General features: G+C 48.7%; 1 protein-coding gene across 1 annotated transcript; it reads right to left on the reverse strand.

The window, feature by feature from the left end:
- Window positions 1–19,128: 19,128 nt before the first annotated feature.
- On the reverse strand, window positions 19,129–40,665 carry BMF (Bcl2 modifying factor). The gene is given in 7 exon segments (XM_047737821.1): window positions 19,129–23,163; window positions 35,991–36,151; window positions 37,583–37,879; window positions 40,030–40,110; window positions 40,113–40,157; window positions 40,544–40,599; window positions 40,601–40,665. Coding segments are annotated over 7 exon segments (807 nt in total). The 3' UTR covers window positions 19,129–23,061.
- Between the last annotated feature and the right edge of the window lie 30,945 nt (window positions 40,666–71,610).

A 71,610-nucleotide genomic window follows, 5' to 3' on the forward strand; every position in this document is an offset into this window, starting at 1 on the left:
GGTAAACAGGTCTCAGCTTAGCCTCCTCCTCTAGGCCAGGCCCTGCGGTGGCAATAAGGCAGCCATGTTGGGAAGGGGGGAAGCCTTGCCAGACACCATCTGTTCTGAATGGGTGGTGAGTGGGCACTGAGTACTGCAAGGAAAGCTAAGTGGGCACTCGACAGACAGTAATTGTCCCAACCTTTCTTCCAAGCAGTTATATAACATGGGCAAAATGGATGTCATTTTCCTTATCTATGAAATGGAAAGGAGAGGCGGTCCCTACTACCTGTGAAAAATCTTGGTCTTTTCTTCTCTTTCTGACGTCCAGTCTCAGCCTCCCCACCACTCAGTCAAGGCTTAATTCTTCTCAGGCCTTCACTTTATATTCATCACACTCCTGCTGTCAGGATAGCTGGGACCCAGAGTCAAGGTCTACCACCACACCCCCAACCCCGACCCCAAGTGCTCCTTGCACTGTCCTATGCTGCTCTAATCTCAAGCAACCAAGGGGGTTAGGCATGCCCTCCCTTGAGCATTGAAGTGAACCTCAAGCATGAGTAAGGAGAGGAAACTTCCCACAGGCAGTGAGGAAGACTCTAGCAGGAACAAGTGACAAAGCTACAGACTGACATGGAGAGCCTCCTCAGGACCTCTAAGAGGGAACAAAACCAGCAACCATGGCTCAGGGATGAGCAGTTCACAATCTAGCAGCTCTGAGAGCCTGGGGCCGGGCCCAGGGAACCAGCCAGCACAAGGTCTTGGCCAGGGGCTTGATTTGAAGCCAGACTAGGTTGTGGGGAAGTTGGATTCTCATTCAGGTCTCCCAACAGCCAGTAGGTGATCCTACCTGATCCACTGGGCAGGGATAGTAATAACAACCTTGCTTATCTCACCTGTTGGAAACATGAGATCATAAATGCCAACACTCACTGGACTCTCAGCACATGTCAGACACTAAGTAATCCTCACAACAACCCTCTAAATTCAGCTCTCCTATGGTGTCCCTAATACAGAGGTGCAGAACGTCTAGGTAACTTGCCTAAAGTCCCATGTCCAGTAAGTGACAGAGCCAGAATCTCAACTTCTAAACCACACCTTAGAGACTTCTTGTCATTTAGGTCCCTCAACAACATGTGAAGTAGGTACTAGTGTCCATTTTACAAATAAAGAAAAAAGGGCTCAGAGGGGTTGAGTTATTTGCCCATGGATCACTGGGCTGACTGATGGCAGAATCAGGATCTGAACCCAGGCCCAACTCCAAAACTGATTCTCGTCTCACTGGGCCATTGCATCCCCATCGTCCACGCCAGGATGAGTGTTCGGGCTGCCCCGCATGAGGCCCCCGCTGTGAAAACAGGAGAAGAAATGACTGTCTAACTCTGGGCAGGTTCTGCAGGTTGGTGGGAGGGCAGGATGCTGCTGGGCAGAGGTTTGCAGGAAGTATTTTGCTGAGATACAGCTCTATCACTCCGGAACTCTGGCAGCAGGTTTCTACCCCTCCTGGAACTCACCCAGAAGAGGGGATTTTCTGATGCATGGAAGAGTGAGACCAGCCCATGACTCTGTCTTCTGGAAGAGCTAGGCTGGGTGGGTGGCTGTTTACGTTCCAGCTTCTTTAGAGAATCCCTGGAGACTTCATGGGAGGCTTAGCCTCACCCTTTCTCAGGTTGGATACTTGAGGCACGGAAAGATAGATTCCTTTAATAAGCCTTTTTCTTGGTGTCTTTGATGTGTGACACAAGGCGGGAAAGTGGGTCAAGGCAGGTCAGGCACAGGTAGGAGAAGTCACAGGTTAGGGGAGGAGTATGTGCTCCATAAATGCTAATTAGGCCCCACAAAGTGCTCAAGGAAGACTTTGGGGAGCATGGAGATGGTGATCTACCCAGGCCATGAAGGGTATTTAGTTGGTGCGGACATGGGAGAGAGACTGAGAAAACAGCATGAGAAGCTGCCTGATACATTGGCAGGTGAGGAGATTAAACCATAACTCCGAGTTCCCAAGTCTTTTACCTCTGGGCACCTGGTGACACGCGGTAATCTACACTTCCTTCTAGAGGAACTAGACTTCTCTTAGGCCCAGGACTGCACTCTGCTCCACAATTCTTATCCCTGGCATGGGCTGCACCAGCCCAGAGGGAACACCTTTCACAAATCGCTACCAAGGCACCGGAGAGGCTGACAAGGTCCTGACCTGCTGAGCTGACTCATCCTAGCCATGGCAGTGACCACACTCAGGGTTTCAGGGCTGTCTGCAATTCTGGAACGTTCTCTAGCTACGCTGGCCAGCAGAGTAGCACCAGCTGGCTGTGGCTATCAAGAACTTGACATTCGACTAGTGAGACTAGTGTTTGAATTTGACATTTTATTTTATTTCAATTCATTTTAACAGCCACATGTGGTGAGTAGTTACTGTTTGGGGCAGTGTGGGTGCCCATTCCTGCCGGGTCATGGATGGTCGGCTCCCTAAGAGACTGACGGTGCCTGGGTTTTACTTATAGGCTTCTCCCCGGCACCTGCACAGGGCCTCGGACGTGATTGGCACTCTATTAATTAAAAGTTGCCAGATAAACCAGTGAGTGAATTCTGTTTCCCTCACTATGCCATAATCTCTTTAAGAACAGAGACTCTTTTCTGTGTGTGGGAAAAACGACATAACATAAAATTTTCCATCTTTACCATTTTTAACTGTATAGTTCAGTTGCATTAACTATATTCGAACTATTGTGTAACAAGAGATTGTATCATTTTGTATTCTCAGAACCCGCACAGTGCCTGGCACAGAATCTTCGTAAATATAGGCTGGAGGATGATGGAATGTCATGCTTTGGAGAGGGCCAGAAGGAAGGTTCCAGTACCACCTCCTGCCCTTCCCCCACACGTTTCCTGGGGTTTTGAGAGGAACCCTGAGGGAAAGCTCTTAAGGAATCCAGTTCCAAAGAAGTTTCGGGAGACAATCCATGGGGCTAGGGAATAAAATAAACTGTATTTTATTTTATTGATATATTTTTGTTTGCAAAATCTCAACGTTCAAACCACACAATAAATGGGTTGACAGTGGTACATGTACATGACTTATAAATATGCAAATATATGGGAGGGACACCTCTTTTTTTTTTTTAAGATTTTATTTATTTATTTGACAGAGAGAGACACAGCAAGAGAGGGAACACAAGCAGAGGGAGAGGGAGAAGCAGGCTTCCCACCAAGCAGGGAGCCTGATGTGGAGCTCGATCCCAAGACCCTGGGATCATGACTTGAGCCGAAGGCAGATACTTAACGACTAAGCCACCCAGGCACCCCGCGAGGGACACCTCTTAAAATTTTGCCAGTTCGTTAGAAACTACTTTGCTAGGACCCTGAGAGAGACAAATGTTTCTAACTTGGATGAACAGGGTCTCTCCCAGGCTTCAGCTGCTTTCTCCTCCCTTAGTTCAGGGAACCCTCAGTAGATGGTAATTATGAGTAGCAAGTTCAAGGTAGGAGCCTGAGGCAGGGAAGTTAGCTCTGCTAAGGGCCGTCTCAGGGCAGGAAGAACTGGAGTAGTGACCACAGGCACCTGCGTATTTAAATCATATTGGTTTTTGAGCTCACTCCTAGCAGAGAAATCAAAATGTAAGTTCTGGTCCTCAGGTAAACTTTCAGTCTTATTCATAACATTGGGGTATCATACCCCAGGAGTTGTGACTCAAGATAGTTGGAAGAGAATCCATTTTCTGATTCTCCATTTCCTGCTTTTTCCTAAAAGTGATCTTCCTGCAAAGGCACATAAGAGAAGGCATGCCTCCCCCTTCCATGCGAGTGGGGGGAACAGGGCTTTCCAAGAGAGAGCTGCATCTCTCACTCATTGTAACCCCATTGGAAGCACTGCATTGTGGAACAGGTATGAGACCTTGTGGGACTCTAAGGATGGGGTAACAAGTCTTTTTGCAAGTCACGTGGTTTCTAGTTATTTGCTTCCAACAAAATGAAAGGAGATGCTAATCGCCTTGTCAGCAGATCATTAAAAAAGATATGATAATAATATGAAGTATATAATTTGGAAGTTCAGAGAATCTAATGGCATTCTATAACAAAGCTCACTGGTTTCCATCTATTATGTATTTGTTTGTTTGCTTGTGTGAACAAGGTTTCTGTGTTTAAATCTCAGTGTTTTTTTTTTTTTAAGATTTTTTTTATTTATTTGACAGAGACAGAGATCACAAGCAGAGAGGCAGGCAGAGAGAGAGAGGAGGAAGCAGGTTCTCCGCTGAGCAGAGAGCCCGATGCGGGGCTCGATCCCAGAACCCTGAGATCATGACCTGAGGCAGCGGCTTAACCCGCTGAGCCACCCAGGCGCCCCGAATCTCAGTGTTTTAATCATGGGGATGAAATAGACATTGAAACTTTAGTCTAGCAATAAGAAGTTGTCATCCACATATATGCACACTAATGTGGATGAGAACCTTCCCTTTCCATCTCATTAAGAGTTGCACTTCTGATAAAAGTTTACTTTTTATGTTTAATAGGTGTCAAATTTGACAATTATTTACATTGTTCTCATCGATAGACTATTAGTCCTTGTAACAACTAAAATCAAAACAAAAATTGTTAATACAGCTTTACGAACAAAGGAAGTTTTAACTTAAACATTTTTATTGCTGTGTTACTCAGTAAAAGATTGTCAATCATAAAAAATATATTACCTGTGGAGAAAATCCGTGTAACAGAGTGGAATAGAAATACAAGCTCATGGAAGGAAGGGAACAATGTAAATTCCAGCTGTTAAAGAATTAGAACGTTTCTCCATTTCTTTAAATGGATAATGGAGGCTATCAAATGGCCATGATATTTAGATTCCACTGGATATTTCAAAGAGATTACAAATCTTTATTTTATAATATCAATATTGATTTTTCTTTGATTTTTCCTAATGGCTGTCATATAGATTACATAGGCAAACAGAAGGATGTGGAAGGTGAAAAAAAAACAGTGTTTATAAAATGCTAGAAAGCATATCCTTTAGAACTATTTAAACTTGGGATGAAAAGTTTAAATGCCAACTTAGAAAAGTAATGTTAAAAATTCTTGTACAGGATTCGAAAGCCATTTTTGGGGAGTTAAGGATTCCGTGTCTACTGCATGTGTCCCGCTCTGCTTTTACTGGGAATCTTTGATGTGGCTTTAAAAAAAAAAAACAAAAACCCACCCTCCCAGCGTGCCCTGCCCTGGGGCTCTGGATGCCGCCGTCCTGTCCACTCGGCCCACAGGGCTCCCCGGCTGGCCCCTCCCCACAAGCAGCCTGGAGCCCCACTCCCCCCTCCCTGCCGCCACCTCCTCCCAGCCTGGCCTGCTGTCCAGCCAGCCCGGAGTAAATAAACCACGTAAATAAACCACTGGGCAGGGACCCAGACAATGGGCCTTGGCGAGGAGTTAATGGGCTGGGCCTCTCGCGCTAGCCGAGTGTGACCGGAGCTGGCAGGGGGCCTGGCCTGGCGCCAGCATCCATTACGACTAGACGGAGCCAGGGCAGACTTGGCACGGGCGGGTCCCACAGCTGGCAGATTCAGTCACCCTGGCCATGAGGGCATGAGGCCTGCCCCTGGGGCCCGCTGCCACCCTCTGGCCTCACTCCCACTGCTGGTTACCGTCACTGCCAGTGGAGAAGGACCTCCGGTTGGGTCCCCAGACCCCTGGCCCTGACATTTGGTCCTCCCTGGGGGACTGTCCCTGATAGGGCCTCTTCCTGTTCTAGGCTGTTATGTGGCCTCACAGGCTAGGGGTAGAGAGTAGAGGGGGTGGGGCAGTGGCAAGGAATGAGGGAGGCTGCTAAGCTTGGCTGGTGTCTGTCAGCAGGAAGAGCAGGTGAGGCAGGCCTCATTTCTGGCCTTCAGATTGAGGTCCCAGTGGGCCTTTCTCTTCTTGTCCCTCCAAAACTCTTCAAGGCCACTGGGTCTAGACCACCTCAGCAGCGCCACCCTGAAGAGAGAGTGGAAAGGATTGTCAGAGGAGCCAACCTGAGGGCTCTCCTAAGTCTCTTTGCTAGGAAGCTGTTCCTGTTGGTGATAGAAACAGGGCCTGGCTGGGTAGAAAGGAAATTCTTGGCCTTTTTTAAGTTTACTTCTAGCTCCCAGACTCTCCTCAGACACTCTCCCCCGGGCAATGAAGTAGAGTAGCAGCGCATGTGTCTCCTCAAGTTGACCCCTCATCCTATTCTGAGAAGGTCCACGGTCTCACAGTGTTGCTGAGCCAAGGTTTCGCTGGTTTGGCCTGACATTAGGGGAGACAGATCCCTCCACTGGACAGAGTCTCCAAATCTTAGGGGATGGTCAGTGCATCTCTCCTCGGAGAGGTCCCGCTGAGGAGCAAAAACGTGTTTTTCTAGGACTAGATTTTTCACTTTTCCATGCACTCTGTTCTCAGAAGGAGTTTGCTATATGGAATAACTGCCCATCTGAGGGTGGGGAGACTATGGAGTCCACCAAGTGACACCAGCTCTAACCACACTGGAGAGTCAGGGTCTCCAAACCATGAGAGAAGACACAGTGACAAGTCACAAACAAAACTGGTCTGGACCAGGGATGAGAAATGTCCTGACATTTTGGACAAAAGGAGGAATGGGGGGAAGGAGAAGGATGAACTTTTTCTATATAAGAAATATGGTCTTTTGATGGAGAAATAAAAATACGCACCATTCTCTTTTTCCTCCACTGTGCTTACTTTTTAAGTGTCCTTTAAGGACCTACAAAAATCACTTAGGTCGTTTAGGAACATAAAATGTGCTATGCATAACTTGGCTCATAAAATTGTCACCTTTGTTATATGGACTTAGAGATGTGAAGGCCTGTTAAAAAGTTAAAAACGTGTTGTTAATGGAGAGTCTTTATTTTTCCCCATATTTTTTAAAACCGAAAGACTCCTGAGGGAGTGTGACTTTCCCCTCACTCCTGGCCTTCACTTCTACAGCCTGGACTCATCTTTTTGGTGCCCATTTACACAGGAGCTTGCAGGATTTCCACTCTGGACACCTCACACTTGGGGCTGGCTTCATGGGGACCCCACTGGAACCAGGTGCATAGGGACCTGAACTCACAAGGACCCTGCACTTGGTTTCATATCTGCTGTTGACACCTTTAAATTCTTCATAATTTGGGGGTACCTGGGTGGCTCAGTTGGTTGGGTGTCTGCCTTCAGCTCATATCACGGTCCTGGGGTCCAGAGATTGAGCCCCGCATCTGGCTTCCTGCTCAGAGGGGAGCCTACTTCTCCCTCTCCCACTCCCCCTGCTTGTTCTGTCAAATAAATAAATGAAATCTTTAAAAAAAAAAAAAAGTCTTCATCATTGAAGAATTGGTGCTGCATTTGCATTTTGTGCTATGTCCCACAAATGACTTAGAGCGTTAGGCTCACACCTCTCACCCCTCCAATCCCCCTTGCCTAGGCCAATGATGACCTTCCCAGTCCCAGTCCCTCTGGGTCATTACTGGGACTCACTGGCACAGTCTCTCCAGGACCCAGGATGGCCCTTGTCCTTGCTTAACTCCCCTTTCTCTCTGCAGACGCCTGTGTTCCTCACCTGGTCCTTGCCTGATCTTCCCTGGTTCCCTGGGGGCGGGGGTGGGGGGTTAACTCATCAGCCTCTACTTTGCTTTGCATGCATCTTTGCTCTGGCTCTGGGGACTGTGGGGGAGTCTCCAAAAACACCACTGAGCCTGTTTCCAGTGTGGGGTCGGTAGGAACAGCCAGGTTTGGGCCTCACTGCAGCTGGTGTTCCCTTCCAGAAGCTGTACCTCATGCAGAGCGGGAAACCTTCAAAGGAGCCATGCCTTCCGGGTTGCTCCCTTGCATCCTGATCCAGTCTGATGGTGTTTTTGCAATTTTCCCGTCAGCTTGGTGGGAGAAGTTCAAAGAGACTCTGTCTTCCTTTCTGGCTTCCTTTCCAGACAGAGCAGCTTTCTCTCGTCTGCTCCCCTACCCCACCTCTCTCGAGGAAATTGGTGTCTTTCCTTTTCCCTCCCCCACCCCCAGCCAAAAAAAGTTCCTGAGAGTTGTCCTGAAAACAGGTGGGGGGAGTATCTGAAGTATGAAGCAGATCAGAAATCAGTCAAGCCCTAGCTGTGGCATCTCTTTGCCAATGCCCTGCGTGAAGTTAGACTCTCAGAGGCTTTTCCAAGGGAGAAGCTCAGAAAGGGAGGGACTGGAAGAATGTTAGCATCTCTCGTTAGAGCATCTGCAAGTGGCCAGTTCTGAGAGAAAGTGACAGATTTTTCACAACTTGCTTCCGGGTACACTTCCTGGCGGCCAGTGACCAAGTGGAACTTGCTCACCTTCCTGTGGGTGAAGCTTAGAAGCCGAGGCTCTTCCCCGGGAAGAACCTTGGATCCCAGGGGTCTTGGAAGAAGTCTTCAAGCTGAGAATGTGGGGCAGTCCCTCGTGGCCCAAATCAGGAGTTTTCCAGTTCTCCCAAGGCATTAGCGCTGCTCCACACTGTCCTCAGTCAACTCTAACTACCCTAGAAAACCTAGTGCAGGGCCCAGGACAGTGCACAGTCACAGGTAACATGATCCCTTTGTCCCTGCTCTCCCTCTTTCCTCTCTATTAAAATGAGTCAACAAGACCTGGGATTGGGGTGTGTGGCTAGAAGTACCAGGCCAGACACAACCACCTACTTCAGCAGTGCCTGGCAGGCCCAAGGATGAACTCTGAGCTCCAAATCTTCCTTTCAAGATCAGCACTGAAGCAGCCAAAGACAGAATGTGCACCATCCCTGGATCTGGGGATAGGACTAAATAAGTGAAACCATACAGGAGACAAGGTGAACTGTAGGCCCAGAGCCAGCAGGAACACGCTCTGAAAATCGAAATCCCAAAGGATTGGGAGGGGGATGGTTTCCAGGGAGGTCCCAAAGCATAAGCCCTGTAGAGAAGGCTCAAATGGCAGAGGGATATCTGCTCAGCTTCTGGAGAAAGGGGGAAGGCACCCTGGAGCAGGAGAAGGACAGAGCTGCAAATGAGAGCAGTCAGCAAAAATTACTTCTTGTCCCGCAAAAGGGAAGAGGAGTCAGGATGGAAATTTCCACTAAGCAAGACTGTCAAGACACTGGGTAAAAGTGGAAGGGGAAAGATGTTCACAGGGCAGGAATTCACACCATCGGAATCAAAGTGATTCACTTTGAGCTTAGTGATAGGAGAAGGAAGGGAATCAAGTAAGTGGTGAAACTGTGACCACATTAGTCAATCGCGTGACCTAAAAGTGTGTGGGACTTTCCTTGCAGAATTAATACACACGGACTTGGTAGGCCCTTTGTGGCCAGAGATAGTTAGTTGAGCAACAACGTTGTGCCCTTCCATAGCGTGTGAATGACGCTGGGGAGTGTCCACCCAGCCAGGGACTCTATTCCCCAGGTCCCCTTACAGTAAGCACAGTCCCGTGTGACAAGGACTCACTCATGGAAAATGAATGCGGGTGGTGTGTATCATTTCCAAGCAGACGTGCTTTCTCCACCCTCTTTTCCCCCCATTTGTAATGACTTTGAAGGTATGTGCTAAAGTTGGCCAAGTGACAAATTAGAAGGAACCTGGGTCCCTGAATCACCATGTTGAAGGCCACTCCACCAAACATTCACATTAGACAGATGTGTGAGTGAGAAAACTTTTTTGTGTTAAACTTTTGAGATTTGGATGGGGTGGGCCGGTTCTAATATACTAGTTATCATTCCTTCCATCTCCAACCCAGAAATTGAACTTCTAGGAAGGTTTCCTTAAAAAAAAAAAAAAATCAGAGATGCAAAGATTTATCGAACCTAAGAACAAGGAGCAAAACCTTAAATGGCTATGATCACTGTGAATGTTGCACAGGCCTCAGAAATATGGGGATGGGCAGTGGCCCAGGCAGAGGGAGAATAGATTGGGCAATTGCACAGTAGTGCAAATATTCATTGCTGTGGTGGGAAGAAGGAAGAACAGCAGTCGAGAAGAAAAGCAAAAAACGGATCGGTAAGTCCTGTGTTTAAAAAGTGTATAAACCGAACCATCTGTACAAACATTCTGGCAGAGTTTGGTAAATAGATCCTGGCATGGAAATACTTTGTTAATTGAGATTGAGGGTAATCGGCACTTTTCCCTAAGAAATCCTTCAACATATGATTAAATTGCCATGGTCTCTTTTACCTTTTCTATCTAGATTTCTCCAGGCCTAGTACCCTAACATGAGCGTTAGGGTACTGGGACTAACATCTGAAGCCTTTTTTCCTTCTTTCCGCAATTGATCCTTCTGGCCATCCCATCTGGCCCCAGGTGGTCATACTGGTGTAGTAAGTACTAGTACTGGAAGTTATGTTTAAAATATACTATATTTGGGGCACCTGGGTGGCTCAGTGGGTTAAAGCCTCTGCCTTCGGCTCAGGTCATGATCCCAGGGCCCTGGAATCGAGCCCTGCATCGGGCTCTCCACTCAGCAGGGAGCCTGCTTCCTCCTCTCTCTCTGCCTGCCTCTCTACTTGTGACCTCTCTCTCTGTCAAATAAATAAAAAATATCTTTAAAAATAAATAAATAAATAAATAAATAAAATATACTATATTTGGGGATGCCTGGGTGGCTCAGTGGGTTAAAGCCTCTGCCTTTGGCTCAGGTCATGACCCATGATCAGGGTCCTGGGATCGAGCCCCACATCAGGCTCTCTGCTCTGCAGAGAGCCTGCTTCCTCCTCTCTCTCCCTGCCTGCCTCTCTGCCTACTTGTGATTTCTGTCTGTCAAATAAATAAATAAAATAAACAAAAATAAATAAAATATACTATATTTATATTTTGTTTATGTGTTCAAATTACTTTCACTATTTTGCAGAATTTGAATCCCTATTTCACAATTAGTGTCTTTTGGACTGGCGACTCTCACATAGGCCAGAGTTGATTTTCAAGGTGTTTTTGATTTTGTTTTGTTTTGTTTTGTTTTGTTTTAAATAGTGATCTCCAGTATGGGGAGGGAAAAAAAAAGAGAGAGAGAAAGAAGGGCGCCTGGGTGGCTCAGGGGGTTAAAGCCTCTGCCTTTGGCTCAGGTCATGATCCTGGGGTCCTGGGATCGAGCCCCACATCAGGATCTTTGCTAGGCAGGGAGCCTGCTTCCTCCTCTCTCTGCCGGCCTCTTTGCCTATTTGTGATTTCTGTCTGTCAAATAAATAAATAAAATCTTAAAAAAAAAGAGAGAGAGAAAGAAAAGAAAAAACTGTCCTCTCTGGTAGCTATGTTAGTGGGGATAGGGCAGCATATCCTGCAGTAATACAGTAACTCTAAAGTTCCAGTGAACACAAAAAAGTTATATTTCTCTCTTATGTGGGGTGTTCATTCCAGGTTGGCCAAGGGCTCTACTCCACATAGTCCTCAGAGACCTGAGGTGACAGTTGACACCATGCTGTAGCTGTCCTATCTGGAGCAAGGTGCCTCCCCAATCACAGAACACGGAAAGAGAGAGTAAAGAATGGCACAAGGGCATTTTCTGCCCCTGCCTGGAGGCGACACACATCATTTCTGCTTTTATTTCATTGCTCTTTCGTATTTTATTGTCACATGGCCCATCTACTATGCAGGACCACATATAATGTTTCACAAGCACCACTGTTTCTGCCATAGCTATGTCTTCTCTCATCTCATCATCTCCTCCTGCCCAGTTTGCTACTTATCTTTATGTATATACCATAATCTAACTTTCCAAGAGGGCACTAGGAAGGACAGAGGTAGCAAATGTGTACTGTTAGTTCCTCTTCCCATGCCCAGCAGACATTGTTCATTAGTAGTGGTGCTCTTTTCTGCTAAGCCTAGATAGAGCATCAGAATCCTTCTTAACACTGCTGGCTGCCAGTTTCTCACTCCAGATGATACTCATTTGCCATTCCCTGCCTAGAGAATTTCATTGACCCCGAGGATGAGGACGAGGACGAGGACGAGGACGAGGATGAGGACGAGGCCGTGGAACTGGCTTGCTCGGCCCCACCCCCGCTCCCTAATCTGGAGTCTCCAATGTTACCAGCATTTTTGGGCTCTGGTGTTTTCCCTTCAACTTCTACCACTTTGATCGGGGATAAGAACAATCAAAGGAAACTTGACTTCCTTCACAACTCACGCGGGCTACCACATAGACTGAAAGAAAAGGAATCTTCAGGGGAAAACAGAAAAGCAAGTTCTTCTGACCCAAAACTTTGAAGTGGATCAGTCCAGACCTCCTCTCCAGAGCCTCCAGAGCTTCACAGGTTACTCCTCAAAATCAAGGAAGGAAATCTTTCTTTCATATCTCCAGTGACACGGAACAAAGAGAATATCCATCATAAAAATATCTTCCGTAAGGGTTAAACAAAGTAGGATCTCAATGAGAAAATCTGGATGGTTTTCCGCCTCAGCCGTGAAAACCCTGCTAACCATTTTCTGTTTATTTCGAGCTTTATCCTGCGCCGGCTTCTCCCTCCTTCTCCCCCGCCCCAGGTCTCTGGTAAGAGACACTCTAGAAAACAGAGGAGTTGGGGTGGGCTGCTGGCTTTCTCTCTCTCTCTACCTCTCTCTCTCTCTCTCTCTCTCTCTTTTTTTTTTTTTTCCTGTAAGTCATTTCCCAAAACTTCTTAAAGACCTCACGTTATACAAAGTGAAGATTTGCTTTCTCACACCAATAGCCGAGAAGTTTCTCCTGACAGAAGTTTTCCCTACTGTTGCTCTTTGCCATTGGCTCAGCAGACGTAAACAGGGTCATCTGGGGCCAAAGAGGGTGGGTGTTTAGTTTTAAAGCTCTGGGGTTAAGAGTGAAAGCATGTGACTCCAGCCTGGCCCGAAACAGAGAAGCCTTTGTGCGCAGGGAGCCAGCGACTGGCAGTCCCGAGGCGACACACAGGGGGAGCGGGAAGGAGCGCTGACACAGGTTTCAAGGGTCTGAGAGGAGACCACTGGAGAGAGGCTACCTCTTTGTGTCAGGCTCCCAGGAGGCTCCCAGTGAGGGGAGCTTCTGGCTGGGGCTCATGGTGGAGCAAAGAACTTCAAAATAAATAAATAAATAAAATTTTTTTTAAAATAGAGCTGCCGGGGTTTGCAAAGGGACACATGTGCTCCTGGGCCAGTGCTGGGAGGAGGCAGGCAGGAGAGACTGGAAGCAAGAGCAGTGTCCGAGGGGGAGTTTATTGGACAGAACTTCCTTGAACTCCCAACATCTAAACACTGCAGGCTGTTTCTGTGTCAGTGCTCCCTGAAGCCCCTCCCCTTCTCATCCCAGATTGTGGGGGTGGGCGGTAAGCAGGAGAAAAGACCAGAGCAGCCTAGACCACATCTACCCCTCATGGCCCCTGTTCAGGAAAGGGAGGGTTGTGGCTGGCAGAGCAGTGCCAGAGGGAAGCTGGCAGGCTGCTGACTCAGCCCACCCCGGTTGCACCCTCAGGCACCCACAGCCGTTGGCAGCACCTTCACCACAGTGCTGGGGACCCACAGACGTTTGGGGAGCTTGAGCTCCGCTCATGGCCAACACTCAGTAAGGCGGGTAGTCCTCAGCCCTGTCCACCGGTCCACCGTGCTAAACTGCTCCCCACCCACCTGTCACAATGCGGGCATGGGGTGGGGGTGGGGGAGTTGTCCTTTCCCCAATCCCGCCCCCAAACTGCTGCTTTGAATCTCACTGAAGTGAGCAAGTTTCTCGAAAGTATGCAGAATCTGACTTCCAGACTTTGGCTGGGGGAGAAAAAGGAAACAAGGTTGATTTTACCACTCAAAGCCTGGGCCCACTGGGACTCCTCAGGGGAAGTTCAGAGATGAATATGGTGGCAGAGAGCCTATCTGGCTGAACATCCCATCGATACTTACCTCATTCCTCTGTTATTCTCCACTCCTTCCTTCTACAAAGCTTTCTGGGCATCTCTCAAATGTCAGGTTATTTGCTGGGTAGTGAGGATCTCCTGGGGAATGGGACAGACCAGTTCCTGCCCCTGGGAGGAAGCATGTGGTCTATCTAGATGTGCACAGAGCCATTCACATACCATTGCCCATTGGTGGTCAGGGCAATGAGTATGTGGTGATTGCCAGTGGTGAGAGGTGGTCCTGAGGGTGTGAGATCCAATCTTCCAGGTGGATTTCAGTTTCTCTAGTCAATGAAATGTCACTGGCTCTTCTCTGCATTTCAAGGAGGGATCTGAAGTTATGTATCTGGACTGGCAATAAACAGCAACACATGGAGATGGTACCAAGCCCTATGGCTCAGGCAAGGGGACCCTGGACCCAAGGCTTGATCTATCAGACTTGGGGGCTCACGGGTTTTTCTGTGGTCACTGTTTAAAGCAGCGCCCAGGCCACCTGAGCCTGTGTGTGTTTGTGTGTGTGTGTGTGTGTGTGTGTGTGTACATTGTCTATGAAGTTTGCACCCCGTGCTCAAGGGCACTTGACAAATGTAATGATGTGTTAGAAATGAGGTTGCCACCAGCCACTGAACCCTCTCCACTTCAAAGATAGAATCACTGAGCAGAACCCTGGGCTCACTCAGGTGAAAAACAAGAACCTTTTATCTGGGGTGCACAGAGCTCCCAGGCCTTTGCCCTTAATAGCTTCTGGGTCTCCCACAGCCACAGGCCATGTTCTCCTTCACCTTCAACGTCTGATTGCTTCCTACCAGCTCATTCAGCACGGACATCCGAGCCAGAAGCCCCTTTCTTCCCTGAGTTTATAGAAAGGCACCAGGCTCATCGGTCCCACTTCAAGGTAGATAAGCTAGACAGTGTGCAAAGATGGCTGTGGCCACAGATACCCTGTCTGGGCTGGGCTGGGGTGGTGGTCTCCCAAAGGCCAGACCGTGGTCACAGCTTTAGTCTCTGAGTGTGTTGACGATGGAGAAGGGTGCATCTCTGGAATCAAGAATGTGGCACAAGGAACACAAGTGCCTCCAGGAACTGTGCCACCCTCCTTCATGGTATAGGCGAGGATGAGCTGTGCAGGAGGGAGAGGTACCCTTGGGTATTACCCAAGAAATACCACTTCTTCTGGTATGAGCAAAGTCAGGGACAGAATGAGGAAAGGGCTGACTTTGGTTTCTAAGTTTTTGCCATACTCATTCTTTTGTTTTTCCTTTACAACGAAATTAGAGTTCCTAAACCTGGGGACCAAATGACAGATAAAGAGACTCAGTAAATTTCCTGGAATCCCAGATTCTTAGAAATTCTACATTCTGTGTCATCTCCCGAGGAGAAGATTCCTAGATGGTTTCCAGCAGAATCTCAAGAGTTCAAGACCCAACAGAGAAACTGCTGAATAAAAATGCTGGGTGGGTCATAGATATGCAGTCTGGTCCCACCCCAATTTATAGATGAGGAAGGACACCAAGGACCAAGAGAGGTGAAGTCAGGTCCTTGCCCAAAGTCATTGAGGCAGTTAGGGACAAGTCAGCTTAAAAACCTAGCCTCCGTAATCCTAATCAAGTAGGGTTTCCACTGCTTCATAGCAACTGGATTTCGTTTGAGACCTAATTTTGAGGGTAGGGATCATGTGGCCTGCTTCTTTTAAAGCTGTGCATGGGCTTGAAGTGGGATGTCACTCATGGTGAGGGCTTCAGGCAGTACCACGGACTCACTCAGCTGATCTCGTCTTCTCGAGTGAGCAGGGCTTGACCTGAGTTCAAATGCTAGTGACAGACCCACCTGCAGAGGAGAATGGAAGCCGAGGACTTTGAATGGCAGGAAAAGCAGCAGCTGGACAGGACACCACTTCCATCACTCTCCTCTCACTCTTCAGGGCAATCCCAATTCCAACTCCATGTTGAGTCTGCCCATTCAAGAGGGCAAAAACTTCTCCTGGGAAGCAGGGGATTAAGGGCAGGGTAGCTGGGTTGAGTGGTCAGATTGAGTCTCATTTTCTATTTTTAAGATTTTTATTTATTTATTTATTTATTTGAGAGAGAGAGAAAGCAAGAGACAGAACACAAGCAGAGGGAGAAGCAGACCTCCTGCTGAGCAGGGCGTGGTCCCAGGACCCTAGGATCATGACCCAAGTCAAAGGCAGATGCTTAACCAACTGAGCTACCCAGGTTCCCCTCTTTTTTTATTTTTTATTTTTTATTTTTTATTTCTATAGTCTCATTTTCCACAGGAACCGGCCGTAAGACCTCCAGTAAGGCAAAAAACTCACACGAAGTAGAAAGTGCCCTTGGAAATCCATTCTGACACCCATGAAGAGCCACAAGCAGACACATCACTTCTCAGGAAATTCCAGCCAGCCAGCCTCTCCTTCAGGTTGGAAGACAGTTCTGTTGCTTCCGTGGAGCAGTGGAGGAAATCACTGACATTTAGGGCTATCCTGTACCAGGAAAACTTATCTCTGGGTGTGATAAGATGCTGGTGTGATATGAGGCCAGGAAAGGGCTGTCATGCATGGTCCCGTGTCACACTCAGTCCAGGCACGTGCTCGCTGATTAGAGGGCAGGAGACCCACCTGCCGCACTGTATCCTTACTACATTTCCCTTTCCCTCCCCATGCCCCGCTGCTGGGCTTGTACAGTTGACTTCATGGAAATTAAAGGGGTGCTCTGGAATCCGGGAATCCCCACCTTAATATTAGCCTCTCAACACAAAACTGTCAGTTTGAGTGTTGAAGCCCTGACCCACAGAAACTGTGAAATAATAAATGTTAGTGGTTAAGCTGCTGACTGTTGAGATAATTTGTTGTGCAGAATGCAAATACAAGAAGACAAATATGGAATATTAATACAAGGGAGTAGCGGGAGAGGCAGGCTAAGGAATGTGGACTTGATCCCTTACGGCAGCTTTTCCAGTGGGGAGTGGTGGGAGTGGGTCTGTCTTGTAGAAAGTTCTCCTGGTGGCCGAGGACATGCTGTGGGAGGGACGGGGCTGGCAAAGAGACCAGTTAGGGGACTCTGCAGTTGTCCAGGTGAAGAGGTATATGAAGATGATGTGGAGAGATGGTAAGAGGATTGGTGCAAAAGACCTTTCTGAGGGGCATTTGGTGGCTCAGTCCGTTGAGCTTCTTCTGCCTTTGCCTCAGGTCATGATCTTGGGGGTCTGGGATCGAGCCCCACATTGGGCTCCCTGCGCAGTGGGGAGTCTGTTTCTCCCTCTCCACCACTTGTGCTCACACACACACACACACACACACACTCTTTCTCTCAAACAAACAAATAAATAAAAATTTTTTAAAAATAGAGAGACCCTTCTAAGTAGAATGCTCGGAGCTTATGGATCAGCTGCCTACAGATAAAAATAATAAAAGCAATAATATTATTAATAATATTCACAGTGAACATTTATGGAAAACTCAATATGTACCAAGCACTACTGCAAGCCTCCTATATGTATTCACACGTCTAATGCTCACAGCAACCCGATGAGGTAGGTACTAATCTCCTTTTACAGATGAGGAAACTGAGGCACGGGGAGACTATGACCTGCCCAGTGCCACTTAGCTGGTAAGCTGCGGAGCCGGGGTTCAGACTTAGGCAGTTGTGCCTTTACCATCTCAAGGGACTTCCTCTGGAGGGATCAGAGAGGGAGAGAGGGAGGGAGAGGTGGGACAAGGGTGAGCTCTGAGGTTTCTAGCCTGGGCAACTGAGTGCAGCCTTGCCCTAAGTAGCGGCGGATGACTTGAAAGACATTCCTCTCACCAATTACCTACTAATTCCCCGAGTACTTCAGAGGAGCTGCTTAATGGGCTCAACTACAACCCAGCACGTGCAATGTACAATAACACCCGGATGTGGCACCAGGCCCCGCTTCTACCGCCCTCCAGTAAAAATAAATCTCTCTGTCCAAATATAGAGTGGTCAGAAGTGCCATGTTTTACAGGACAAGAGGCAGTTATTTGGCATTAAAAATAGATGAGTTTTGGCTTCCCTGCAGATCTGGGCAAGAGCACTGCTATTTCCAGATGGAAACCTGGGCGGATGGAGTTAGCTCCCCTCTGACTGACTCAGCTATTTAAAAAGCCTGAAGAGAAAATTACATCCCCTCTCTGGGCCTCAGTTTACTCATGCATAAAATGAAGCCATAAGGGGCGCCTGGGTGGCTCAGTCGGTTAAGCATCTGCCCTCTGCTCAGGTCATGATCCTGTGGTCCTGGGATCGTTCCCTACTCAGGGGGCAGCCTGCTTCTCCCTCTCCCTCTGCCACCCCACAACTCACACACTCTCTCTCTCTCAAATCAAGAAAATCAATAAACTATTTTAAAAAATGAAGAGGCCAGGGCACTTGGATGGCTCAGAGGGTTAAGCCTCTGCCTTCGGCTCAGGTCATGGTCTCAGGGTTCTGGAATCAAGCCCTGCATCTGGCTCTCTGCTCAGCGGGGAGCCTGCTTCCTCCCCACCCCTCTCTGCCTGCCTCTCTGCCTACTTGTGATCTCTGTCTGTCAAATAAATAAATAAAATCTTAAAAAAAAAAAAAAAAGAAGAAGAAGAGGCCAGGCACGGCAATTGACATGAAAGCTCCCACTATCTGTGAGGGTAGGAACTGGGGTCCAAAGCTGGCCCTTGGAGAGCAGAAGGCCTCCTAAATCACAGGGAGCCCGCACGGATAAGGCGACCTCGCCCTTCAGCTTGCAGTTCACTGCTCACAGGACCAGAAGTGGGGCTTTTTCCGAGGATTTTCAGAATTCTGTCAAGGGCTTTTAATGACCCTTTTGATTCAGACACCTTGTTAATCCACAAAGAAATGCAAGCCCCCCTCCAACCAGCACACCTCCTGAGATGCTGCCTTGATAAAAGGAAGCCAAAGACCAGCTAGACACAGGACAGGAGGATGGGCTGTAGAGGGGCTCCTAGGCATTTTTGGGGTCACCAAGGCTGCCCCCACTGAGGGCCTCTGCCCTTCCCCTCTGTTCTGCAGACGAGCGTTGCTGACACGTACTCATGGAAAAGCAGTAGGCTCAGAGAGGGGACATCATTTGCCCAAGATCGTTCAGCTGGTGGACACTGAAACCGGATCCAAATCTAAGTCTGGATTCAAAGCCCCGGTCTTTCCACCTCATGGGGCCTCTCCAGTGCTGCTAACTGTGAGGTCAGCACAGCTCCTCTCCACTCCCAGAGGGGACAGGAAGTCCTGACAAAAGCAGGGAGCCTAGGGCTAACTCAGAACAGCAGCTAGAAACTAGTCAGGAGTCTCTAATTCCCTAAGGGATCCCCTTGGAGTTTTATCACACCTTGAAAAAGAAAGACCAGCTTTGCTTTAAAAGTTTTATTAAAAATTGTACCAGTTGATGGGGGAGAATATACACACACATACATGCATGTGAAGAACAGAAAGCCAAATATTCTGTACAGGTTAATGGATCCCCATTCCCCTCCCTCTCTTTCCCTGTCTCTCTCCCAGAGGCAGAGTGCCTAGAACCCAGGACAGCTAATCTGGGCTGAACAAAATGCTACATTCTCACTGGGTCTCCCCCTCACAGCCCCTGTGGACCCAGGGAGGGGGTGGCCCGCTGGGCGATGCTCACAGAGCAGGGAGAGGCACTGGCTACCGGTGCAGTGACGGGGCGGGGAAGACCCGGCTGCTGGCTCCCAGCTCCCATGGCCTGTAAGGCGGGCTTATCTGTGGAAGAGCTTGGCTTTCTGTGCTATTCCTGTGAAGCTCCAAGTCCCCACAGGCTGAGGTGCCCCCTGCCCACAGTGTGCCCAGGAGGCTTCGAAGGGCTGACAAGTTAACCCCTTCCTGGACCAAGTCCAGCCAAGGTCCAGCATCCCACCAAGGACCTGCCTGTACCCAGAGGGCCTTGCAGCTTCTTGCAGCCTGGGCTGAATGCGGATTCCCAGAAGCCCTGCAGAGTAGTGGAGGCAGAAGTCGTTTTGTTTTTGCTGCTCTCCACTCTCCGTAGCCCCTCTTCATCAAGTCCACCAAATGACACAAGCTTGCCAGCTCTCAGTGTGCTTGCTCCTTGCTGACCAGGGCAGGCACAGTGGCTCTCCAGCCCCAACTGGAGGCCGTGGCTGGACCATCTCAAATAATACTGCCCACCCCCCACCCCCCACTGCCTTCTATGCCCAGGCTGGAATCACCCTTGGATGAGCCTGGGCCACTGGGGACAGTGAGACAGGTCAGTTGGGCCCCTCCGAGTGTTTGGAGAACGCCTGACATGTAAGCTCTGGAAACGGACTCACACCCCTCAGGGCTTGGGGAGGTCACTGGGAGGTGATCTTTCTCTCCCTTGCACTAAGCAAGGCCATGGGGACAGCTCTCCAGCAGCCAACATCTGAAGCAGGCAAAGGCAGAGAGGCCACCCCAGGTCCTCCAACTCACTAAGGGAGTCAGATGTCTGGCCTGCTTCTTCTACCAGCTTCCAGAAACTCTAGGGTTCTGAGTTAGAAGGGCTGAATATCAGGCTTCCTCCCTCCAGGGCTTTTCTATAATGAGAGGGAGGTTTCCAGCCCCTCACCCACCCCTCACCCTCAGCAAACCACAAAAACTCCACAAGTCTTCAGCTGGTTACAGGTCAGGAGCTGGGTCAGAGTCTCCCTCCCTCCAAATCTGATTCTCCACCCCCTAACTAGAGACGACCAAACTCTGGGGGATGGGGGATGAGGGGTGGGGGCTGGAGATGAGGGAAGGGGGCCCAGAGGGAGGGAATGTCTCCTGAGGCTGGACTTGAGGAATGTTCAGACCAAGTCACCAGGCAGAGGGGGAAGGGGCCAGTCTAGATCACTAGGCCAATTAAAACCAGCCAGCCAGGAGGAACCTCTCTCCTTCCAGGGGCTGTTTACCTCCTGTGTGTTTTGGGGGCAAGAGAGAAGGAGGGGGGTTTTAAATTGTGCCCCAGCTTGCTTAGGACAGTGAGTTAGTTCCTGGCTTCCCATAAGATGGAAACAGTGCAGTCAGATCACTGTCCACCTGGCCCCAGGCTCAGTGTTCAGGTGGGCTTGTCAAACTCTGGGCTCAGTTTCTTAGGGCAGGCCACAGGACATTTTACCTGGGCCTTCCAAGATCTCTGAAGCTGATGGCTTTGCCTCTGCATTGAGGCCCCGGACCATATATTTGTTCTCTCACTCAGCTCCAGTGGGAAGTTCGCTAAGTGGGGTTCAAAGTGGCTAGCAGAAATCATCCTGGTTTTCTTGTGTGCCATTGGGAATACACCAGCAACCTGCCTGTCACTGCCTTGGTCCAGAAGAGGGGAAAAAACGGCACATGTCCAATGCACATCCGAAAACAGAGTGGAGACACGCAAAGAAGGCTGGATTTCACAACGGTCAGCGTGTCCCGGAGCTGGTCTTCACCTGTTCCCTGGGCTCCTCCTTGTAAGCAGGAACCCTTCTTCTTAGCAGACAAACCATGGTATATACCCTGAGAATAGAATTCTAGCCAAGAAGAGGTAATACCTCCAGAACATCCAAACAGAAGAAAACAAAGGCTAAAGTACAGTCTGAGGTCCTGCATCTCAGGGCCACTGGGAGCCCATATGGCACCTTTGTGCAAATTAGGAAAGGCACCCCTTCTTCTGAGCAGACATAGCCCCAAACTAGGGCATATAGCCTGGAGGGTAGAGCATGAGCTGAATTTTAGCTTCCATTACCTTCTTCTGCAGGTGCCCTTATGCAGTGAACAACCTGCCCAACTGTACATCCAGTAGATGAATGCTTCCTGAAGACCTCCTCTCTATAGAACTGAAGAAGCTTGGGCTTGTTTAGATTTGAGAGTCTACTTGGACTCCTCTGATTTCCTTGGGTAGCCCTGAGGTCTTCTCTGCCCATGGAAGCCACCTTTTCTTTGGGCCTTGCTTCATGTTAGCACCAATGTTACCTTTTCTTACATAGGCAAAAATTATAATTTAATTTCAAAGTGTCTGGTTAACAGATTCCCTGTGTCTTTTCAGATTCCCCGCATCTGCTATCACAGCTGCCGGCTTTGCTGCTTTCAATTCTCTCTATTAGTGCCATAGCAGGTTGAGAAGGGAAGTTCAGAGGCAGCTATGAGTCCACTGAGCTCCGGAGCACGCCCTTCTGGCCTCCCTGGAAGCTGAAGGAAGCCAGGAAATGTGTACCCAGCTTTGATGATTCCACACTCTAACCACTGTCTGTCACTCTAAAAGACACGTTTCAGCTGACAAAGCCATGGAGCTGGCTTCTTCCTGTATCCCACTAGGTATGGAAAAGGAATGGGGAGAAGTGGGAGGAGGTATGTTGTTTCCAAGGAAGCCAAGGGCTCTGGGTTCCTCTCAGGCTGATTTTCACAAGTGGGATGGCCCCTACGTTCCCCAGCCCCGCTGTAATCCTGCCCTTCGTGCCCCAGAGTGCGCAGATAGAGGGGAGGAAACCAGTTTGTTGGCTGGGTCTTTTGAAAGAAGAGCTGACGAAGGCACAAGCTGCTAGTTATGGCATGTTCCTTGGCTATTTGGCTCATCCGTCGTGGATACCCAACCATCCTCAGGCAGCCAGAGGTAGCAGGGGTCCAGCACCTCGGGCCCAACGCTGGGCCTCTGAGCGGGAGCAAGTAAGATTCGAGGCCTACCCAGAAGTTTGGTTCATTTTGCGGCACATTTGAGGGGTCCTTGGAGAAACCCAACCCTCCCTGAGGTCTGCTGGAGATGACAGGGGCTGGGCCAGAATCCCTGAGCCCTTGGGGCTGGCACTGGCTGGGCCAAAGGAGAACCCAGATATGGAGCTGGCTGACTGGCCTTGTGGAAGTTGCCATGCTCAGCTGGAAAGCCCCTGGCCGAGGCCCTGGGGAATGAAAGCAGTGTGACTGGCAGATCTCGGGCCCGTCCATGGTAGAAGGCTGATAGCGTTGGCGGGACCAGGAGTCTAATCCAGTCTCCTATTTCTTAACCAAGCCGCTGTGGGAAAAGTACATCCACTGGCTGGAGAACATCACTACCTGGTTATCTTTAACAACCACTCACTGAAGACTCGACTTGTCAGAGCCCTTGGGAGGTCCCACACCACAGACCCATCAGCCTCCGCTTCAACAGTGTTTGACAAAGGCCCTCATTCCTGGTCGAGGTCCTGAATGGGGAAAGAAGTCCCGTGTAGGGTATGTCTTATGTACACGGAAGAGAAACTTGGCAAATGCAAATACAAAACAGCAACAATCAACTTCACAAGACAGAGTGTCAGTCCTCGACGACGTCCTTCCTATGGTGCCCTGGACAAAGAGGGCGGCCCAGCCTCACCTGGGACCCACCCCGTTCCTGTTCTCATCTGCGTTCAAAGCAAGGTTGTGTAGGAAGAGAAGGATCTGCCACCACACCCGATTTTGGTTTTGCTGGTGCTGAAAAGGCAAAAAAAAAAAAGAAGTTAATTCCTAAAAGTAGCCTGTAGCCTCCACAACTCCCAAGTCCTTATCATTCCCAATAAAAGTTTAGATGGAGGTTGTCTGGGGGGAACACTTTAATCCTATCAGGACAGCAAACTGGGGAGAGGAGGGGGGAATCGGAGTAGGGGGTTGATGAGAAGAGTGGTGATGAGGGAGAGATAGTTGAGTTCTCCAAAAACAATGGCAGTTTTTTGTTTTTGTTTTTGTTTTTTTATATAGAGACTTTTATTTTTATTGCTTTTAAAAGATAACTTCATAGCAAAAATAATAACAATGTATTATGGTTTTTTGTTTTGTTTTGTTTTAATAATTTTTTTTATTTTTTATAAACATATATTTTTATCCCCAGGGGTCCGGGTCTGCGAATCGACAGGTTTACACACTTCACAGCACTCACCATAGCACATACCCTCCCCATATCCATACCCCCACCCCCCTCTCCCAACCCCCTCCCCCCATCAACCCTCAGTTTGTTTTGTGAGATTAAGAGTCACTTATGGTTTGTCTCCCTCCCAATCCCATCTTGTTTCATTTACTCTTCTCCTACCCCCTCAACCCCCCATGTTGCATCTCCTCTCCCTCATATCAGGGATCTTGCCATTTGCGAAGACGTGGATGGAACTAGAGGGTATCATGCTTAGCGAAATAAGTCAATCGGAGAAAGACAACAATGGCAGTTTTAACATTAAAAAGAAAAGACCAGGCTCTTTATGCACTGTGCACAAGAGGATTAAACTTTTTCCCCTGCTTGCTGGATTTTCCAGAGTTTAGCCAAGTGCTGCTTTTAATCAGATTGGCTCCTGAGCCCCTCAAACCTCAGCTGCATGAACAACAAACTTTCTTCAGAAAGAAAGAGAAGAGGTGCCCCCCTCACTCCCCCAACTCCAAAGTAACACAGAGAACAAGGGGGAAAGAGGGGGAGCCTCCATCTGCAAGTGATTTGACACTGTGAAGGTCAAAGGGTTAATCTTCAATTTAAACCACACTGCTGAGGCAGCAAAAATCTGATTTCATCCAGTGCAAACACACGCATACACAGAGACACACACACACACTTGTGCGCCCGCCCTCTCTCCCTTCCCAGCATCTCCAGCTTGCTGCTGCCCTTTTTATAGCTGCTCTTGACAGTAAGCCATAAATAATCCCTCTTGGAGCACTTTCCTACTGACTGGAGCCAATTAAACGTTAAGCAAGAACATACTTGAAAACAAAACAAAAACAAAGAATGCACACTACTCTCTGGAGGTTATCCCAGGTCCTACTGTCAGGCAGGGAAGCTGGGGGCAAAGGTCAGGGGTCAGGGGCTCACAGGACTGGGGCTGGGGCCCCGCCCACACAGGTACCCTTTCCCAGGGGCCAGTGGAGCCCCTCCTCCCTCCACCAGAGAGGACTGGGGTGCTGGAAGAGGCGGTCTTTGTTCTTTCTTTGTCTGCCAGGGTAGGAGGACTGCATTGGGGCCCTCTCCACGGGGTCCTCAGTGGATAGGGGAATAAAAAGCCAGCGTGCCGGAAGAAGCCAGCACGGGCTGGACCGGGCTCACTGCAGCTCCCGGTGAACTGACAGCAGAGCTGGGCCCTCCTTGTGTTCTCTTTAACCAGTGCCCCAGCCCCTGCCTCTCTGATGAAGAGGACAGGCTAAGTCAGGGGCAGAATGAAATGAGCTCATGTCGCCTGCACCCTTGGAGCTTTGTGGGGGCAGCTGGCCTTGGCCTCCTGGACTTTGCCCCAGGAAACCGTGCTGGTTCTGTGTTCCTGCCCCCCCCCCCAATTCCCTGCTGGCCTTGGGCCACTAAGGGGGGAGAGGTGACCTGCAGACTGAGGCTGACGTCAGGGCCCTGCTGAGGCAGGTGAACAGAGTGCCCCTCTCTGTCTGGGGCAACAGCGAGCCCCTAGCCCCTGAGGAAGGGAGGCTGGAAAACCACCCAGAAAGCTGGAGCCCAGGCCACTGCCAGGAGGGGAAATCGGGGTGTGCCACAGAGGAGTCCTGGCAGACTGTGGCAGGAGACTGATGGCTTCCTTGTGTTTTGTAAACAAAGATGAGTAAAAAGAGGAAAGACAGTCGGCTTAACAAAATCTGGTTAGAGTAAAGCAGCGTGAAAAAGGACTCAGCTGCAAAACCTGAAGGCTCTCAGACCTGCCTGCAGCAGCTGGGCAGGGCACCCCTCCTCCTGCTTCCCACCCCCAGCTGCTGCCCAGGACAGGTGCAAAGGTCCTGTGGCGGAAAATCCAGGAAAAGATTGGTCCCTGGAGAGGCCCATCTGCTGGAATTCCATGTCTTCTCAGGTGCTTGTTTGAAAAGACCAAGCAACAATAAATAACAACCGCAATCATACAAGAATAGTAACACTGAGTGTGCCAGGCTCTGTTCTGAGTGTTCTACATCCTTGCTTCTCAAAGTGGGGTCCGTGGACCAGCAGCCTTGCCATCCCCTGGGAACTTACTAGAAATGAAGATCTACTGAATCGGAATGTGCATTTTTAACAAGATCCCAAAGTGACTTGGAGACATATTAAACTCGTTTGGCCATTCTCAACAGCCCTATGAGATTGTTTTATACCATCATCCCCATTTTACAGATGAGAACATTGAAAGAGTACAATAAATCAGCTACAAGGCTACCAAGTGGCAGGGACTGGATGAATTCCAACCTGGTCCTAGAGCAATGGCTTTACCCATTATCATTATTCTCTGAATGCCACCATACACCTTTCTTTATGCCAAAGCAGACCCTCTCTCCTCCCCTTCTCTAAATTGCATCAAAATAGCCCAATAGCCAAGGAAGGGAGATCATAATTCTATAATTTGTGGCCTGGGCCAATCCCACTTCTGGTTTTGTTGGGAGACAAAGGCAAGCCACACAGGCCCACCGTTGGGAAGGACCCAAGCCCCATGCATCTGTCTGTGACAGGCCTTGGGGTGCATGGATCAGCAAGGAAGGCTCCCTGGGCCGGGAATCAGAGGACCTGGCTGTAGGCAGGGGCTTCCCACCATCCTGATTGTGAGTCCTCACTTCCCTTATAGGAGAAATGCAGGCACGGTATGAGATCAGTTGTTCCCAAACCTGACCACGTCACAGAATCTGCTGACATGCTATTATAAATATGGAGTCCCAGGGTTCCACCCAGACCAACTGCGTCAGAATCTCCGGGGAAGCAGCCCAGGAATTTGTACGTTGAACAAATGCTCTGGGTGACATTTAAAATTTTTATCTGTTTATTTATTTTTAAGGTTTTCTTTTTTTAAAGTAATTTCTACACCTACAGTGGGGCTCGAACTCACAATCCAGAGATCAAGAGTCACACGCTCCACTGACTGAGACAGCCAGGCGCCCCAGGGTGCCATTTTAAAAATCAGAAGTAACATTCATGGTATATTTTAGTCATCAAAGTAATACATGTTAACAGTAGAAAAATTGGAAAACACAAGAAATGAGAGAGAAGAAAATAAAATCACTTGTGATCCTATAGCCTAGAGGAAAACATTTCATGACTGGGTCTTTTTTTTTTTTTCCTCAGTCTCTTTCAATCTCTTCCCATCAGAATGATGACTTGGCCAAGCCCGAGGTAAACCCTGCCCAGGTGGTTCTGAGGCAGCCAGGCCACAGACAGGCATTTGGAAACCACTGAGGTGCTTCCCAACCCTAAGGTTTGTAAAGTGAAGTCTGTCATCCACAATTACCCTCAGGATTACAACTCCGAGCTCCAATGGCTAAATCCAGCCAGCCTACTGGAGGGTCTGGCTGTGCCGGGAGACCAGGCTGTCCCATCAGGAGTCAAGCTGGCTGTGCGGCAGCCACGAGACCAGCAAGCACACAGCCTGGTTGGTAACTGGTCCTCAGCCTTAGGAGCCCCTGCTCTGGGCACAAGCAGATGCCACATAAATTCCACTCAGCCTTCTCTTGCCACAGGGCAGCCCCCAAAAGGCCCTCTTCCTCAACCAAGCTGCCTCATACCAAAACTATCAACAAATGTCCTGATTACGAGGAACAACAATAAATACAATATTGAAAAAAAAAAATTAAACAAAAGGGCCTGACCAGAAAGGAAAGAAAAAGGACATGAAGGGAGGTCGATGAGAGAAACAGTAAGGAGGAAGGAAATCAACATTCAGTGAAAAGGATGAGGTACACAAAGACACCCAATTGCCATGGAACATGGATGCTTCTAGCAGAAGGTGCAGAGGAACGGGGAAGGAGGAGAGAAGCAGGAAAGAGTAGGCTTGGCCTCTGATGCTTAGGTGCTTGGCAAAGCACAGGGCACAGAACCTGAGCTCAGGGAGTGCAAACCCCCAGAGCAGTGGCCAGCTCTCCTAGACTCAGCTTGAGCAGCCTTCTAAGTCTGGGAAACTGCAACAAGTGGGGGTTCTAGGAATGCACAGTCAGGGTGCCCTTCGGGATCAGGAGGTTGAGGTACAGGGGATAGGAAATTGCTGGGAATTGAAGGTTACACCAGAAGGCCTCCAACTGAGAGCTGAGAGGGTAGGACCAAGGCATAGGGGGAAAAATAGAGGTGAATGCCCCAAGAGAATGGGATCCGACATGGTGGATAAGAATATCCTCTTCATGGGCGCCTGGGTGCCTCAGTCATTAAGCGCCTGCCTTCGACTCAGGTCATGACCTCGGGATGTTGGGATCAAGCCCTGAGTAGGACTCCCTGCTCAGTGGGAGGCCTGCTTCTCCCTCTCCCACTTCCCCTGCTTGTGTTCCCTCTCTCACTGATTCTGTCAAACAAATAAATAAAATCTTAAAAAAAAAAAAAAAGAGTATCCTCTTCAGTTAAGAGAGCATAGACAGAGACCTCAGGCTCTTCTTTCTCCATCCCAGTTTCTTGCTATGGTCAGGGCACAAAGGTGATCCAGCTAACAAGGGCTCGAGTCACCCCTACTGTGTACAAGGCATGGCAACTGAATACACAGTCACACGTCCTGTGTAACGGGGAGCATGCAAGGGTACACAGTAGGTACTCATCAAGTGTACACTGAGCCAACTACAGAAAAGTCAGCCCTGCAAGATAACCCACTTGTCTAAGGCCAACAACGACTGACGTCTGGCCAGGTCTAAGGATGTACTTGATGTGATAGGATCGGCCTCTTGCCTAGGGAGAGGCCCAACTAGTAAAAGGCTTTTTTTCTTCTTCTTTTTCTTTTCTTTTCTTTCTTTCTTTTCTTTTTTTTTTTTTTTTTAAGAGCTGGCTGTGGTGTCTGACAAGGTTGGATTACACAAATCAAACTCTGTTTCATCCCACGTGGCCTCTACCCTCAGCACAAAGAGTGTTCCCTCCCTTCACTGGATAAGAATCTCCCTCTGCCTTTCTCCCCTTGGATCCAATTCACACCCTCTGGGGGCTTTTGTGTGTCACCCATGTTCCAGATGCTCCAGCGAAAGCTAATTCACCCCCGAAGAACTAGAGCAAAGAGCAAGCCTATACTGTAGCTAGGCTTAAAAAGATCCCTGCCAGTTTACCAAAAAAAGACAGCAATTTATAATATTTCATACCTTCCTATCTTCCTATTTCCCTTCACAAACATCTGGAACACAGGAAGTACACGTTCTGTCGATCCCATTGTACAGATGGGGAGGAAATATTCCCCCAAGCACGTTAGATGGGCGGGGGGAGGTTATTCTGACTTCTGACTCCAGAGTTAGGTTTTTCCAGCAAAGTGTTACAGTGTGTTCATTCACATCATGGCAAGTAGCTCTAACTTTTCAAAGAGAATAGCCACTGAGCCACTCCCCTACTATGTTTAAAGACATTGTTTCCAGATCATTAACTATTTAGTAAGGATGCTGTAGACCAGAAAAAAATAAACCTTCCAGAGGCAGAGCTAACCGAAAATCAAACAGAAATAAAGCAAAACTGCTCTGAAATTATAACTTCAGATCATGTTCTGAAACTACACCTGGTTTCTTTCAAATGAAGAATTTCCTATCCCCTGTTCTGCAGGGAGTTGTTTTCCCGCCTCTTTCCCTTAGCCATCATAGTCCAAACCCACCCTGGCCGAGGCTGAGGGAGAAAGCCTCGCCACGCCACCGAGAACAGGAACACAGAGATAAGAGAGACATCAGGAAAATTCCACTTGAAAGAAGTTGAGAAGATGTTTTTGTTCAATTCAGCAAGCTCTTATCAAGCACCCAAATAAGCACTTTTATCAAGGACCCAAGCTAAGACTCACGAAGGATACAAAGAGGAGCAAGATGTCAACTGTCCTCAATTATCTTACAGTCTGAACGGAAGACAACAAGAGCACAGAAGTAAGTTTTATGGGAGATAGAGGCAGGTCAGGGCAGTAGTGGGTGCTCCCTCATGCTCCTATCTTCCGGGGGGGGGGGGGGTGCCTGGAAGCAGAGACAGGTTGTGGGAAGACCACAGTTTGAGGATCAGTCAGATCCACATGGCTCTTAGCATAGCCACTTAGAACCTAACTTGGCCATGCTGTCTCCTCTGTGTGCCTCAGTGTCCTACAAAATGGGGATAACAGGATCCAGAGGCACGAGATTACTGTGGTGATCTAATGAGAGACATTCATGTAAAGCAATGTGTCTGGTTACGGTGAAGAGCAGATCACTTCCCATGGGGAGGACAAGGAAACCTGTGCCCCACTTAACCTCACTGAGCACTTCCCTCAACATCTTCTCCCTCAGAGCGCCTGCCCCAGGAGTGCTAACTTCTAAACAGACTTATAAAGTCCTGGGGAAATCCCTGACTTTTCACTCTGAGATGGGCCAAGACAGCTAGAGGCTGTTGGGCTTAGAATTCCAGGCTGCCAAGCTGAGCAACGGATTCTGAAACTCACAGAGCAGCATCTTGTGTTCAGTGGCCCACTGGAAGGCTTCTTTCTGACCCAGATGCTAGAGGAACAAGTGATGTGGCAAAATGGAAAAGAAAAAAAATATATCCCTGGCCAAGAGCTTCCTCAGGGCAGCCAGCAGTGCTAACAGGACCCGGAGGCCACTGGCTGCCATGATGGTAACACCCATCTCTTTCTCAGGGAAGAAAGGGTAGCTCAGGGCTGGCTGGGTGTCAGTGGAAGACAGGAGGGTTTCCTCTAATGCAACTGCAGGCCACTGGCTCCAGCCACGGGGGCTGGGAGACAGGGCTGTGTGCACCAACCATACCCCCAGAGCCTCTGGAGGCTAGAACTCCTGGGGCCCTTCCCCAACTTCCCACAGGGATGGCTCTGGCTCCTTCAGCCTGACAACTGCTCCATTGAGCTACTGGACAACTTCTTCAGAACTCAGGAAGGAATCCTGGTGTGTGTGCTCTGGTGGAAGGTAAAGGAGACAGGAGATTGAGGAGCAGCAGATCTGCGGGGCTCCAAGACTGTGGAAAAGGAGCCCCCAAAGCTCTGACTCCCAAACTGGGGCCTTGGCAGCTGGCTGTTCTTGTCCTGCCCGGGGCCAGTTCCCTAGGCAGGACAAGGTAAGCTAAGCATGGACGAAGGCTGGACCCTCCTCCCTACCACATATACTGACTGTTCTCATTCTGGTCATGGAACATGCCCTCTCAGTTACCAGACACGATCAAAAGACAAACCAGAAGGTTTTCTTCATCCTTCTTTTCTAGTGCCTCTCTCACTCCTCCTCCCATCACCCCCCCTTCTCCCCTAAGGAGAAAGAAAAAAAAACCAAAACCCACTCCCATCCCCAAGGCCTAGCTTGGTGAGGAGAGAATGAACTATCTGGAACTACAAGGCCCTTCTCCTGGAAGAGAGAGTAGTCAGGTGCAAAGTTGTGTGGGGAACTCGGCCTCCAGTCAGCCACGCTGATGACTCAGAAGCTAAATATAGTGAGCGATATAAACAGAGCCAGCCACAGAGCAAACACAGGGCCCCCAAGCCCCGGCCTGGCTCTCACGCACAGCGGCCCTCCACAGCCCCTCCCCCAGCCTCATTCTTCCCCAGGCACCCTCCTAGGTAGATCTCCCACTGCTGGAACAGAGGCTGGCCCCACAGGGACCTTCTCACTCTGAGGTGAATCTCTGGGGCTCCTGCCCAGGGCTGCCACTTCTAGGGCCTGAACAACCTCATTAGCCACAGTCTGAGCCCCCAAAACCACTCAGCAACAAGGAGGGGAGCCCAAAGGGTCAGGAAGCAGTCAAGGGCCCCCTAAACAAAGGATCCAGGCTGTTGGCAGATGTAAACACCACTCTGGGTACAACTTCCAAGCAAGTTCCCTAAGAACTATAAAGGCAGGTCCAAGCAAAATCCTAAAATCATCTTTTGGCACATTTCTCCAAGCATTAAGCTGCCCACACCTTAATAGTTATATATATTATAATCTCTACTGGGCTTTTATATCTGCTCTGCTAGGTAACTATTAGAAATCGAGGCTCAAAGAAGTTAAATGATTTGCCTGTAGACAGAGAACTCATAAGTGACCAGAGGTGGAAATTTAAACCCAGATCTGCCTTTAAGTCTAGGATCTTTTCTGTGATATTGCCACAAAAAATAGTTTTTCGTGAGTGGCTAACATTTTCCTCAGATTTCATTTTCCAGAAAGTCTAATTACTACTCAGGGAATTTCCAAATCTGACTATTCAGAATGAAGCCACTCCTGGTCCAAGTGAAAAAGTCATTTCCAACTCAAAGAATTCCAATGTTCTTGTAGCTTTGCTCACTCAATGGTCTATAGTGGCTTTTTTTTTTTTTTTTTTTTTTTTTTTTTTAGGATTCTTGGCTTTTTAACATTGCCCCATCAATTTCAAAATGGTGCCATTGGGATAGGAGACATTTCTAAGAGGAGGGGATAGCAGCTACTGTCCATTCTTAGGCCCATGTTGGAGAAGACCATGGCAAGGGGAATGGAGTTTCTACTAGAACCCACACCTTCTGACCCGAGCAACCCAGAAACACAGTGAGGAAGCAAACTTGCACCTGCTCTTCACTGTAGAAGCTGGACAGACACAGAAATACCAGGGTGCCTTCACAGAGCCTGAGTGAAGGTAGGCTGTGATCAGCAGATCACCACAGGTCACCCGCTGCAGAGGAACAAAGAGGAGAACATTCCAGGGGCATCTGGGTGGCTCAGTCAGTTGAGTGTCCGACTCTTGATTTCGGCTCAGATCATGATCTCGGGTCATGAGACTGAGCCCTACATTGGGCTTGGCGCCCAGAGCAGAGTCTGCTTGTCTCTCTCCCTCCACCACTGCCCCTCCACTCTTTCTCTCTCTAAAATAAACAAATAAAATGTACATATTAAAAAAAGAGAGGAACATTCCATTCCCAACCCCGTCAAGGAAAGATGGGGCGTGTGACCAGGTTGGGAAGGGCTTTTATCTCAAAGCATCCAGCCTCTGACTCTCTTACTGCTTTGGAGACCCACAGAGCCAACAAAAAGCACCTCACGGACATTGATCTTCTGCCTTCAAATTCTTGCCTTTCCATCCAGAGGAGCCAGCCTGAACTGATCACTAAGTATGTGGTTGGCAAAAAATTGAGGTCCAACATCCAGTGGTATCTGCAACATTTTGAATTGGGGTCATGCTGGTGTACTCGGTTTGCCATAATGCCATCCTACAATGCACTACCCCATCACAGTACCCCCCACCCCCTCGGCTCCATATCTCCTAGGAAGAAGTTTTCCCCTGACACAGAAAAAGAGTAACTGAGGTCCGTAACTAGGGACCAAAAGCAGACACTCACACTCCCTACAGGACTCAGGGACCAATGGCCATTGTCTGGCCCTGGGACACCATCCCAGGTCTGAGGAGAAAGGAAATAGCCAAGCCCTCTCAACACCTTACTGGCTCTTAGGTGTGTTTCCTGGCTCCCTAAACTCGGCCTCTAACGACAGGGGATGACCATCCTTCTTTAAGGAGAAATATACAAGGCCAAGGCCCACAAGTGAACAGCTTGGACACCGATTTCTCTGTGCATGGCAGGTGGAGGGGAGCTCAGGCAAGGCAGTGCTGCTAAGAAGCAGCCTCATGGGAAGCGTGGGAAATGCACAGTGAACAGATAAGAACAAATATGAGGGATGATCAGGCTTCCAAATAGACAATAGGAGACCCACATTAAAGAATACCTACTGTGTTACACCTGGAACTTTCAGTGGTATTTTCTCACTTAATCTTCACAATAATGTTCTGGGGTGTTAGCTCTAATTTACAGAGAAGGAGTAGAGTTCACAAGGTCAAGTGCCTTCCTGATGGCTAGTGGGTGGTAGAGCTGGTGTTTAAAACTGGGCTTTTGGACTTTGGACTCAAAGTCTAGAGACTTAATCCTAAACCACTTTCTTCCTAGCACCTTGGTGTCCCTGCCTGCAGAGGAAGGGACTAGGAAAAGAAAAGAAAAGGATATAGGAGCCACAACAGTACCTTCTAGATATGAAATATTAGACTGTGGTTTATGTCATAATCAGGGTCAGAAAATGACTCACTTCTTAAAGCTAGCTGCTGAAAGTTCCTCTGCGTGCCAGAGACCTGTGGCCATTATCCTAGCCCTTCCTGCAGCATGAGCTCCTGTAGAAGGTCTGTGAGCAGGGTTAGTGGGGAGGACAGGGTTAAAAGCAAGAGGATTCCACAGACATGGGGCGCCTGGGTGGCTCAGTGGGTTGAGCCGCTGCCTTCGGCTCGGGTCGTGATCTCAGGGTCCTGGGATCGAGTCCCACATCGGGCTCTCTGCTCAGCGGGAAGCCTGCTTCCCTCTCTCTCTCTCTCTGCCTGCCTCTCCGTCTGCTTGTGATCTCTCTCTGTCAAATAAATAAATAAAATCTTAAAAAAAAAAAAAAAAAAAAAAGAGGATTCCACAGACAAAAAGCCTGGTTCTCTGTAATGGAAAATTTGGGAAAACCGGCTCTGGGCTAGAAAGGCTTAGCCAACAGGCCTCCTGAGACTGTGAGACAGGAGTAGACAGCAGGCAGGAGGGTAAGGGACAGAGGGACACAGGGAACTCAGGAGCCAGCAGGGGTGAGGTGTAGACCACCACAGGGGAGATTCTCTGTGCTTCTCCTTTGGCTGCTGCTCTGCCCCTCCTCCCAGGCTGGGATAGCTCTAGCTGATAGCTTGAAAGATACCCTCAAAAAGGGAGCCCGGGACTGGGAAATGGTGCCAAGCAGCAAAGAACAGGTCAGCTCTTCAGATGAGGGCTGCCTCCTCCCATTCAGGACTGAGTCATCAAGAAAGGGTGCTGGGCTATGTTCTAGTCCTGTCTTCCCAGCCTGCTCCCAAGCCTACGGAGGGCTCACCAATGGATGTACGAATATTCTGGGAAACAACTGTTGAGAGAGATCAGGTCTACTGGGAATGACAGCCCTCTAGATGGATCTGGGAGAACCACAGCCACTGTGCCCTCCAGCAGCTCCAACATGGGGACTGGAAGCTTTGAGCTGGTCTCAGCCATAGGCCTGTACAACCAGGCTAGAGTGAATGGGGGAGGGAGGAGGCCAAGAGACGGAAATCCAGAATCAGTGAGCCCACACATGGAATGAAGAGGAGACTCGAAGCCAAGTTTCCAGAAAACAATCAAAGGAGGGACTAGGGACTGGAGTGAGGGGCCAACGGAGGAAGCTAGGCTGCCTTATCACCTAAGAATAGGGCCCCCCTCTCTTCCAGATCACTAAGGGACTGGGAGAGCCAGCCAGGACCAGGTCTAGCCCCAGATTTCCCTCAGAACTCCTTGGCAGAAGGCGCTAACCATATGTAACCCCCAATCGTCTGTTCTCAGGTGGCCAAAAGATAACTTCTCTCTCCCTTGGCATTGGCAATGGTTTGGCCTTTTAGTCAAACCCATCTGATCACCTAAAGTTACCCATCTAAACTCAGGGTCTGCCCAATCGTGATGAGTTATTCATTCTCTTGACTCTAGACACATACACACAAACACACAGCCCACTAGCCAGGACAGCCGCCGAGGCAGGGATTATGTTCCTCTCCAGCTTTGCTCCTGTGGTGGTTGTCCAAGCACGGATTCAGCCTTGGGCCCCTCTCCCTGCCTTGGCAGCCATCCAGAAAGCCAGCCCAGAGAGGAGGGGTTAAGTGCCCAGAGGCTGGCCCAGACAGAGGCTGGCTGCAGAGTGGGGCAGCCTCCAGCCGTGGCACGGAGGGCTCCCCCAGCACGAGCCTGCCAGCCGCCGCCTTTGTTGATGGACTGCCACATGCTCAGTGGACATGCGATGCTCCACCCCGGCGGGGCCAGTGCCAGGCTGCCGGCCAAGCGCCTGGCCGCCAATCTGGAGAGACTATCCGAGGTACTGCTCTCCAGAGTCCCAGGTCCCAGTTCCCAGACAGAGACAATGAGGAGCAGCCTCCCCAGCTGGAAAGTGTCAGGTTACAACCGGTTCCACCACTTTCCCCCATTCAGGCCCATCCCTCAGCCTTGGTTGGCCTTGGTTACCCGGTTCCCACCACACCTCAAGTCAGGCACCCCACCCCCCCAACTGTCCGACTGTCTGTCTGCACTGCAGCAGCCTGAAAATCTTCCCCTTGGGTCTGAGAGGGACAGTCTCCCAACCTGGCCTCAAGCAGACACACCGTGTCACACAAGGCTGGCTGCAGAAAGCCACCCCGTTTCCCCAGGAGAGATGGTAGCGCTTCCTGACAAACCGCTGGACAAACCGCTCTTAGGAAGCCTGAGCTCAGAGAGGGCAGAGAACCAACTTGGAGCTCAGAGATAGCAAGAGTGCTCAGCCAATTGGGCCCAGCTGGTTCATGGGACTCACAGTGGCCAAGGCCAAAACTCTGGCACCATCTCCATGGGGCCTGGCAGAGACCGAGTTGCTGAGGCAGGTCCTAACCCCCAGCCCCAGCAGACTCTCCCCCCCACCCCGCCCCAAGCCCCCATGCCTACTTGCTGCATGTGAAGCCGATGGAACTGGTCTGCAATGCACTGAAGCTTTCGGGCAATCTGTACCTCTGCTCGATGCTGCCACTGCCCTTCAGGGGGCTGGTCCCCGAGGGGCAAGCCTGCAGGAAAGCTGGCAGGGAGAGGGAGCCGGTAGCCAGCGTTGCCTGCAAAGACAGAGGGCCCACATCTCAGTGTTCTCCACAACTGCACCATCCACCCCGTGTCTACCACTCCTGGCTGAGGCCTGGGGGGCCTGAGGCCTTGATCAGACACACTTCCAGACGTGGACAGCCCGACCTGCCTGCTGCCCAAGCATCTAAAAGCCGATGCTCAAAGGGAGGGAAAGGTCCTAGCTTTCTCCACTCCCAGGAAGGGCCAGGGCAAAAGGACTACTATGTGTGCGGGAGCCCGCCAGCCTTCTGTCTTTATTTACCAAACTATGCTGGACCACAATTTATTTTTCATGCAGTAGCAGGTTGAAGCTCTTCTCTGGAAAAGCTCTGGAGGCAGCTCTCCAGAGTTCCTGGGTTGAGCAAAGCAAGACAGGAGAAAGAGAAAACCAAAATGTGCCTTCAATTTTTCCTCCTGGCTGGTCCCAGGTCCTGAAGCTCTGGGCAGTGGTGCTAAAACTAGGGAGAGAAAACTCCTCAGACCCACTGGGTAACCAAGTTCCTCTCTGGAGGAGCCCCAGGCCAGACCACAAGACCTCGAGACCAGCGCTGCGCCCTACCCAAGTGCTGGCAAGTGAGCTGCCGCTAGGGGTGCCCGCCCACCTCCTCCTTCTGTTCCCTCTTCCCTGCAGCCCGCCGTATCCATCTTCCCCGCCTCCCCAAAGAATTACTGGGCAGCTCCCTTGGGAATAACTGCAGCGTCTCCTTGATAGGCTCCCTCAGACCTAGCAAGACAGCCTCCGAACCTTTCCCCTCCCTCCATAAGCTATTGTGCTAAAAGAAGAAAGCGGACTGAGTGTCTGACCCTGTTCCATCACCAGAGGAGGGCACGTTACTCATAAAACAAACCACTTAAGCCCACAAATGAAGGGGTCTTGTCTGATTGAGCCTTGCAAACTGTCCTTGTGCTGGCATTGAGCCCCAGCAAGCCCAACCTTTCTCTAGTTCCCCTTCCAAGCACAGAAAGTCCCAAGTGACACCTTCTGCCTTCAGGAACCTTCCCTTCCAGAAAGGGCTGGGTTTTTCCCTTCAGTGTCATCAGCGAGTCATAGATCCCCCAACCTTCTCTGGGGCCACATTGGCCAATGTATGGAAGACATATCACTCCCAGGAACACAAAAAGATGTCAAGCCCAAGGCTAGGTACCCTCTCTCCAACCCCAAAAGACACCATGGCCCCAAAGATCCCTGCAGAAAGGGACAAAAAGGCAGAAATGATGGCATCGCCACTTGCCTTTCTTGGTGCCCGAGGAGCACAGGTGAAAAGCAATACCAAGCAGAGAAGCAGAGTGACAAGAGTCGAGGAATCCATAGCCCCTGTTGTTCAATTTGGGGAAGGAAATAACAAAGTGCAGGTCTGAGGAGGGGAAGTCCCCTCTTTTCCCCCAGTCTCTATGGGAGGAGTCTTGAGGCTAAGAGCACTCACCATAAAAGAGTCGCTGGGGTTCTTCGGTCACCCCACAAGGCAGCATGACACCCTGACTCGGGGAGGCTGGACTGAGGGTCTGGGTGGCCTTGTCCTCCTGGCTGGTGGGTCGAAGCCCAGGGCCACAGCAGTGGGTGAGAGGGAAGAGATGCAGACGGCTAAGGGGGAAGTCCAGCTGGCTCTGGGCAAACAGGTCAGCAGAGAGCAAGCTCCCAGGCTGGGTCCCCGGCTCCCCATCCTCTGGCTGGAACACGTCGTCCTCCAGGTCCTCCACACACTGAGGTGGCTCCATCTCCCCTGTTAGGGTGCAAGGCGGGCCTCTGGGATGCTGCTCCTCCCTGGGCCAAGCCTGAAGGATTCTCCTCCCCTTTCTTCTTTCCTGCTTCCCCTTCTTATCTGGGGAAGCGGGGCCAGGTACTGAGGACAGACAACCGGTGATAAAGAACTACCATGGCCTCACTGTCCAAGGGTGCGCCATACCTCAGCCCTGGGCCCTCCCAGAGCCACCCCCCCCACACCGCCTGGGCCTTTTCTTCTGACCCAGGCTGGTTCAGGTCACGAAGTCTAACTGCTGTTGACTCTGAGCAATAGCAGGGGTATGATCAACTGCTCCAAGCATGCAGGACACCTGGGGAAATGTCAACAAGACTAGACCCTGTGAGTGGCTGTGGGAGGGCAGAGGGTGCTGTGACGGGCAGTACACACCACGCTCACAACACCCCCCCCCCAACACACACACATACTCACTCACTCACTTCCCTGAAGAGTAACCACCCAAGCTCTCATCTCCGTCTGAGCTGAGCTCTGGCTGGGCAGCAAAAAAACAAAAGCCAGCAATCCTAGGGCTGCTGGGGTTCCCTCCAAACCCACTAAGCCCCGCCCAGCTGCCCATCTACTCTGGTCTCCACCCCCTGCTTGCTCAACACAACAAACAGGCTCCACGGTGTGGTAAGCGTGTGTCCTGGGAGAGAGGGCAGAAAGACCCAAGTTAGTCACTGCCCTCCCAGCACAGCAGCAGCTTGGCCTACAGGGGAGGTCCAACACCAGGCAGTGAGGCCAGCCTCCCCCAGCTCAGCCTACTCACTAGGGCCCATGACTTCAATCTTCTTTCCCCACAGCCTACCATTCCTGTCAGCGCTGAACCTGAGACTGGTATAACCTTCCTCACAGAAGGAAGTGAAATTCAGCCCTCTTTCTGTGACCTCACTCACTGCCTCTATACTACTCAGGTTGTCGAGAGGAGTTTCTTGGTGATAAAGAAGTTCCTCTTGCTCTACCTGACGGCTTTTGGAAATATGAGCTGGGAGCCACCCAGCATCTTGAGCTCCCAACACAGCTATACACACACACACACACACACACACACACACACACACACACTCTGTTACGGTCCCTGGGGCAACAGAAGCAGCAGCTACCTGAATGGTTAAGGATATAGAGATACTGTTTGTCACTGCCAGATTCAATTAGAGAGCCCATGGGAATTCTGTCTCCCAGTCCCTTGCCTTTGAAGAACAGGCCAAATGGTCTGTGGGTTGGTAAAGTACTTAAAGGAATCTCACTTAAATTCAGAATCTTGGCTTCCCTAAATTCGAGCTGTCTCTGAGGTGCTTGCTTCAACCCTCTCTCCATCCCAACAAGCTTTCTCTGATCCCATCTCTCCCCTCTTCCCTGGTGAGTGAGGAGACGCTGGCTGGGATGGCAAAACAGGCACATGGTGTTCTTTGGAAAGTGTTTCCCAAAAGAGGGGAGGAGATCTTCAGCTCATCAGCACCAGGAAACGAAGTTTCCGGTTAAAAGGACCAAGTGCTGTCTTGCCAGTTACCTGGCAGGGGCTCCCCTCCTGCCCTTCAGCCTCTTCTCTGCAAGGTGGCAATCCCAGACTAAAAAGGGGCCCACCAAAGCGAATCACAAGCAGCAGTCATTGTCTTGGTTTTTCCTTTGAAGCCTGTCACCTCCCCCTCCCCCTCCCAGCAAAGCCCCAAAGTTCAGCCCTTGCCTGGACTGGACTGGACTGTGGGGGAAATGTAGCCATAGGGTGTGTCTCTGCAAGCCCTGGGGACCCTACCCATTCTCCACAGGAACTGCAGGTGGCTCTTCTGTAGGTGGGAGCCTTCCAAGGGGTCCTGGGCAAAGTCAAAGGTAAACTGGGGTAGGGTAAGGAGACCCTCTTCTCCCCTTTGCCTGAGCTGAGGAGGTCACGTCCAAACTGGTAGGAGGAGCACACTTCTTGAGAGCACAGCCTGGGAAGGCTTTATTCCTAGCAAGGGGAACCAAAGCCCGCTGGAGCCATTCCAGCCCCCAATGGCTGTAACAAGGATGCTGAACTTAAGACTCCTCCTCCCAGGAGAAGACAGGAGCCAGGCACTCTGAACCTCTATAGGAGTTAAAATCTGGGAACGCACACATACATTCATACACACGCACCCACACGACACACAGCAGACCTGGGTGACTCCAGGAGAGAGTCTCAGCCTCCGAATCGTGATGCCAGGGCTCCGTGCCAGGGTCCAGCGTGACGAGCACTCAGGGGCTTGGCGCCCAGACGCAATTGGGAAGGAGGGAAAGAGCCCAGCTGTTAAGGAGAGGAGCCTTCAGACTCCGCAGGGAGGCTGGCCGCCCCACAACTCCCTGTCCTACCCCAAAGTCAGATCCAGAGGCCCGGCCGTTCTCGGGAGCCCAGGTCTGCTCAGCAGTGAACCACAGGTTCCCCTGCCCACCTGGACCCAACTCCTTGCTGTCTGAAATGCTGCTACCCCCAAGTTCCCTCGTGGAGCAGCGCACCTAGATGAGGGTTCTGCACCCCGTTCCCGCACCCCAGCGCTCCAGTCCTTCATGGTCACCCCAGACGCCCGCAGCCCAACCCTTCCCGGGCCCCCATGCGCAGCACGACTCCTCTCCCCACTTCTCCGAGGAGCTGCGATCCAACTCCGCCCGGTCCCCGGCCTCCCGCGCGCTCACCGGACTGAGGCGGGTGGCGGGAGGCGCGGGCAGGGGCGGCGGCGGCAGCTGGCTGGCTGGCGCGGGAGGAGGCCACTGTGCACCGCGCGGTATTGTTTCCAAAATACGCCCGTTCGGGGCATCCCGCAAACAGCTGATGAGGCCCCGCCTCCGGCGCGTCACGCCCACGGCTGGCCAATGGCGAGTGGAGCCCCAAGTCCCGGGCTGGGTGGCTGCCAGGGACGGTCACGAATGTACGAACCTTCCCTTGGAAACGTTGCAAGGGGCCGAGCGAAATTCCGGCTCCCGTCAGAAACGCAATTGGTGCGCCATAGTCCGCGCAGATTCTGTTCCTAATGCAAGCTCGGGAAGCGGCCGAGAGTCCCTGAGTCCTATTAGAAGGGAGAGAGGGGGCGCCAAAGTGACTTTTGTCTTCTCTTTCTCCGGAATGGACTGAATAATTACGGAGCGTCCAGAACGGGAGGGGAGGAGGAGTCCGGAAGCATTTAGACGCGGCTGGCGGCGTCCACCGAGTGCAAGGTGCGGGCCCTTGGGGATCCCGGCCTGGTGGCAAAGCACCCTCCCGCCTGCTTAGCGCGTCAGAAATAAACTCCATGCGCAAATCTGTAGGAAGCATAAGAACACGTGCGTCTGGCGCTGTTACTGAGCGACATTCAGATCAAACACATCCGAAGGGAATCTCATGTCCTCTTCTTGAGTGGGCGTGGACACTTACAGAATAAGTATCTGGCTTAGGAAAGGAAAGATAAAAAATGCAGGGGCTGCTTGAGCAGCTGACACCCATCCTGTTTATGGCAGCATCCAGAGATGTGTCCCGCAGATCGCGTACTATCAGTAAGGGAGTCTCCAGGCCATTTCACAAACATTTACTGAATACCTACACTGTGCCAGGTACTGGGTTAGGAGCCCAAAACCCGGTGCCTGTCCTCAGAGAGCTTACAGTTTCCTCCCGGAGGAGGACTTGAAAATAACGGAATGCCGAATGCCTCATGAAATGTGTTAATTCTTAGGAACAATGACCGCTGGAAGGTGGAGAAAAATTGGGAACGCATTCCTTTGGGGAGAGCTTCAGGGAGATCGCTTTTGAGTTGGGCCTTGAAGGATACGGGAATTTTTCAATAAGGAAGACCAGATAAAGCAGCCCAGGCCAGGGGCAGCAGAATAAAGAGCTGAACTGGACAATCTGTCTTAGGAGCAGGGCAGGCTGGAGGAGCGGTCTTTGGGTGCACCCCAGGATTTGGGAAGGGTGGGCATGAACAGGTGGATTCAGGTCTGAATACATAGGTGTTCCTGCAATGCCAGGCTGGAGAATCCGTACTGGAGGCAAAAGGGAGCCAGCAAAGATTTTTATAGAAGATGAGCTGCAAGGCTGCGTTTTAGGAAAGAGAAAAGAAGCCAGAAATCAATGAGAGCACGCCAGTCCCTGCAACAGACTAGGTGGTCAATGATGGGCCTGACCCCAGGGATTGTAGAGACAGACATTCCTCTGACCACCGAACTGCTTTCTCTGGTTGTAAACTCAGACAGATTTAAGTTAAGTGGACCTGGGGCTCTTAGCCCAGAGGAACCTGAAGTCTCCTTGCACCTTTCCCCCTACCCATTCTTTCCTTAGCTCCCTCAAAGTGCACCTGAAAGAGAGCCAACCAGGCATATAGAGGGCTGGGGTTAGTAGGGCAGGAAAACACTATCTCCAAAGTCCAGAGAAGAGGGAAAAGGGAAAGAGGTGAGAGTCAAGGTTGGCCAGCAGCCCAGTTCCCCAGGAGTTGACGGATGTCCAGAAAGGAGGTATATTATTTTACCAGGAGACTTGGCCAAGAGGGAGTGTCACCAGGTCAGGGTGACCTCACATTCATGCCACATGTGGGAAATGAGGAAACCAAGCTCAACCTCCCTTTAGGGCACTGGGGAGCCCTCACCACATTCACCATGCACAGACCTCTTTCCCCACCTTCCTACCATCCTTCTCTTCCTAATGGCTTTCCTCCTTGGCCAATATCTCAAGCTAGCTGGTGATGACTATTGGTATTACCTAGGATCAAGAATGGAACTGAAGGACAGAGCAGCTCTGAACCTCTCTTCTCAGGCAGCACAGGCCCTACAGGACAGCTGTCATACTCATTTTCTTTACCCACCCCAATCCCCACCTCTCCATCCCCACATCTCCACCCCCACTCCAAGCTGCTATTGCTCTGTCTCCTTCATCACAGCAGAAATGGGTCCACAAGGCAAGGATGATGGTAGAGCAGAATTTTTACCTGGGATCCATATACTTGCCAGACTCACCAAAGTCGCTTCAGTTTTAGGGGCTATGAACCCCTGAAACTGGCTAAACTGTGTATATGGGCTCACACATTTTGAGGGGTGACTCCATAGCTTACTTACAACAGTTTCCCAAAGGGGCCCGTGACCCTATAAAGGGTTAAAAATCACCAATGTAGGGGTATGGGGCATCTTAGTGGGTCTGAATAGCTGGGAGGAAGGTCACACCCTCTAGTGACATTTCTTCTAAGACCTCTCTCCCAGGCCTTCCCACCCTCTCTCTCAGGCTGGTTCTGAAGGACACCTAGTGGCCTGGCCTCCTGCGCTATTGGCCTCTAAGGTCAAGCAGCAGGGGCCCAGCCTTCTGAGCTACAGGGACCAGAAAAGACTGTCTGGGATAAAGGGGTCAGGGAGGTCAGGAGCCTCACTCCCCACCTCTCATCACTGTCAAAGCAGACCCCTCCCTCTGTACCGTTCCTCCCCTTCTAGTACAGGCTATCAGGACCTGCTTGTCTGGAGATCTGGGCTCTGAACCCGGAGACCTACTGACCAATGGCTGCACCCTAGTTGAGGCCGCAGAAATCTATTTTGGAGAATTTTCTCTCTCTCTCTTCCCACCCCTTGAGGCCATTTGTTTTCTCCTCTGCTGACTGATGCTGGCTGTAGGAGGAGGGTCCCTAGAGAAAGGCAAAGTTGCTCTGAAAGGCACCAGCTAACAATCTGGGAGGGATGCAAAGAGTTAAGTGGAGGCTGCTTTCAACAGAAGAGAAAACCCAGCTCCCTATAGAAAGCAGGCAGCGGCCTTCTCCATTGTTTTACCTGGCTATAGGATTTCTCTCTAAGACAAGGAATGGGCTCTAAAACTCTGGTAACTGGATCACTGGGAAGGGAGGTTTTTAAAAAACCAGCTGACAGCTGAATAATAGGAATTACCAGGCAGACTGCCCTGGGGTTGCTGAGGTTTGTAACTCAACCCCCAGGGAGGGGTTCGGTTGGAAACTGATTTATGGGTATGGTGGGGGTCTTGGTGGGGGGGTCCATAGTGCTTGACCTCCCTTGCCTCTTAACTCCCTCCAGGAGGGATCGTACCCATAAGAAGGACCAGGGACCCAGAAGATTTGAGTGTCTTTCTCTTGCTGGAATTGCTCTAACAGAATGAATTTATCTCTCAGAGCATCATTCCATATGTCTGCAAAGGAACAGTTGCTCTCTTCTGAGTTGCAATGTGTGTGTGTGTGTGTGTGTGTGTGTGTGTATGAAAGAGAGAAAGACAGACAGACAGAGAGAGAGAGAGAGAGGAAAATATACTTGAATAGACAGATTGGTTTCTGCTAATTGGGTAAGCAAGTTGAGAGACTTGATTTCCCAGTCAATGAGCTCACTTCTTGCCCATCTCTGGTTCAGTGGGATGCAAAAAGAAAAAGCAGGTGCTAAAGAGAAAACATTTAGAGCCCCAGACGTGGGTGGAAAGGAAGAGGCAGAGTGAGGATGCCATGTGAAAGCTCAGTGGAACCTAAAAGATAAGGTGAAGTCCAGGATCCCATGATTTATGACATTTAGCACACATTCAGTTTCAGTTTGCAGTGAATGAATAAATATACACTTCCAGATTTTAAAAATATGAATAGTGTCATGTTGGGGAGTGGGAAAAAAACCCTGCAGTGGAGGATTTCCATAAATGTCCTCTCTCCATTGTGTTTGTCACTAGGGATGGCTGGCCTTCCCTGAGTCTCTCCTCGCCAGCTGAGCCTCCTCCTAGAAGACAAAGGTGATGCTGCCAGGTCTTTGGTACCCTCAGACCACCCTCCTCCTGGCTGAGCCTGACAGAACATCTGTGAAGACGCATTTATGGGAAAGCTACAAGCATGGCCCTCAGGGCGATGTCCTCAGCTCCCCTCCCCACCCCCAAACTGCTCCCCAGCCCACCGAAAAGAAGTAGGCTTTATCTTGCCAAGGAATGAAGAAATCCAATCAAAATACTCTCCTTTGGGACACCTGGGTGGCTCAATCGGTTAAGCCTCTGGCTTCGGCTCAGGTCGTGGTCTCAGGGTCCTTGGATCGAGCCCCGCATCAGGCTCTCTGCTCAGCGGGAAGCCTGCTTCTCCCTCTCTCTCTGTCTGCCTCTCTGCCCACTTGTGATCTCTCTGTCAAATAAATAAAATCTTTAAAAAAAAATACTCTCCTTTTACTCTACTTCACGCAGGACACCCCCATTTTCCTGGGCAAAGGTACACCAGGACATTAGTACATTCTACTCCTTGGGCTTGTCGGGGAAACCTCAGAAATGTTCAGCTGGGGCTAGAATGTTCTGCTGATTGCTATCAAGGAAACCTGCCACCTGGAAGAGCTGGGAAGCAGTCTTTTCTGGGTCTAGAGCCTCCTGGGTTTTGAATCTGGTGCCCAAAAGGATCAGGACCAAGAAGATGAGTTGGATCATCTCTTTCCCAGCCAAGCCCTTAGTCCTACTATCCTGGAGTGGGAGAAAGTCACTATCAGGCAATGACAGAGGGGCTCCAGCCCCCAGGTGTGAGTTCATCACACATCTACTGAGCATCCACCATGTTCTAGGCTCCACGTCAGAGGCTGGAGGTACAGATATCCCTGGGGGAATCCTTGAGCCTATCTGCACCCTCCCCACCAAACACAAACCCTCATATGCACATCTCAAAGGGAAACTGGGGACAGGAGGAAGGTCTTTCAGGGAGTGCGACAACTGAAAAAGCTAAAGGTAGACAGATTTCCCAGGGAGCCTCAGCCTCCCCCGAAGCAGTCCTGCCTTCTTTCACACAGAGTTATCCTGGAAATGTCTGAGGCCCCACTTCCTCCCTGTTTCCAAGGCTCACCTGTCCTCAGGTGGAGTAGAAAGATGCAAGGAGATCTGAGCTCTACCATTCCCAGCTCTACCATCAACAGGTGCCCTCCACCACACTTGTGTCCTCATCCCTGCAGATTCAGAGGGACAAGCCTTGCGTAAACAGGCTGGCTTGGTGGGGCTTAGGACTTTGGGGTCAACACGAGCCTCTTATCCTAATTCCGCCAGAGGTCTCTGAGTTATAACCCAAACAACTCCCACTGGGTGAGCACTTATGGAATGCTAGACACTAGACAAAAGGCAGCTCATTTAATCCTGAACGAACCCACAAGGGAGCTGTTGCAATCCGTGCCATTTTACACTCAAGGAATCTAAGGTCCCTTCTCCAAAGACAGGCAGGAAACAGCACAATAATCCGAGGCCAGTCTGTGATACCTTGAAAGCCAGGGCCCCAGTCCCCTATATCTACTGCCTTAAAGGCACATCCAGTCCTTCCCCCACAGATGGAATTCACTCCCCTTCCCCATCAATAGCACCCTGGCCCCTGTGCCCCCAGAACCAGAAGGCCAAGCCTGAGGCAGCCTAGCAAGGTAAATTCCAGCCTCTCTCAGTCGCTACCACTCCCACCACCACCTGCGGCAGAAGCGATTGCATCACCCTGCAGGAAGTGGTCCAGCGGGCCGGTATGGGCCCTGGGGCACATTTTCAGTTCCTACTTCTATCCTTGCCTATACTCAGCACATGGCCTTATCTTTTGCCCCTACACTGGCCCTGTGGGTTAAGGCTAACATGCGTGCCTGGATAGGGGACTATGGTCTGTCGCTTGGATAGGATTTGTACCGGACCAACGGAAGCCCCTAGTCTCATTTCCAGATGCTGCCCGTTGGGGGAGGGGAGCCTTGCCAGCCAAAGCGATCAACCAATCAGAGATCCCAGGGCTCAGACAAAAAGTCCTCTTGGATGCAGGAGACAAGTCCGACGCAGCCACCATTACCCTGCACCTGCCTTTCAAAGACAAGTACCTGCGTGTCTGGGCCAAGGTGCCGAAGAGCCTGCCAACACAGCCAGGATGTCTGTTGTGGTGTCTCGAGGCTATTAGATTGGCAGACACATTGCACTTGGCTTGGTTTCCCTTCCTACATTCACTGTGAGATCTTCTGGAACGGAGGATAGATCCTCAGCCCTGAACTTCTGCTCCCGCACGTCCTGGACTTCCTGTCCCTCTCTGCCAACTTCCTTCTCTCTCTCCCCTCTGCAGCACTATTTCTTTATTTCCTTAATCTCTCTTCCTACCCTGGTTTCCTCCTGCACTGGGCACTTCTGTCTGGCCTCTCTCATCTGAAGCAGCCACTGTCAGCTCAACGTTTTAGCAGAACTCAATCTGTGTAGAGAAGCTGCTTCCTTTAATGTTATCATCCCCATTTGAAAATGGTTTGTTTGAGTCTGAGTGACATTTGAAATGGCTCTATGAGTGGGGTTATCACTGTCTCTTCACCCAGAGAGAGAGAGAGAGAGAGCACACTGTGCTAAACCATTGACTGCCAAATGAATCTCTCCAGCTCTCAGATGCTCTTTGCACCACCGACCTGACTTACTCCTTGGCAGGGGTTAGGGCACCTGAAACAATGCTTTAGATAAATATCAAGCTGTTCTTTTGGGACCAGCTTGGCCTGAAATGACCAATACTGTTTTACTTTGTTTTTTTTTTAAAAAAATAAAAAGTCAGACTGCAACGTGAAACGGTGTAATGATAGGGCCAGTCAGGCTCTCTCTCCCAAGGCTTGCCGGGGTGGGGGGCATAGTTCACTAAACCTGTTCTAGATGTAATTCACCTCTAAGAAATGAAGGAGGACCTCTACTCTGAGCTCTCCCCGCAGATCAGACCAGGTTATGGAGACTATTCCAGGTTTCATAGACTCCTAAACATTATCTAGGGCTATGTAAACACTTCATGGAGAATATAAATGTCACGATCAATCCTGGACTTCACAGCTTGAGAAAAATATCAAAAATTCCCAGATGCTTCAGAGTAGAATCAGTTTTCAATCCTAACCCCTCTTACGAAACTGACCTCTGTATAAGCCCCTGGCATAAATTCTTATTAACTTCAGGGAGAAACTATTTCCTCCAGCTTATATCCACTCTGAGACAGGGTCATAGACTATGAACTTCATTGTGCCTTGGACTAGGTAAACTCTCAGAAGGGAGGAGAAAAAAAGAATCTCAGTGTGGCTTTGGGTTTAGAATGTAGTTCCCTGAAAAGCAGTCTACCACTTTCCATGTCTGCAGAAGGAAGTTTTTGCTTAAATGTTTATTGCTCAAAGATTCCTTGAAGACAGAGACCTTCTGTATTCCATTTCTTTGGTACTGAAACAAAAGAGTGTGTGCCATTATCTTTGAAATGTGATTTCTTTCTTTTTTTTTTTAAGATTTTATTTATTTATTTGACAGAGATCACAGGTAGGCAGAGAGGCAGGTAGAGACAGAGGGGAAAGCAGGCTCCCCGCTGAGCAGAGAGCCCGATGCGGGGCTCGATCCCAGGATCCTGAGATCATGACCTGAGCCGAAGGCAGAGGCTTAAACCACTGAGCCACCCAGGCGCCCTGAAATGTGATTTCTAAGAAATAATTTAGTCTTATGTTTGAGGGACGTTTTATTTGATCTCTTTTGGTTCCTTGGCAATGGGGATCTCTTGCTATTTCTACGTGTCTCCAATAAGTTTAACCAAAATCATGATTACTTCTTCTCTGAAAAGAAACTATTTACATTATTAATTGAGCACATACTATGTGCCCCAAGCTATAATAGGAGTATTAAGAAGCCAAGAGGTATAATCTCCTGTCTACCTTTCCTACTGCCTGCCATGTAATTCGCTTACCATAAAATGCTCCTATTTAAAGTATACAAACTTGGGGTGCCTGGGTGGCTCAGTGGGTTAAAGCCTCTGCCTTTGGCTCAGGTCATGATCCCAGGGTCCTGGGATCAAGCCCCAAATTGGGCTGTCTGCTCAGCGGGAAGCCTGCTCCCCCCTCCCCCTCTGCCTGCCTCTCGGCCTACTTGTGATCTGTCAAATAAATAAAGTCTTTTTAAAAAATAAAATAAAGTATACAAACTCATAGTTTTTAAAATATTTCCAGAGTTTTGTAACCATCATCACAATTTTAGAGCATTTTTCATTGCCCCCACAAAAAAATCCCATATCTTTTATCAGTCACTCTCCATTTCTCCCCAAGCCCTCCCTAGCCAAGTAACCACCAATCCACTTTCCATCTCTAATAGATTTCCTATTCTGGACATTTCATTTATGGACTATGAATCATATACTATATTTTCTCTTGTAACTGACTCCTTTCATTTAATGTTTTCTAGATTCATCCATTTAGTAGCATGCATTAGTACTGCATTCCTTTTTGTGGATGGGTAATATTCCATTGTATGGATATACCACTTTTTGTTTATCTTTTCATTAGTTGATGGACATTTGGGTTGTTTCCATTTGTGTATAAGTTTTTGTTTAAACATGTTTCCCATGCTTTTTTTTTTTTAAGATTTTATTTATTTGACAGAGAGAGAGAGAGAGCACAACTAACTAGAGCGGCAGGCAGAGAGAGAAGCAGACTCTCTGCTGAGCAGGGAGCCCAATGCGGGGCTTGATCCCAGGACCCTGGAATCATGATCTGAGCCGAAGGCAGATGCTTAACCCACTGAGTCACCCAGGCACCCCTGTTTCCCATGTTTCTGAGATACCTAGGATTGAATTGCTGGGTGGAATGGTAACTCTATATTTAAACTTTTTTTTTTTTTAAGATTTTATTCATTTATTTGAGAGAGAGAGAGAGAGAGAGAGAGAGAGCATGAGAGGAGAGAGGTCAGCGGGAGAAGCAGACTCCCCGTCAAGCAGGGAGCCGGATGTGGGACTTTATCCTGGGACTCCAGGATCATGACCTGAGCCGAAGGCAGTTGCCCAATCAACTGAGCCACCCAGGTGCCCCTCTATATTTAATCTTTTAAAGAATCATTATGGGTTTGATTTGTATTTACGTAATGACAAATGCTGTAAAGTATATTTTCATGGACTTATTAGTCATTTGTATATCTTCTTTGGAGAAATGTCTGCTCAAATCTTGCTCACTTTGCAGTTAGGTTATATGTCTTTTTATTGTTGAGTTGTAAGGATTCTTTAAATATTTTGGATACAAGTCCTTTATCAAAATACATGGCTTGCAAATATTTTCTATTCTATTAGTTGTCTTTTTACTTGTCTTTTTGTCATTTGCAGCACAGAAGTTTTTAAATTTGGATGTAGTTAAACTTGTCTATTCTTTTTATGTCACTTATGCTTTTAGTATTATATCTAAGAAACCATTACCTAGCCCAAGGTCACAAAGATTCGCTCATGTTTTCTCTTAAGAGTTTTATAGTTTTATGTCTTATATATAGGCTCATTTTAAGCTAATTTTTGTGTATGGCATAAAGAAAGGGTTCAAATTCATGCTTTTGTGTGTGAATATCCAGTGATCCCACCGCCATTTGTTGAAAAGACCATTCTTTCCCCCATTGAATAGTCTTGGCAGACTTATTGAAAATCAATTTACCAAATGTGTGAGGGCTTATTTCCAGACTCTCAATTCTGTTTCTTTCCTCTATATGTCTATACTTTATGCCAGTACCATGCTGTCTTGATAACTGTGGCTGTACAGTAACTTTTGAAATTGGGAAGTCCGACACCTCGGAGTATATTCTTATTTTTCAAGATCATTTGGATGTTCTTGGTTCCTTGCATTTCCATGTGAATTTAAGGATCTATTTGCCAATTTCTAAAAAAAAAAAAAAGCCAGATGAAGCTTTAATTGCATTGTACTGAATCTATAAATCAATTAGGGAGTATTACCTTCTTAATAATAGTAAGTCTTCCAGTTCATGAACATGGGATGTCTTTCCATGTATTATCTTCTTTAAACTCTTTTTTTTTTTTAGGTTTTATTTATTTATTTGACAGAGAGATCACAAGTAGGTAGAGAGGCAGGCAGAGAAAGAAGGGGAAGCAGGCTCCTCGCCGAGCAGAGAGCCCGATGTGGGGCTCGACCCCAGGACCCTGAGATCATGACCCGAGCTGAAGGCAGAGGCCTAACCCACTGAGCCACCCAGGTGCCCCTTCTTTAAACTCTTTGAATAATATCTTAGAGTTTTCAGTTTAGACATCTTGCATATCTGTCAAAATTTATTCTTAAGTATTTTATTCTTTTTGGTTCTACTGCAAATAAAACTGTTTCCTTAATTTTATTTTAAATTGTTCATTGCTTGTATACTGAAATACAACTGATTTTTGTACATTGATCTTGTATTCTATAATCCTGCTTAATTCATTTATTAATCTCATAAGGGTTCCCCTCCCCCTTTTTTGAGGATTCATTAGGCTTTTCTACATTCAAAATCTGTCATCTGCAAATAGACATAGTCTTACTTCTTCCTTTCTAATCTGTATACCTTTTATTTCTTTTTCTTGCCTAACTGCCCTGAAAATCCAGTACAATGTTGCATAGAAGTGACAAACATGAATGTCTTTGGCTTATCTGATCCCAGGGGAAAAGCTTTCAGTCTTTCACTATTAAGTATGACATTAGCTGTGGGGTTTTTGTAGATGTCTTCTATCAGTTGAGGAAGTTCCTTTCTATTCGTAGTTTATTGAGTGTTTTTATCATGAAAACATGTTGGATTTTGCCAAATGCTTTTTTTGTGTCTCCTTTAAGATGATATATGATTTGTCTTTTATTTTACTGCTAATGGGTATTATATTGATTGATTTTATATGCTGAACCAATCTTGCAATCTTGGGACAAATTCCACTCTATGTATAATCCTTGGTGTGTGTTGCTGATATCACTTTGCTGATCTCTTGTTGTTTTGTAGTCTTTTGAGGAGGTACAATTAACACATTATTGTGTTATTATTATTGTGTTATTATTGAGGAGGACAATAATGCAAAACAGTGTAAAGCCAAGTACCATAGGGTACAGGGAATCAGCGCTATTCATATATTAAATAACAAAATAAGTCATTTTAAAATAATAAGTTAAATTAAATAAATATTTATTGTGCATCAACTATGTGCCAAGTATTTTGGTTTGGGGAAATAAAAGCTGCAGAGGTCAAGGGGTCTTGATTAGCGCCCTCCCCTTCCATTCTAGCCAGCATCCTCAAGTCATCAAGACACCTCCCTCCACCCCTGCAAACACCTCTCCATTCACACCCAGGGGCCATTGAAAAAGGAGCCAGGATTCCTTGGGGATTTAATTAGATGGCCAGACATAATGCTGTGAATCAGTTAAGAAGCCAGAATAATAGGATCAGAACAGGGCTTCGGAGTCAGACAAATGGGGATTCAAATCCCAGCATTGACACCTACCGGTAATTTGGGAATAGTAAATTAATTTCTTTGAACTTAGTTATAGTAACTGTCAGGTGGAAATAATTATAGTACCCTCTTCACGTGGTTGCTGGGGAGTAGAAATTGTGATACACTATACAAGTCACCCTAGTAGAGTGCTTTGGTACATATCAGATGCTCAACAAGCTATAGCTATTACTATGTGTTCAGCACTGTGCGGCAGACACAGGATAAGGAAAGAAAGTCCAAAAAAGGAATGAAAAAACAGGGGCACCCGGGTGGCTCAGTCGGTTGAGCATCAGCCTTTGGCTCAGGTCATGCATGATCCCAGGGTCTTGGGATGGAGCCCCTAGCAGGGCTCCCTGCTTCTCTCTCTGCCCCTCCACGCTACTCTCTTTCTCTGTCTCTCTCTCAAATAAATAAAAAAAAATCTTACACAATATATTTTTAAAAAAATGACTCCTGCTCAGCAGAGAGCCTGCTTCCCCCCTACTTGCCACTGCTCCCCCTGCTCATGCTCTCTCTCTCTCTCTCAGACAAATAAATAAATAAAATCTTTAAAACCAATTAAAAAAAAAAGAATGAAAAAAAAAAAAAACATTGGCCAAATTTTCAGAATGTTCATGTTCTGGTTGGGGAATCAAACCTAACACATACAAAATATCTGTAGCATTATAAAAAGGAGCATGTAATTTGTCTAAAAATCATATGCAGAATATGATTACTATAGGAATAAATAAAACTATAACATATAAATGTTTGACACCAAAGTGCCTGACATATAGTGAGCACTTGATAAATGCTAGTAGTTATTATTAATGGTTGCCTTTGCCTTAGGAGTCTCTCTAAACAGTGGTTTTCAAAGTGTGGTCCCTGATCCAACAGTTTAGCAAAGCATGAAGTCAAATGGAAGCCACGGTGACCTAGTGTCTATATGCCATCCTGTATAAGTGGTTGTACAAAATGAGACCTTTGGAAGAAGTAGATTTTCACCCCTAACCCTGCCTGCAATTAGGGAAAAGAGCCACCAGGCTCCTCAGTTGGGCTTGCTGGTAAAGCAGAAGCTTCCTCTGCTATAGGCTGTTTTAGGGAAGTAGTTAGTAGTGAAAGAAGGGTGAGGTTTGGAATCCTTCCGCACAGAAATCCTGCTGTGCCCCCTTGTCAATTACTTAACTTGATAGAGTCCTAGTTTCTTCATCTGTTCATAAAAAACGGGGATTAAACAAGAGGACATTCATGCAAGTCCTTAGCATGTTGCCCACCGCATAGATGCTCAGGAAATGTTTGTTTCCCTTCCCTTTCCCAGAAAAGGGAAGGAATGGCAGGGGTATGATTGGTCAGCTGTCCGAGTCTCCTCTGTGACCCCCCAGAACCAGTGTCCCTCTGACTCACTGTCTGTGTCTTTCAGAGCTTTTACTAATTAAGAACAGAGTAAGATTTACATGTTAAGTAAATATTCTCTGATAATTCCCCAGCGGGGGCTGCAGCAAACTAGTGGTTTAAGTCACTTTCAATTACAATCTACAGTCCCAGTCCATAACTTAGAACCTTAAGTAACAGAACATAAGTTTTGTCATTTTTTTTTTTAAGATTTTATTTATTTATTTGACAGACACAGTGAGAGAGGGAACACAAGCGGGGATTGGGGGGTGGGAGTGGGAGAGGGAAAGGCAGGCTCCCCGCTGAGCAGGGAGCCCAATGAGCCCAGGACCCTGGGATCATGACTTGAGCCGAAGGCAGACACTTAATGATTGAGCCACCCAGGCGCCCCCAGAACATAAAATTTATTTTAATTCTAGAATTATTAATGTAAAAAATAATATGACAGTCTTGTGATACTGTTGCTTCCCAGGGGAGACAGTGCCTCCCAGGCTGGACACCTTCCCATGTGGGGTTGGGGCTTTCTTCTGTGCTTTCATTTTTGGGTTTGGGTTCACATTTCTCCATTCTCTCACAGAGTCTAGGGCTGAATTTCTAAAACAAAGAAGAAAAGGAAGTAGAAGGAAAATGAGCTGTTTTCTTTAAAAAAAAAGGAAACAGTCCCATCTTTTAAATCCCCCTAGCCCACACAAATGCCCACATGAACCCCACATTCCCAGCCTGGGAAACTGAACAAAAATAACACCAGGACTCTTGGGATCGCCACATATGTTGCACTTATTTGCATACACTTAGATGCAAACATACACAGCAAATTAATTGGGGTGCCCAGTGGTGATTGCAATCAACCCCAATATTAAAAACTGGCCTGTGGGAAACAGGTCACATGACCCAGGGCAGACCATGCTGCTGGCTGTGCTCCAGGGAGGACCAGAATCCCAGTGCAACAGAGACCTACTGTCCTCCCTTGATCTCTCTGCTCTCCCAACTTTCTCCCCTTTTCTCCCCTTCCGGATCCAGATCCAACTGCCCTTCCTTCTTCCTTAAGATCCAGGGGAAACCATGGCTCAGTGATTCCCTCTTAAGAGCATGGACTTAAGGTGGGCCTGAGCCCCACAGGATTCCCAGGCTGCAGAGAGCTCCCCAGTGTGGGAAGAGGGGGCACCCCATAGGCAGTGCCCACCCCCAAGAGAATCTGCACGACAGCTACAGAAGTGGCATGCAAGAGCATGCCAGCAACTTGGGACCTTGCAAGGAAATCTCCAGGGAGGTGGGCAGAGGCCCAGATTTGGGAATGTGGGGGAATCTGGCCCTGATCTAAGACACCAACCTTTACAGCACACTGTTGAAGTATCACACTGTCTCCCAGAGCCGCAGAGCCCTTTCTTCTCTGGCCATTGCTGACCAGTGTGGCTCCTGGAAAGAGCCAGACAGATTGTTCTAAAGTCTGGATTTCTACTGGCTCCCTGCATCCAATAGGCTGTCACTCAGAACCCTGCCCCAGAAGCCAGTCAGTGCCTGGAGGAAGTGGGAGGGGACAGCGTGTAAGGCAGGATCCACAGCTGGGCCTGTGCTTCCCCTGGGTTATGGGGAAATCTAGACTGCCCTGAACTCTGGCCCAAAATTTCACTTTCAAGGAACTCAGTGCCTTTAAACTTTGAGTTACCTGGTCTCCCCAGGGCAGAGCCCTGGGGGCAAGGTCTCCAGATCCTGCATGATCCTCAGGCCAGCATCACCCACATGGCATTGCTGCGGGTGCCTTCTCTCCTCACAGGATTGCCTACGCTGGGCCCAAGACGGCAGCTGCCAATCTGGAATGCTATGGAAAGGTCCTTTCCCCTCTGGGTTCCTACAGCTTGCCCTGAGGCCTGCAGGTCCACACCTGGAAACCTTTTGGCGTAACCAGAAGGCCCTGTTAGGATCAGCTGTTGATTGGAGAAAGGGGCTGTGGCCTTCCCTACAGGAGGTGCTCCAGCTTCTCTGGGGTAACATTCAACCACAACCTCTTCCCAAGGACCAACGGGCTTTTCCTCCTATAACCAAAGCCATGGGCCCAAACCTCTCTCTTTACTGCCCTTCATCCCCTCTCCTGCAAGGGGCTTCACACAGCACATGTTTGGCTGGCCATCGTGGGAAAGACTGCTTCAGTGGAGTGCAGCTCCTAAGTGATTAAGTACAACTGGCGAATAGAGCATAAAACCGAAGGACAGGGGGCGCCTGGGTGGCTCAGTGGGTTAAGCCGCTGCCTTCGGCTCAGGTCATGATCTCAGGGTCCTGGGATCGAGCCCCGCATCGGGCTCTCTGCTCAGCAGGGAGCCTGCTTCCTCCTCTCTCTCTGCCTGCCTCTCTGCCTGCTTGTGCTCTCTCTCTGTCAAATAAATAAATAAATAAATCTTTAAAAAAAAAAAAAAAAACCGAAGGACAGTTATAGCCACGGGGAAGAGAACTCTAGGCACATGTCCATAATCTCTTATCTGAAATCCAAAAGCCAAAATCTAAGCAACAAAAACAAAACAAAACCCAAGAACAAAAACAAAAACAAAAATTGCTACATGTGTAACGTAGTTGGCATCAAAGCCTATGAAAATGATGTGATTTCTATCTCATTTGGGTGATTATTACTACGTTTTCCTGCCAGATCAGTATTCACTTATGGAGCGCTGGCCCAGATCCTGCTGAAGGCGGTAACAAAATACATGGAATGTGACCCATAGTATATGGCTCTGACGGTTCAGATAAGGAATTGGGAACACACAGAGTAGGCTATTACAGGCGAAGAATAAATTATACCAAGGTATGAACAGCATTGCTCAGAAGACTATTTAGACTGTGTGGAGAAAGTTGGCTACGAGTCAGACCTGCTGAATTCAGATCCTAGTTCCAACATTGACCAGCTGAGTGACCTTGTAAACATTGCCCAATCTCTCTATACCTCCTGTTATGAACTGAATTGTTTCCACCCTCAAATTCCTACATCAACGCCCTAACTCCCAGCACCACAGAATATGACTGTAAATGGAAAAAGGTAATTAAATTAAAACGAGGTCATTCGGGTGACCCTCTAATCCCATCTGACCTGTGTCCCTGTATAAAGAGGGGATTAAGACACACGGAAGATACTAGGAATGCATGTGTATGAAGAAAAAGCCATCTATCTGCATCCAAGGGGAGAGGTCTCAGAGGAACCAAAGTGACAGCCAGTGAATAGCTTGACTGACACCTCGGTCTTGGACTTCCAACCTCTAAAAGCGTGAGAAAAGAGTTTCTGTTGTCTAAGGCACTCGGTCTGTGGCATTTTGTAAGACTACCCTAGCGGACTGACTAATACACCTCCTTTTTGTGGATGATAGTAATAGAACTCAACTGTAAGGGTTGTTATGAGGATTGAATGAGTAAGAATGTAAGAATTATGTCCAAAGCCTGGCAAAGTAAGCACTCAGTAGATATCATCTATTATTATGTTGAAACAAAGATGTGTCACATTTACTCATTCACTTATACCAAAAAAAAAAAGAAGCCCAGCCCATTTCTTGTCCCTGAACTGTAGACCAAAGACCTACTCAGCATCTTTGTTTAGATGAAAGGGTACTTCCCACAGACTGGCCCCTCCTCAATCTTCTCCATTGCAACCGGCCACTCCATCCTTCTGGTCTCTCAAGCCAAAACTTTGATGTCATCCTCAACTCCTCTTTTTCTCACATTTCACATCCAATCTGTCAGTAAACCCCTTTGGCTGTGCCTTCAAAATGTATCCAGATTTTGGAACTTCTCACTATATTACTGCTACCCCCCAAACCACCATCATCCCTTGCCTGGGCTGTTGCAACAACCGGCCTCCCAATTCCCTCTCTTGCCCCTTGTAGTCTATTCTCGTCCCAGCAGCCAGAGCAATCCTGTTAACACCCACACCAGAGGGTGTCATTCCCCTGCTCAAAACCATGCAACTGTTTCCCATCTCACTCAAATTAAAAGTCAAAGCCTGGGCGCCTGGGTGGCTCAGTGGGTTAAGCTGCTGCCTTCAGCTCAGGTCATGATCTCAGGGTCCTGGGATCGAGTCCCGCATCGGGCTCTCTGCTCAGCAAGGAGCCTGCTTCCCTCTCTCTCTCTCTCTCTCTCTCTCTGCTTGCCTCTCCATCTACTTGTGATCTCTCTCTGTCAAATAAATAAATAAAATCTTTAAAAAAAAAAAAAAGTCAAAGCCTGCAGTGGCCTGCAAGAGTGAGTGTAAGTGACTCCTGATTACCTCGAGAATCCATCTCCTCCTTCTCTCCTCATTCCCTCTGCTTCAGCCCAGTCAGCCTCCTTGCTGTTCTTCTAAACTGTAGTTCGAGAAATACTAAAGGAAGCTCTTCAGGCTGAAGAGAAAATTAGATCGGAAATTAGATCTAAGTCGGAAACTTAGATCTACCAGAAGGAATGACGAGCACTAGAAATGGTAAATACCATGGGTGAATAGAAAAGATCATTTTCTTAATTTATTTAAGAAGACAATAATAACCATTTATTATGTTTTTTTTTTCAAATGCACAGAAGTAAAGTAGATGAGAGGAATAACAAAAAGATGGGAAAGGGTGAATGGAAGGTATAGTAAGTTTCTCACATTATTTGTGAAGTGATATAATGTAGATCCAAAGTAGCCTGTACGAACTTAAAGATGCACATTGTAATCTATAGAGCAATCATTAAAGATAAAACAGATATCCAGCTACAAAATGAAAAAGGCAACAAAATGAGATAGTACCAAGTAATCAATCCAGAAGCAAGCATAAAAGGGGGAACAAAGAAACAATGAACATATGGGAAGAGTAAAAATTAATAGCAAAATGAGAGACATGAAACTAACCATATGAATGACTGCATTAAATAAAGATGGACTAAGCACGCCACAGAAAAGGCAGAACTTGTCTAACTAGTCTAAAACGTAAGATGTAACCAAGTTTGTTTACAAGAGATGTACTTTAAATAGTGGACAAAGTATAGGCCATGACAGTGAAAGGCTGGAAAAAAAGATGCTACACAAATACTAATCATGAATAACCGGATTGTATTAATATCAAATAAAGTAAACTTTAGGACAAGGAGTATTGCCAAAGGTAAATAGGAACATTTCATAAAGATGAAAGGATTGGGCCACTTGGGGGACTCAGTGCAGAGTCTGCTTAAACTCTGTCTGCTCCTCCCCACCCTTTTGTGCGCTGGCTTTCTCTCTTTCTCGCTCTTCCTCTCAAATTAAAAAATCTTTTAAAAAAAGGATGAAAGTATCAGTTCATCAAAAGAAATAACTATCTTACATGTGTATGCACCTAAAAACAGGGATTCAAAATACATGAAGCAAAAGTTGACAGAACTAAAGGGAAAAATAAACAAATCTGTAATTATAGTAGGAGATTTTAACACCCGGTAGAACCAACAGACAAAACTCAGTAAGGATGTAGAATATTTGAACAATACTATCAGCCAACCTAATCTTTCTGACATTTATTGATCACTATATAGAAAATATATTCTTTTCAAGTATACAGGGAATACGCATCAAGATAATCTATATGCTGGACCTCTAATATCTAGACATGCTCAGGACCTTTGTACTTGCTATTCCCTAGCACTGGAATAACTTTCCTTTCAGCTATCTACATGGCTTATTTCCTCACAACTTTTATGTCTTTACTCAAATGTTACCTTCTTAGGGGATCTTCTCTATCTTATTTTATTTTATATCTTCTCTCCAGAGCAACTCCTATTTTCCTTTATTGTGGCCTCAAAGCCATTGTCCATCCTTGCATCCCAGATCTGGGATGTGCTGACTCTTCCCTGGCTTGAGCCTGAGGCCCAAGACCTCTGGAAGGCCTTTGCCCAAACAGTGCATCTTGTCAAGAGCAGTAACAAAACCAAGTGCTAGGTGCCTTATCATGGTCCTTTCTATTTACTAAAAAGCCACAAATAGTATGGAATGTGTAATGAAGGGTTCAGGTTTCACTAAGAATTTGACCATGTAGCCAGCAGAGCTGGAGAGTAAAAGAGAAGAAGATGGATGATGGACAGAGACTAGGAAGGAGAGGAGTAGGAGCTACCATCTCTATAAATTATTATCATAAAGATTCTTCCCGAACTGAGCTCCCCTGCTTCTGGGGGCTGTTGGTCCTCCGTGTCACCTGTATCTCTCTCCTCCTCTGCTGGTCATCTACTAGAGTCAGAAGACAAGGCAACTGGAGCCAAACAGGTTCCCAAGACCTCATGCCAGCCCCTGTCCTCCCTGGGTAATGACCACTGAATATAAGCTGAGAGAAATGTGTGGAATCCAGAGTCCCCACCCTGAAGACTTTATGGTAAAACAGTAAAACAGGCCCACAGTAAAACAGTATGTGGGGCAGTAAAACAGGCCCACAAAATATGTCATTTCAAAAGTTCATTGCTTCTAGCCACTATAGCTGTACATGCCTACTTCCTGGCTCAAGCCAACAGTTAAAGTGTACTGGGCTGGGTGCCTAGGATGGTGCTGCTCGAACCTTATGGAGTCTCCTGGACTTCTTATTACAGTGCAAACCACACTCTGATTAGCAAAGCTGCAAAGGATTCAAAGATGAAGAAGTCAAGCCTCCTGCCCTCACTTTACTTAAAATCCAGACAACATAGCATGGTTGGGGGGTGGGGGGCAGAAGTGCCATGATAGAAGCATAGCAGAGAGGACAGCAGAGCGATGATTTCATGGGTTTCCACCAAAAAGTGCAAGGTTAGGGTAAATAGCAAACCTCAAGCCACTAGACAGATTTAACGTCTAAGAGCATTTGGCAAGAGAGAGCTGGGGGTACACAAAAACTTGGAATAGTATGGCTGAAACCAACTTCTGTATGACCAGGGTGAATACACTGATGGGGTCCTCACTTCTGTCCACGCTGATGGAAATTGCTGGAGGAGAAGAGACCACCATTGTAACGTGGCCAGTGTGAATGTCTTCCCATAGGTAAAGAAGGCTCAGGATTGGCTGTGGGGAGCTTCTAAGAAATGAGCGAGAAGTACATCAGAAGGGAGACGCAAGCAGAGAGGACAGGCAGCGAGAGTATAGCCCATTGTGGGCTGGTCCTGAATTCTTGTCATTTCTAAACATGGAGCCCTGCCTGCTTCTTTCCGATTGGCCCTGCTTGGAGGGGTGCGTATTTGGGTACAGCCTAAAGTTTAATACCCGCAGTGGCCACGTAGGGTTAAGCCTGCTTCAGGCTCTTCACTCAGTCTTATCTATGCAAGGCAGGAAACTTCACAGAATCATGGGATTTTAGAGCTGGAAGTTCTTCCCTCAGGCCCAACACCTTCCCTTTAACACCAAACTCACAAGCAGGCCAGGTACTTTCTAGAATAGCCCATGGTTCTACCTTTTCCCTGGAGCTGAGATTCTTACCCCCCACCCCATCCCCATGAGGATAGCCCCGCAGTTCCCATAGAATCCTCCCTGGGCCCCTCAGCAAAGCATGAGGAATGCAGAGAAAAGGGGCTTGTCCTCTGCCCGGGGTGGAGGGTCAGCAGGGAGGAGGGCTAGTTTGTCAGCTTTGGAGCCATCATCAGGGGCCAGCTGGCGAGACTGCATGCTTGCTGATTCAGCCCCAAGAGGCAGAACAAGCAGGAGGACCCACTACTTGGCTGCTGAGGACAGTGGAAGTTAACCTTGACTGTTAACACAGCAGTCTGGAGGGCCAGTGGGAGGAGGATTCCAACTGGTACGATGCTCAAAGCTAGAAAGGCTTGTGTGCAGATTTGCCCAGGACAGTCCCAGCACATAATATATGACTGCTAGGCAAGAAAAATTATTAAAATTACCCCCTTTCCCTACCCATCGCTACTACTGTTTTAGATACCAATTTCTGTGGTTACCTGGTATATATAGTTCCTAGTCTCTGACAGCAAAGACTGAAGGGTCGGGTTCCTGCCCTGGCCCTATGGGGCCTTCCTTCTCTGCCCCTGCTCCCCGCTGATTGTTCTGGACACACCTCTAGTACCCAGCACAGGAAGGAGTAGGGGTCTGGGCTCTGGACTCTGTGGGGAGACTGGGAGGCTCAGCCTGGCTTCCAGATACCTCCAGAAGGGTAGCGAGAGGGCCAGGAAGCCCTCTGGGGCTGATCCAAGGTAGAAGACAATGCCAAGCCCTAGCCAGGCCGGTCCTAAAGCAGACTCGAAGCCACTTGCTGGTTAAGAGCCAGCCTTGGGACAGGGCATACACTTCTTAAATAGTTGCCGCATAGTATTGGACTTTCCCCTCTTGGGTGGGCCAGGGAGACAGCAGAGACTGTAGAGTGGAGAATCCAGGAAGCCAGGACATACGCCAAGGCAAGGTAACTCATTAATAATCATTAAAACTACAACCACACTGCTCATCGACTAGTAATATCATCGCGGGTTGTCTCCTTATATGTGGGGACTGGCTCCAGCACAATCCAGCTACAGTCCTCTGAGGATGTCACATTCCAAGGAATGACATGCCAGACTTGCCTTCCCCTGGGGCCCAAAGGACCCAAAAAAGGTCCAAAAGACCTTTGCCTTGGAAGGAGCCCTCCTTCCATTTCGGCTGATGGGGACCCTGATTCAACTCTCTCCTCCCTTCCTCCACTATCACATGCTGTTCCCCAAGGTAGAATACAAACTCCATGCAAGCCCCAAGAGTTCCTGGAGACTAGGTGTCCAGAGGGTTCCTGGGCCAAGGGGCGGGACCTCTCTAGAGCCGGGGCGGTGGAGCCCGAGTGAGGATTAGCTAAGGGGTTGAAGCCTGCATCTGGTGCCTCCACTCCACTGAAGGGCCCTTCATTTAGTTCCTGGCAAATGATTAACAGGAGGGCCCAGTAGCCAAGCACCTGAGGCCTGTGCTCCTGAGAACTTTGTGGAGCGGAGCCACCATGCCCAACCCCCAGGCTGTCCCTTAAGAGAATAGCCTCCATCTTGTTCAAGCCATGCTTATTTTGAATATCTTTCACCCACAACCAAACCCAATCTCCACCAGTAGAAGTATGTGAAGACTTCTTGTTGCCGCTCCACTTACTTCCAAAAATAATTTGAGACAACTTATGGTCAATGACAAATAAATGATGGAAGCATGCAGGCAAGGATAAAGAAATCAGAGGCATATCATAAAAGCGGGGTAACAGTTTTTCCAGAAAATGTGCACTGAAGGAAATTATTGTACCTGCATACATTATTTTGCATCTAACTTCCGGGCCGCGGAGTCAAATAAGGGCCACCTGGTGACTTAATGTACCTCTCATCATCAGTGTGGGTGGTCAGGAGAAGAAGGGTCCACCAGGGCTGCCACTGGTAGGTTACAAAGCAAACTCTTTGTTTTCAACAGCACTATCCCACAAGGACCAAGTAAATCACAAACCTGCCTTGGAGGGGCGGCCGGCTGGCTCAGTTGTTAGAGTATGCGACTCCTGATTTCTGGGTTGTGAGTTTGAGCCCCGTGCTGGGTGTAGAGATCACCTAAAAATAAAATCTTGGGGCACCTGGGGGGTCCAGTCGCTTAAGCGTCCGACTCTTGCTTTCAGTTCAGGTTGTGATCGCAGGGGGGTGGGATTGAGCCACAGAGGGCTCTGAGCTCGGTAGGGAGTTTGCTTGTCTCTCCCCTTCTCCCTCTCTGCTCCTCCCCCTGCTCACACACACTCTCTTTCTCAAATAAATAAACAAATCTTTAAAACATAAAAGAAAACGGAAAAACTGGGAAAAACCCCCAAACAAACCTGCATGGGATGGCATGCTCTATATGGCCCACTTGTCCCATCTTCTTCTCTCTCTACTGTTTTCCGAGCAGTGTCCTAGAGGGCCTGTATCCTACAGTGCTCTTGAACTCTGCCTGCCAGTTGTTTTGGCTATTGGGAGGCCCTAGTTAGGGGGCCATGAGGTGAGAAGAGAGAGATGCTGGAGTATTTATTCTTCAATACCATCATGGAGGTCAGTGGCTACATCCCTTTATCTTCAGCCCCATTTCCTGTCAGGCTCTCTCATTGCTGCAATTCTCGATGGGCTCCAGGAACAAATCCAATCCTCATCCCATCAGAAGCGGATAACAGCTTTCCCACTATTGCTAGTCCTTGAGTACTTCACCATCCTATATCGGTCCCTTTTAATCCTGTCCCTGCCATCATAAATTATCCCTCCATTAAGTCTCATTTACGGTCACTGGTTTCCTGCTAGGATCCCAACTGATTAACAGATAATATCTCTGTTAGGAATGAACTTTGCTTCAAGTAACAGAAAGCCTGACAAACAGTGGCTTAAACAAGACAGGGATTTTTGTTTGTTTGTTTTTTTCACATAATGAGAATTCTGGGGGTAGCAGTTCCAGGTTGGTGAGGTCATTTTTTTTCCCCTTTTTTAATGAAACCATCATTTTCCTTTATTTAACCTTTCCCAAGCAAAAATAAAACAAAACTGTGTGTTCTTTACATTTTTCTTAAGTCAAATCAAGCTTCTAACAGGGTGAAGAGTCAATATACAAAGTATTCAGTGAAAATTATATGAAGCCACTCTAAAAATATCATTAGTGTGAATCTATTTGGAGTCACATTCTTAAGAACAAATCACTGGTGAAACTCAAAGATCAGCTCTTCATTCACCTTCAGCTTCCTCACAACCATAGTAAGGTTAGAATTTTGGGGAGCTGGTTGATGATCATGAGATGTGATAATATGGTGGATTTTTGGAATGGTGTAGTCTCCAGCTTCCCCATGATGGCTGCTTTTCCTTGGAACTGTTTTCCCTCCCAGGAAAAACTGTGTATGATGCTGTCATATAGCCAGGCTCTTCCTGCGTTTCTGTTCTGCTTTCCCTTAGCATATTAACTCTTATCTTTCTGTTTTCACTTCTTGGTCACAGGAGGCTGCCCAGATCCAGACATCACATCTATCTCCAAGTTAGGAAGCAAAGCAAAAGGCCTAGGCCAACTGTGTCTCTCCCACCTCCATCTTCTCTAGACTTCTGTTTGGGTCATGACCAGATCAAATGGCCACTCTCAGATGCAAGGGAAGCTGTCATGACTGGGCTGAGAAAATTGTGAGGCACTGCTTGGGGCAGGGCACATAGCCATCGCAGGAAATCATCTTGTTAGCAAAGGAAAGCAGGAGGCATTAGCATTCGGTAAGCCATGAGTCCTGATGGCTGCAGTGAAGTTAATTTGGCCTGGAATTCCCCAGGGGCCCAAGATGACTGGGAACAGGTAACTGAGACAAGCTGGCCCACAGTAGTTTCTGCAATTAAAGGTGAGGATATGGATGGAAGACAGTTAAAAACCCAGTGTCCCTAAGACAGCCTGGGGCCCTGTTTCCCCCTTCAGTGAGAGTCATAGGGAAAAGCCCTAGATACAATCAGAAAACTGCTCTGGAAATTTCTCCATGGCCGTTTCAAAGCTTCCTCCCCCCGCCTCCCCCCCCCCCCCCGCCCGCCTCCGTGTGGCCAAGCTGCACTCAGTACTTCTGTGGACCCACTCAGCCCCACTGTGGGTACTGCAGTTTTCTTTCCCTCCCGGCTGTCTTCACCCACTTGATGGGGGATGACTGGGGACAAGAATCTCATCTTATTTGTGACCCCACTGCCCAGTTAGTGCCTGGCTTATAATAGCAAACACTCAATAAAGGTTTATTGGCTGAGTCACTAAGTGAAGGACTAAAATAGAGACGAAGGGGTGGAGTAGTGTTATCAGTCTTCCTCCCAGGACGCTGTGTGACCCTGGGCAAAGAACTTCTCTGAACCTTGGTTCCTGGCCTGTCACCTGAGGAGCTACACTGGAAGATCTCCAAGATGTCTTCTCATTCTGACATTCAGTGATTCTTTTTTTTTTTTTTTATGATTTTATTTATTAATTTGGCGGAGAGAGACACAGCAAGAGAGGGAACACAAGCAAAGGGAGTGGGAGAGGGAGAAGCAGGCTTTCTGCAGAGGAGAGAGCCCGATGTGGGGCTCAATCCCAGGACTCTGGGAATCATGACCTGATCCGAAGTCAGACGCCTAACGAATGAGCCACCCAGATGCCCCAGCATTCGGTGACTCTTAACTCCCACCACAGACGAAGGAACACCTCTGGACTTATTTCTTTGGACTGAAACATTAGCTATCTAGATCTCTCCGGTCAAAGTGCACAGACACCAGATGGGGAAGTTACCATAATAAAAAACCCATTGGCATTACTGAGGAAAGTTCTCTGATGTTTACAATTAGCTGCTCTCTGAGAGAAGTTTCTGGGGAGGGGGCACACAGGAGAGGTAGAAAAGAAAGTCTGAAACAGAGCATACTGTCCGGGTACTCTGGGACTGCTTGAGATTCTACGAGAAATAGAGAGGGGGCGAGGAGTCTGGATAACTGGGAGAGAGGGGACATAGAGACAGTGAGGAATTATGGGGACACAGAAAGCCACCAGAGAATATATCAGTTGCCCTTGGGTGTCTAGCAGAATAACTGAGCAAGAGGAGCCAGACTGTGGATCGCAGAGAGAAAGAGGGGCAGGGATGGGGCCAACACCCTGACTAGCGGCCTGATGGGAGGTGGCTCTGCACAGCAGCTTGTCAGGATGCTACCTGGAGCCATTGGCCTTCTGCTGTGACACCCAAGGGGACGGTCCTCAGGGTCCCTGCACGACTGAAGCTGAACAGAAGAGAAAAGAGCCTATCTTCTCTATGCTTTCCAAATCCCCCCTCCACTAGACTTGTGCAGAGAGTCAGACCCGAGGCAAGTGGCATTCTTCCCAGGATGCCTACTTTTGTCTTTTTGCATAACCTGTCATGTTCTCTCCCCCTCACAGATATTTTTGCCCTGAGTGTAATGGCATTACTTTATTATTAGTCACCCTCCCTAAGTGATCCATTTTTTTTTTTTTAACCCCAGGTACATTGGCTTAATCACAATCTTGGGTCTATAGCCCTCTCTCCTCTTTGATCCAGGCACGGCCCACCTTTGTGGTTATTTGTGTTTAGTTAATTATTTATTTCAAAACAATATAAGTAACACCCATGAACACCCAGGGCTAGAAATGAAATACGGACAGACCCATATTCACCTATGAGTTCTTCCTATGTCCTATCCCTCGCCTGCCACCCCACTACCTGCCCTTGATTTTCTAAAATTTGATCTCCAAGTCTTATAAAGTATCACGACAATGACCAGAGTTGGCTCTCCGGGAGCACGCCCAGCCAGTCCTTCTGATTTCTAATTGGCTGGATGCATTCACGCTCACAGAGGCCTGAATCTCAGGCAATGACATGTGTTCATGGCACTGTGGCCGGGGCCACCCACTTGCAATGAAGTCACGTAACACACACATATATTTCACATTGTTTTAAAATTTTGTCTAAGCCAGGATTTCCCAACCTCGGCACTACTGACACTTTGGGCTGGATCCTTCTTTGTTGTGAGGGGCTGTCCTGTCTGTTGTAGGATGTTTAGTGGTGTACCTCTACCCACCAGATGCTGGGAGCTGCCCTGTCCTTGCCCCCCACTCCCCCACTGTGACAGTTAAAAATGTCTCCTGGGGGAGGAGACAAAAACCACTCCTGCTGGAAAGCCACCAGTCTGAGCAAATATTTGGCAATACCCAGTTGAACAAATTCTGCAGCTCAAATGCCCTAAGAGAACACCCATGCCCATTTGTGCTGTGCGCCTGGCTGCGCAGTGTGGTCCTGAAGCCAGCAACCAGCACACCTGGAAGCTCGTTAGAAATGCTGAATCTCAGGCCCCACCCTGGTCCTGCTGAATCGGGATCTGCATTTCAACAAGATCCCCAGACCATTCCTGAGATTTGAGAAGCTCTGACACAGAGATGACACAAATTCTGCTTCTCTGAAGAAAGTCGCCCAGATGCAGTGTCTCTCAGTGGGGGGAAGTTACTGCTGTTTTGGGTCAGGACAATCCTATTGTTGTGTGGGGTTGTCCTTCGCTTTGCAGGACAGCCCTGCCCCATCCCTATTAAATGTCCACAGCATTCCCCAAGCCCCAGACAATCAGTAATACCCTCATCTTCCAAACACCCTCTGGGGAGCAGGAGAGTGTTTTCTTACAAAGAGAGCACTTTGACAATGGCGCTGCCTCAGTCTGCAGACATCCAGGAGGCAAGGAGAGAGGCAGAAGTGAAAACAGCTCCAGGGCCTTTCCGTCACATCTTCAAGGTGGGAGGGCTATGGTGCCAAGGGCTGAGCACTGGCCCCCTGGGGCCAAGAGGACCACGTTAGAGCTGGGCACAGGGAGGGGAGCAGGGGAGCCCTCTGGGAGAGACAGGAGCTGTGACCCGCAGCCCAACCAGTTAGACCAGCCGGGGCAGTTCCCCCCTGGTCCTGGCAGCCTTGATAGATAGCCTCATCAGGATAAAGCAAATGAGTAAAAATAGCTAGGCATCTGAGAGGTGTGTCTGAGGTACTGAAGGGAATGCATCCAGGTGGGATGAGGGAGGTACCCGTTCTGAGCCCTGCACCCTTCTCACCTGGGACAATCTTCAGGATTTCCCCCAGCCCAGAAGATAGCTAACTCCATGCGGCTGGGAAACTTGAGACCCCAGGGGGGAGAGACCTAGCTTCCAGGCTGCAGCTGGACACTACCCTACACTGGGGGCAGAAGAAGCTGGGCTTGCCCTCCAACCTTCATGTTGGCCAAGCACTTGAATCAGGGGCTCCCCGGCCAGATCCTCCCATCCTTCCCCCAAGCTTCTACCATTATGACTCCCTACAGCCCCACAGACCCCCAGAATACTTACTCTCTTGCCCACCTGCATTAGATGTGCTGTTCTTTCTGGCTAGAAAGCCCTTCCTTACCTTCCAGTAACTTCCAGTCATTTTCCAAGACCCCTCTTGGAAGCACTTTCTGACAAGGTCATGAGTTGGCTGTTCTCTTTTCCACATTTCAGTCACTCAGTCAGTCAGTCAGTCAGCTAACCGGTGTTTGTTGAGCACCTGCCTTGGGCCAGGTCCTGAGAATTTCTTTTTTAAGACTTTATTTATTTATTTGACAGAGAGAGAGAGAGACACAGCAAGAGAGAGAACACAAGCAGGGGGAGTGGGAGAGGGAGAAGCAAGCTCCCCACTGAGTGGAGAGCCCAGTGTGGGACTCCATCCCACATCCTGGGATCAGACGCTTAATGGACAATAATGCCCCAGGTCCTGAGAATCTGATGAGGAGCAAGAACTGCCACATCTCGCCTTGTGGCTCTTACACATTCCTGGGAGGGACTCAGTGGAGTGGTGGGAGGCAGAGTCGGCAGATCTGATCTCTTTGTCCACAGTTGAGGAGGAAACTGCAGCCTGTAGACTGGAGGGATAAACCTCTCTCAGACCTGTGTGATGGGTCTGCCCCATGACAGCCCCATAGCTAATGCGGTGCCCTGTCTGTCCCCTGCAAACACCCCCTCCCCACCCCCACCCCCGCCCCCCCTCAAATGCCACAGCTGGTGACAGGGACCACCCATGGCACATCTCCCTGTCTCCATTCTGAGGATGCCCATCACCTTCCCTAACTCCTCCCAAGGGGCCTGGATGAAGACTCAGAAACAGGATCAGGTTGATCCACATCTGTCTTTTGGCTCTTAGGGGAAGATGTTTTTCTAACTTGGCTGTCTCCTTACTCTCTTCTCCCTGCTTCAGTTTGGAAGCCTGTGTTGGAAGAAAGGCCCTGAAACTTCCTAGAGGCAATGTGTCCTGAAGTCCTCTGTGAAGAAGGGAAGCTTGTGTGGTTTTGTCCTGGCGCAAGAGACTGGGCTTCGCACCACAGGCAAGTTCAAGTCCAGCAGTGAGTCTCGGATTCTGAAATGGGAAGAATTCTTCCAATGTTGCTCGAGAAGGGTCCCAAATTCATGTCTCCTGCTGGCTCTCAGGTTCAGAACTGTTTTTAAGAAAGGAAAAATGTTGGCCAATTCTAGGGAGGACCCACACCTTCAGACAAGGTCAACAACAACAACAAAAAGCTGGAAGGGAGGAGGGTAGAGTTGGGAACAGAGGCCTCACTTAGCTCTTCTCTGAATCATCCCACTTCTAGCCACAGACAGCTTCTCACGGTGCGATCCAAACAGCTCCATGTTGGCTCCCACATCTAACCAAACTAAGTTGTTTCCCAACATCCCATCCTCTCCCAGCCTGAGCCTGTGGGCCCCTGACCTCTGGCCTTTCCTTGGAAGAGACTTGCAGAGCCCAGGAATGCCTCCCATGGCTGGGCCTCTCAGAGTGTCAGAAGGGAACTTTCTACAGTCTGCCCCAGGACCCAGGAGGCAAATCTGGGAGAGGGAGCAAGGAAGCCTGACTGGCAGAGAACCAATGAGAGCACGAACATACCCACCCGCAGCTGTGCCATCCCCCGTCAGCTTTCCCACATTGCTTGACCCAGCCAAGAACCATCCCAAATATCATTCACCTATCATGGGATCACCTCCTCCTCGCATAAGGACAAAGAAGCCTCACCACTGTGGGCCACATGAACACAAGTGATAGAGACTCTACCCGCTCCTCCATCAGAACCTCTAGGCACAGGGCCACAGCCAGCAGATACCGTGCTTTCTGTGATTTAGAAAAAGGAGGCTCCTCTGAGCAGAAGGACTTTAGAAGGATCTCCCCTGAGTGATCCAAGCAGGAAAAAGTGTCCCATCTGTGCCTCTGGACTGGCTCTCTTGGGCATGGCATAATTTGTTCAACTATATATGTGGCCCTGGTTCAGCTCCCCCTTCCAAAGCCTCCCCTAGGTGGTCTGGGAATCTTCCAGAGCGCTTGTGCTCACCAATGAGTCTTACCCACAGTTACCCCCCCAGCCTCCACCACGCTCTTCCTTTCCTGTTTCAGTTCCCTGATTGATGGCTCTACCTCTGAGGCCACTGATGGATATTTCCACTCTGCTGGAGCCTTCTGGGAGGGTGCTGATGTCCAGGCACAGAGTAGCCCCCAGGCCTTCCTGGAGCACAAAACTCTGGTCAGGATAATGGCAGGGCAAAACAGCCCAAATGTCGTCTTCTTCTTCTTCTTCTTCTTCTTCTTCTTTTTTAATGTGTTCTTCTTAATAGCTACAGTTTATTTAGCTCTGCGTCTACCCAGTTTCTCAACAGCACTGCCATATGATTGCTTCTGTTCTCACCTTTGGTCCATTCTGACCTTTTGTTTGTTGTTGTTGTTGTTTCTTTGTTTGTTTTTCTGCCTGATGCATTGAAGTTGATAACTGGTATTGTTTTATTCAGCATGTATTTTTTTTCATATATCAGCATGGAAATTTGGGGTCAGGCAATTTCTAATGGTTTGAGAAGACCTATGAAAAGTAAGGTAGTTCTACAGAAGAGCAGAAACATCATTCAGAAAAGAATTTCCACGGAATTGAAGAGAGAGAAGTCCTGCTCCTTGGAGCTTTCCCTAATACCCTGTCAGCAACAGCTACTGTGGGATGCAACTGGGTAGCAGCCAGTAGTCTCCAGCCCTGGGCTAATGCATCTTTTCACCCTTCACCTCCCTTCCTCCTGCAAACACAAGATGGTTTGGATTAATATGCTCCCTTCTCATTGGTCCTTCTACCTCAAGACACCTCATCACTGGTAAAGCAAGATGCAGCTGTTGCCCTGATTGGCTGATCTGTTGCTGGGGTAAAGGCCAGCAGGGTGATTCTGCTTTCCCAGATGTGGTCTCCTTCAGGCCCTGTAGATACACACTCCCATTCAGTCTTTCTTGACCTTCCTCCTACCCCCAGATAGTCCCTCCTTCCTCTTGTGGTTGCATAGTAAACAATCATGCCATCCAAGGGTTCCCTGGGGAGATCCAGAGGTTTTCATCTTTGCAGTGGTTAGTGTGCGAAAGTAGGATTTCATATAATCCATGAAGGCAAAATTGGGGGAAATCAGCCTTTGATAATCAAGAACACATATACTTCCACAATACCAAACAAGAGGTCATAGATTTTCTGACAACTAAATCCCTCTGACAGCCACTAATGCAGATTAAGTATGGCTTTTGCACGTAAAGCAAATGCGTAAAAACACAGGGCTTCCTAGTTCCCAACTGCTACCAGTAGCCACTGTGCCTGAAATTCCACCACTAAGACTTATTCCTTTATAAATTTTCTTCTCCTGGGGCCAACTGTTAAAATACAAAGAGCCCAAAGTCTGTTCTGAAAGATGTGCGAAAAGCATGAACTCAAGTGAGTTCAAAGACACCAATATGTTTTAGGACCCCCTGTGATAGGCAGAATTGGGGCCCCTAAAGATGTCCTTATCTTAATCCATGGAACCGGTGGCAAAAGGGACATGGCAGA

The sequence above is a fragment of the Lutra lutra genome, chromosome 7, assembly GCF_902655055.1.
Source record: "Lutra lutra chromosome 7, mLutLut1.2, whole genome shotgun sequence".
In the NCBI taxonomy this organism is placed as follows: domain Eukaryota; kingdom Metazoa; phylum Chordata; class Mammalia; order Carnivora; family Mustelidae; genus Lutra; species Lutra lutra.